This window comes from Anoplophora glabripennis, unplaced genomic scaffold (assembly GCF_000390285.2).
Source record: "Anoplophora glabripennis isolate ALB-LARVAE unplaced genomic scaffold, Agla_2.0 scaffold111, whole genome shotgun sequence".
Taxonomy (NCBI): domain Eukaryota; kingdom Metazoa; phylum Arthropoda; class Insecta; order Coleoptera; family Cerambycidae; genus Anoplophora; species Anoplophora glabripennis.
Window position 1 is genome coordinate 679,337 of NW_019416273.1, and position 61,443 is coordinate 740,779.

General features: G+C 32.0%; 2 protein-coding genes across 3 annotated transcripts in view; one reads left to right on the top strand and one right to left on the bottom strand.

Moving 5' to 3' along the window:
- LOC108903923 (G protein-coupled receptor kinase 1) overlaps positions 1 to 18,923 on the top strand; it is a 365,345-nt gene extending 346,422 nt beyond the window's left edge. The window contains exons 7-15 of the mRNA XM_023457355.1: positions 4,618 to 4,669; positions 7,159 to 7,516; positions 12,321 to 12,462; positions 12,680 to 12,854; positions 12,916 to 13,016; positions 13,089 to 13,251; positions 13,321 to 13,489; positions 15,269 to 15,507; positions 16,686 to 18,923. Of these exons, the coding sequence (XP_023313123.1) occupies positions 4,618 to 4,669; positions 7,159 to 7,516; positions 12,321 to 12,462; positions 12,680 to 12,854; positions 12,916 to 13,016; positions 13,089 to 13,251; positions 13,321 to 13,489; positions 15,269 to 15,507; positions 16,686 to 16,847 (1,561 nt within the window). The 3' untranslated portion in view covers positions 16,848 to 18,923. The remainder of the gene's footprint in view (positions 1 to 4,617; positions 4,670 to 7,158; positions 7,517 to 12,320; positions 12,463 to 12,679; positions 12,855 to 12,915; positions 13,017 to 13,088; positions 13,252 to 13,320; positions 13,490 to 15,268; positions 15,508 to 16,685) is intronic.
- Positions 18,924 to 25,343: 6,420 nt separating this feature from the next.
- LOC108903928 (acidic repeat-containing protein-like) lies at positions 25,344 to 57,166 on the bottom strand. 2 transcript variants are annotated; one of them, XM_018706276.1, is made up of 8 exons: positions 57,064 to 57,166; positions 47,588 to 47,942; positions 47,328 to 47,526; positions 43,371 to 43,565; positions 27,724 to 28,023; positions 25,977 to 26,344; positions 25,784 to 25,918; positions 25,344 to 25,672 (listed from the first exon to the last, which is right to left on the bottom strand). In XM_018706276.1, the coding sequence occupies exons 2-8, from the start codon at positions 47,933 to 47,935 to the stop codon at positions 25,529 to 25,531; spliced, it is 1,689 nt and encodes a 562-aa protein (XP_018561792.1). In that variant the 5' UTR covers positions 47,936 to 47,942; positions 57,064 to 57,166; the 3' UTR covers positions 25,344 to 25,528. The 2 variants fall into 2 exon arrangements, with proteins under 2 accessions (XP_018561792.1, XP_023313122.1); XM_023457354.1 differs by having other exon boundaries at positions 43,038 to 43,565.
- Positions 57,167 to 61,443: the final 4,277 nt, after the last annotated feature.

The following is a 61,443-nucleotide window of genomic DNA, read 5'->3' on the forward strand; positions in this document are numbered from 1 at the left end:
TCAGTAAAAATGAAACGATTCTGTCTAAAAAAGTACAAATTGAATGTTGATCTTAAATAAGCGGCTCTCATCATCGAAAACAAAGTAAAGCAAGCGCCTGAATAATTCTGATGCGTCTTTACATGTTTTGAATACATTTAAAAATATATATTTTCGGGTTCAACTTGAACACCCTGTATGTCGAAAAGTGATCACCCATAAGCCATAATAGAATTTTTTGGCTAATTAAAATAAAGTAATACCGCTAGACTAAAAATTCCCCAATATATCTAGATTGCCCTTATTTAGTTTTAAGATAAGCAAAAATTAATATTTCCTATTGTCAGGTAAAAATGTTTTCAATTTGGTAAAAATAAGATTCAAGTTTTATAGCGGCCACTGTATAATTTTTTAAATAATGTTTATGCAAGAGATATAGACAAAAAATTTGGAAAATGGCGGAAAATTTTGATAATCATAAAAAAGCGGACTAATACAGAACATTTTAGCCATGAAATTTTTTCAAATCTTCCTGAGACAGTTGAAAACAGGGAAATTTTTGGTTAAAATTTGGTATACAAATAACAAATAACACTACCGAGGATACAAAAACTTGCATTTGACAATTAGGTAATACTAATTTAACTTGAACAGAAAAAGCTTGTTTATTTCACAATATCACGATCTGAAATCCGATTCTGTATGAATGCCTCTCTGCCGTTCAACCTGTTTCGACCAATAGTTTCGCAACAGCACGCATTTGATCATTATTTACACAGTACGAATATGCCAGCAGCGGGATATAGAAATTACAAAAAAAGTTTTAAAAAATCGTTTTCACGGCATAATTTGAGAAAAGAAAAAAACTTATAACATGCGTTTCTAAAGGTCAAAGTTATGTCATCGATTATTGCTGGAGCCATTAATTCCAATCTTTTGTTTTTGAAAATCAGTCCAAAAATGGCGGAATTATAATTTAATACGGTTTTTACGAGACACCTGACATATACGTTTAACTAATAATATTGTAGTAAGCAACTACTCTCTGGACTACATACCCCGTCCAACATTGAAAGTTACACCCGCAATGTCTATTACACAGCTCAGATCATTCGTGAGCGTGAGCAGAATCTCCAGGCTTCTAATTTGTTAGTTTTCTTCAGTATATTATAGTCCAATCAATCTGTCACGGCCTAATGTTGAATTTACAAAAAATATACCTAGAAACAAAAAATATGGTGATATAGGAAAAAAAATTCTACGTAAGATAGTGTTTTTTTTCTGTGGCGCATAAACGGCGAAGTTAACATAAAAATTCATAAAAGTCGAAGAAAACGATTTTTCGCTAATAGCAAAAAAAAACTTGAACTGCAATCGAAAAAAGTTAAATGAATTTATGAATTTTTTAGGTTAACTTCGCCGTTTATGCGCGACAGGAAAAAAACACTATCTTTCTTAGAAATGTTTTTCCTACATTACCATATTTTTTCTTTCCAGGTGGTATTTTTTGTGAATTTAACATTACGCCATGACAGATTGATTGGACTATTATAGGAGAGACGACCAACCTACAAACGAATTAGTGTTTGTGAGATATAACCTAGAAAATATAAGATATGACATATACTTTGTTATATCTCACCTACACCCTGTATATATCACCAACTAATATTCCGCCGTTTCGAAATCAATCCTAAGCAGACTAAAACAGACACATCATTAAGAACAGCTTAACAGCTATGATTGCACTTAACATACGCGAACTCCGTAAAAATTACACCATAAAACCGTTGTTAAAAAACCGACGTTCCCGCGGTGATAATACGTAAAACTTGCCTCGGGAACGTAATGAGTTTTTCACACCGAAATTACACCGGTAATTTTCGCCACTGGCCCCCCCCGGGGTTTTTTTCCCCCAGAACAAGGCCGGCTTATGTAATTAGCGTTGCGCATCATTTGCCTCTCCCGGGAGCTGCTGAGAGGCGGTTAAATTAATTTAAAAATTCCTCTCGCAACGTCCGTCTGCCAGCAAAAGAGAAAACGAAAGCAGAAATGGAGTCTTTAATCGTATTTTTTTTAAATCATGATCTGGTTTGCTGCAAAAATGTGTTAATTTACAACACAGCGTAGGTACTATATTTGCGGTACATTTACATGTTTACGTAAAATGTAAATGAACGGACTCTCAAAAATTTTTCATGGACCTCACCATAAAATGCAGTTTTACGAACTCATTGGTGGACGAGAAATGTCATGTCGCTATAACGTATGACATTGAAAAAGGGGCGTTATGTAATTGCGTCCGTAAAATAATATAACTCTAAAAAATAATACTAAGCCAAAGACAGCCTAAATTCGTCCATAAATAACTATTTTCGCTCTCGGGCTAAAGTAACTTTTTAATACAACTGTCAGTAATGAACATATTAAAATATAAACAATTTACTTTTCGTACTAATGTGAATGTTAAATTTTATATACTGCAGAAAAAATATTATGCTTATTAATGAATTTAGAATATACAGGGTGGTCCGAATTTTATGCAGGAAACTTCGAGGGCATATAGATCTCTTTAAAATAATAGGTGTTTGCCTTATAAACATAGGTCTGGAACGGCCTCGTTTTAGAGATACAGGGTGTTGAAGTTGTTAAAAAAATTTGATTTTTTGTTTATATCTCCGGAATCTATTAACCGATCTTAATAAAATTTGGTACAGATAATGTATGACAGTAGGCCTTACATTTCCTAAAATATGAGCTCTAAAGGTTCAACCAGTGGTGTACAACTGGACAGGGTCACCCTTTTTTTATAAAAAAAACCTACGCCACTGTATTTTTTACAATCTATTGTAACGGATTTATATTCTAATGTACAAAATACGTAAAAAAGGTAACGTGAATTTTTTCCCTAAAGTTCACCGTTCTCAAGTTATTCATACGAATACAATCTCCTTGTGGCGGATACTTCTAACCATAATATTACAAGAATATTTATGTTTATGCTTAAAAGTAAGTGCAATTTGTAAGCACATCAACAAAATTCTTTACACTCGTCGCTTTCATCTTTTGGATTAAAACGATATTTGGAAAATCACGACGGCTCAATGAAAGACACAGAAATGAAATTTTAAGAACATTGGGGTGAGTAAATCGAAAATTTGAAAAGTTCTACATAAGGATGGTAGAAATCCGTACTATTTACAACCTGTGCAAAATTTACTTCCGGGAGATGTAGACACACCTGAATTTTTGTTAGTGGTTGTTTTAAAGTCACAACATAATCCAGAATTCTTACTAGAAATACTTTGGACCGATGAGGCTACGTTCACAAGGCGAGGGGTAGTGAATTTTCACAATATTTGGTCACAAGAAAATCCTCATGAAATTCGGATAAGATCTTTTCAACGAATTTTCTGGCTCGGAATAATTCGGACTTTATTTCTTGTCACCCCATCTAAATTCCCAGCATTTCTAAACTTTCTAGAAAACCATCTATTTGAATTATTAGAGGATGTTCCATTAAATATACCACAAAATAGCTGGATACAAATGGATGGTGCTCCTGCGCATTTTAGGAGAATAATACAATAATGGCTTAAAAATTATATGGGGCGATGGATAGGTTGAAGACCAAATGCCAATGTCAACCATAATGGTGCAGAGAATCCAGTCTCTTGGCCAGCCAAATCGCCAGATCTAAACCCCCTGGACTTCTACGTTTGGGGTTACCTATCTGAAAAGTAAAGTTTACTCTACTCCACCACAACTACTGCAGCGAATAGAAGAGGGGTGTAATGAATTAAAAGAAAACCACCACATGATATTAGTTAGGTAATTCCATTAATCATTAATAGAAATTGTCAGAAATGTATCGATGTGGATGGTTCGCATTTTGAACAATTGCTGCAAATACGTAACGTTAATTTCATTTCTTGTTTAATTGTCGTTGCTTGGTAAATGTATTTTTATTATTATTTTCATTTAAATTGTCCTTATTTGTAAAGATAGTGGATTAAGCCTCCAGGAGAAACTAAAATACACTAGGAACACTACCTCACAGGTGATGTGGAAATAATTTTGTTGATCTGCTTACAAATTGCACTTCCTTTTAAGTATAAACATAAATATTCTTGTAATATTATGGTTTGAAGTGTCTGCCACAAGGGGTTTGTATTTGTATGAATAACTTGAGAACGGTGAATCTTAGGGAAAAATTTCAAGTTACCTTTTTTACGTATTTAGTGCATTAGAATATAAATCCGTTACAATAACTTGCAAAAAATACAGTGGCGTAGTTTTTTTTATAAAAAGAGGGCGGCCCCTGTCCAGTTGTACACCACTGGTTGAACCTTTAGAGCTCATATTTTAGGAAATGTAAGGCTTACTGTCATACATTATCTATACCAAATTTTATTAAGATCGGTTAATAGATTCCGGAGATATAAACAAAAAATCAAATTTTTTTAACAACTTCAACACCCTGTATCTCTAAAACGAGGCCGTTCCAGACCTATGTTTATAAGGCAAACACCTATTATTTTAAAGAGATCTATCAGCCCTGGAAGTTTCCTGCATAAAATTCGGACCACCCTGTATACCTATACCTATACTTAATTTTTGTATGATATTTTGTTTCAGTGAGAAGTATACTAGGTTTTGTCAATGGAAAAATTTAGAATTAAATATACAGGTAAGATTTCACTTTTAATTTTTGATATATAATTATTTAGATGCTGGTTTTGACAGAAAAAAATCGAGTTTTTGTTTTTCCAGGTAAATTCAGGACATCTATGAGATTTGACAAGAATATTTCACGAACCTTATAAGTAAATTTCACTATATTTTGATTTCAATAAAATTTAAAAAATGCTTTTCTATCAGCCCGTCTCTATTTTGAAAAACAAAAATTTATTATATCTCTGAAATCACGTTAGCTATGCAACTCGGGATTCCTATTTTAAACTCCGAATTTCGATTTTAAACTTGAAATTCCAACTTCGGACTCAAAATTCTAATTTTAAACTCGGAATTCCGATTTTAAACACGAAATTTTGGTTTTGAACTCCTAATTTCGAATTTAAACTCGGAATTTCGGATTTAAACTTTGAATTCTTACTTTAAACTTGAAATTTCAATTTTAAATTCGGAATATTTTCTGACTTTGAAATCGAAATTCTGACTTTAAACTCCAAATTTCGGTTTAAACTCTAAATTCCAACTTGGAACTCAAAATTTTAATTTTAATCTCGGAATTCCTACTTTATACTCGACATTAAACTCAAAATTTCAACTTTAAACTTAGAATTTCTACTTTAAATTCGAAATTTCAATTTTAAACTCGGAATTTTGACTTTGAACTATTTCTATTTTAAACTCCGAATTTCGATTTTAAATTCGAAATCCCAACTTCGGACTCTATTCTAATTTTAAACCCAAAATTCCGATTTTAAACACGAAATTTTGACTTTGAACTCGGAATTCTTACTTTAAACTTTCAATTTCGACTTTAACCTCGGAATTCCGGCTTTAAACTTGGTATTCTTATTTTAAATTCGAAATTTCAATTTTAAATTCGGAGTTTTTTCTGACTTTGAAATCGGAATTCCGAATTTAAACTTCGCATTTAGATTTAAATTCTAAATTCCAACTTTGAACTCAAAATTATAATTTTAAACCCAGAATGCCTACTTTATACTCGACACTAAACTCGAAATTTCAACTTTAAACTTAGAATTCCTACTTTAAATTCGAAATTTCAATTTTAAACTCGGAATTCTGACTTTCAACTCGGGATTCCTATTTTAAACTCGGAATTCCGATTATAAACACGAAATTTTGACTTTGAACTCGGAATTTTTACTTTAAACTTTCAATTTCGACTTTAACCTCGGAATTCCGGCTTTAAACTTAGAATTCTTATTTTAAATTCGAAATTTCAATTTTAAATTTGGAATATTTTCTGACTTTGAAATCGGAATTCCGAATTTAAACTTCGCATTTCGATTTAAATTCTAAATTCCAACTTTGAACTCAAAATTATAATTTTAAACCCAGAATTCGTACTTTAAATTGGAAATTTCAATTTTAAACTCGGAATTCTGACTTTCAACTCGGAATTCCTATTTTAAACTGCGAATTTCGATTTTAAACTTGAAATTCCAACTTCAGACTCATATTTATAATTTTAAACTCGGAATTCCGATTTTAAACACGAAATTTTGATTTTGAATTCGGAATTTTTACTTTAAACTCCTAATTTCGACTTTAAACTCGGAATTTCGGCTTTAAACTTATAATTCTTACTTTAAACTCAAAACATCAATTTTAAATTCGGAATATTTTCTGTTTGAAATCGAAATTCTGACTTTAAACTCCGAATTTCGATTTAAACTCTAAATTCCAACTTTGAACTCAAAATTCTAATTTTAATCTCGGAATTCCTACTTTATACTCGACATTAAACTCAAAATTTCAACTTTGAACTTAGACTTCATACTTTAAATTCGAAATTTCATTTTTAAACTCGGAATTCTGACTTTGAACTCGAGATTCTTACTTTAAACTTCGAATTTCGATTTGAAACTCGACATCCCAACTTCGAACTCAAAATTCTAATTTTAAACTCGAAATTTTGGCTTTAAACTTGGAATTTTTACTTTAAACCTTTAATTTCGACTTTAAACTCGAAATTTGAATTTTAAATTCGAAATGCGAACTTTAAACTTGAAATTTCGATTTTGAACTTGTAATTTGTACTTTAAAATCCGAATATCGACTTTATACTCGGAATCCCGAATTTTAAAAAATCAGAATTCTGAGTTTAAAGTACAAATTCCCAGTTTAAAGTAGAAATGCTGATTTTGGCCACGGAGGTTTTTTATTAAATAAATTAGACCGATTCTTCTGCGGCGTCGTGTATCCCCACAGAAAACTATGTATTTAAAACAACATATCCTGTCTCTTGGTTATGTTTGGCACCATATTTTAGAAACTTCAGTATAACAAACCGACATTATTTTTCAAAGTTCCGTCGTTTTCCGAAATCTGTATACATTTAAAGAGAATCACTCCGCACGAAACGAATTTTTCCAACATTTATTGACACTGAAAGTGTTAGGTCAGGTAGCAACTAACTAGTCATTTACAGACGAAGCGCTAATCTCGAATTTCCCATTGCAGCTGTCGATGAATGACTTCAGCGTACACCGGATCATCGGCAGGGGCGGCTTCGGCGAGGTGTACGGCTGCCGGAAGGCCGACACCGGCAAGATGTACGCCATGAAATGCCTGGACAAGAAGCGCATCAAGATGAAGCAGGGCGAGACGCTGGCCCTCAACGAGCGCATCATGCTCTCGCTGGTCAGCACGGGCCAGGACTGTCCCTTCATCGTCTGCATGACGTACGCCTTCCACACGCCCGACAAGCTGTGCTTCATCCTCGACCTGATGAACGGCGGCGACCTGCACTACCACCTCAGCCAGCACGGCGTCTTCAACGAGTCGGAGATGAAGTTCTACGCGGCGGAGGTCATACTAGGTAGGTTGGACTGAGGTAGAGCTTCGCTCTTTCTGACAAATTGTTTGCTTTGACTTGAAGGCAAACTAAAGCCATTGTCTTCCCGATGTTAGCAACTGTTTTCGAAAAGCTCTAATAGGTCCATTAGTCCATATTAATTTATCACGTTTTTAAATTTTCTGTAAGCATATATCCCCGTAAATATACGGTGAAAAAATCAGGTCGATAGATTTAATATTAAAACCGTGATAAATAATTTCTGATTCGTAAAATGTTTCAAACGGTCCAAATCGTCGCAGAGCATTTATGACGTCACACCGTTCGATTATCTCGACCCGATGCGATGCCTCTATGCGCCATTAGTCATTGTCTCAAGTTATTTATTTGTAGTATAGTGTAAATTGTTTCCCTTATTTGTGGTACAGTTCTAGTAATAGGCCAGTCATTATAGTTTTTTTTCGGGAAAATACTATTAGAAGTTTCTCTGCGGAATATTGTTCAGAAACGTGTTATAAACAAAATATCAAAAAGTCAACTCGAGACTAGTTGGGAAACTTTGTTAAAACAAAGGTCAAAGTTATGGAAAAGTGTTTTTTTGACTCGCGTAGAAAATCTGTTATTCATAGAGAAAAGGGGTTTATACAAAAAAGGTAGATATTAAATAAATCTGTAAAATAAGATAAGTCCGATTAAATTCCGATAATTTGTTTATACGCAAGAGCTCAAAAATGGTCGAAATTGTCCGCTTTTTTCAATTGCTAATAATTAATGCAATTTTCATCGCAGACACTTGTAATTCACGATTTTTGGGGCTTTTTGCACCCTTAATAAGTGGTAAAAATTTCAGCCCAATAGCTTCATTAGCTTGGCGTTGGCGGGATTTGTTATCTAAGAAGATGCTATTTTCAATTCATTTTTCCCAAGCTCACAGGCGTTGTAGAGCTTCGATCATTAGTTGTTTTTGTACCTAAATAGTTGTATTGACATCAATTTACTGAGAATAGGCTTATTTAATACCTACCTTTTTTGTATAAACTTTTTTTCGGTATGAATAATAGTTTTTTTATGAGTCAAAAAACAACTTTTCCATAACTTTGACCACTGTTAAAACAAAGTTTCCCAACTAGCCTCGAGTTGATTTTTTGATATTTTATTTATAACAGGTTTCCGAACAATATTCTTCTAATAGTATTTTTTATCATGTCTATAATGACTGGGCTATAAGTTTTTTCCTAATTATTGATATTTTTTCCACCTGTGAAAAAAATTAAAACATTAAAAATAAAAAAAAATGTTGAAGTTATTTTTGATGCATGGTTATGCATCTTGAAGTCAAAGATAATTTGTTTTTACATATGAAGCACTATAAAAATGATTTTATATATTTCATAACAGAAGTTTTTGGGATTTTTCGAAATTTTTTGTGTAGATGTATATTTAGGGTTTTTTGAGGTACTTATATTAGAGAATTACGACGTTTTGAAATATTTAAATACAGATGTTTCTGGGCGTTTCTCCTGTTTTTTGTAAACTTTTGAAAATTTTCTATAACCTTATGTATCTTTTCACAATTTTCTAGTACTAACTAGCACTCCTCCCAAACACAATTTCTCGGCTAGGAATCTCTGTAGTTTAAAGGAGACAAAAATTTCAATAAAAATCACATAACGACCTTGTACTTATAATTAAATTATATTACGCATAACGTAAAAGCCATCAACTAAGGCTAATCTGGTTACAGAACTTGTATGCCAGAGCAGATGTATGTATAAACCCATCTTGTTGCTGAAATTGTAGTGTCAGGAGAGTATGTTGCCACTTGCACCCATGAATTATGTATATCTGATATGTTCATATTTGCATACATGTAGCTACATCATCCGGTGATTTAAAGGACAATAAATTATTTTACCAGTTAACATTGTGCTAGTACCAGTAGTAGGGACAACTCATTGTCTTCACCGTAACGATATATTGAATCCCTGCCACAATATGAATAGTTAAAGTAAAGTATAACAGTCACCTTTTAGGAATTTTAAATAAGGGTAATTTAAATCTGAGTCAGATCAACAAAGAGATGTTAAGTGTTTAAACTATACTCTGCGGTCGAAATTATAGAGAGTGACTCATCGCTAGCTTTTTGACTAGTAAGGGGGATGAAGCGTGCTGGGAACGAAAATCCATTGGCGTGTCTGCGTAAAAGGCAACAAGATATAGAAAATATTGAAAAAAGATAATAAAACATAACATCTAATATTTTTTTACGGTTTGCTATAACCTGCACCTTGATCCATTTTAATTATTACAGCATTTTAAAACGTCCCAGTTGTGTTTTTTGTAATTTATAAATTTATTATAGCCATGGAATTAGACCCCTCGTTTACGCTTATGCTATGACGTTTCTCAGGACGGCTAAATCAAGTCCGTTTACACCCACTAAAAAAGCATTTCCCTATTCTCTACCAAGGGCAAAAGACAGAGATAGAATATAGATCGACGTTCAGTGTAACTCGGTCTCTAGACGATTATAGATTCTATCGATGTGCGTAGCGAGCGGCACAAAGATAAATAATATTGAACCGTTATAAAAATCATTTTATATTTTATGCACATTATAGTAATAGTGTATTTATATTATGTCTTAGTCACTCTCTATAATTTCGACCGCGGAGTATACAAGATATAATTTCTTAAAGACCTTATAATTCTTAAGTAAAGTAACTTGGACTGAGATATACAGGGTGTAAGAAGTTTGACTGCCATAACTTCAGCATGAGATAGAGTAATCATAATTGAACAAAAAAGTTGTATATTACAGGCCGTCTTATAAAAAACGCCCCAAGCTGTAACTCTGTTAATAATTGTTCTATTTAAAAAAAAACAAAAGACTGTTGTTAATAGCTTGACAAATACTACAATCGAGCACTGATTTTAATTTTTTTGCCATCATCAGAACGTTAGGCGATTTTCAATTGTTTATTTTTTTTTAGGCCTGTTCGATAGAATATTTTTTCTGCAGTCAACGATATATTACAACTTGATATTTGTTAAATATTTTATGGAAAAAAATGTTTTTACAACTTTTATTATGCTGTCTAAAGTAACAACAACAAAGCAAAACAAATAGATACCAGATCAACAACAAAGCAAAAATGTAACAATAAAAAACCTTATAAAAATTGTTCGAACTGTCTTCCATCTTGTTGAATACATAATTGACATCTTCTACCTACCTCATACGTAGCATTTGACATTAAGTTAGGAGGTATTTCACGGCAAACGTTTATAATCCTCTCTCTTAAAATATCTACATTTTCCGGATGTGTCAAAAATACTTGATCTTTAAGATATCCCCAAAACCAAAAATCTGCGGGGGTGAGGTCAGGAGAACGGGCGGGCCATCGAACAGGACCAGTCATGCCAATCCATCTTTCATCAAAATTAGCATTTAACCAATTAGTATTTCTTCTAGCATTATGCGGGGAAGCACCATCTTTTTGAAAATAAATCCTATACACTTCTGCAAGCGGCAAGGTATCCAAAAAGTTTGCAAGATTACGAGGAATTAAAAAATATTTAACAAATATCAAGTTGTAATATATCGTTGACTGCAGAAAAAAACACTCTCTCGAACAGGCTAAAAAAACTAATAATAACTTGACATTTAAGAAAAAACAATTGAAAATCGCTTAACGTTCTGATGATGGCAAAAAAAAATTAAAATCAGTGCTCGATTGTAGTATTTGTCAAGCCAATAACAACAGTTATTTGTTTTTTTAAACAGAACAATTATTAACACAGTTACACCCTGTTATAGGGGTGTAAGATTAACTGTTTTCAAAATAGGGCGATTAATATTGAGGAGTTTCATCACAACGTGACAACACCGCTTAACCTGCTGATGCACACCACGCGGCACGCGGCAGACTTGTCCTACGGAAAAATTGTAAACAACTATCATTGTGAAACATTTAGTAAATTTCAAGACAATTGTTTTCCAGTTTTTAAATAAATAAAATAAAATTTTGATAATTTTTTCTCAGAAATGGATGAGTTTAGGACCCATGTCATATAAGGTTTTTTTGTTTATTTTAATGTATTCTGTCGTGTGTTAAAATTAAGGCAGTCAAATTTCTAACCCCCTGTATTATAGACAATTATAATTTTGAGAGTTCAATTATCACTGCAAGCATTTTGTGCTTTTTTTTCATCAATCAACTGATGTTTTACACAATGTTTTTCCTCAAATTCCTACATATTAATTTTTGTTTACAGTACAGTCAACGAATTTGATTTTTTGTTTTTCATAAATTTATATTGCGCAACATGTTTTCAAACGTATGAAATCTATAAATAAAATAATAATCAAATACATGACTGGATGTAAAAACATCGTGAATAAAAAAATGTAACTTTACACATCAAAATCAACAACTCGCAGGGATATATAATGAAGTTTTTCTGAGTAGGTGTGCGTAGGTGTACACTTCCCCGGAAAATGATACACGAATTTGACTGTTTCTTTGATGTTCTGAAGCATCGTTATACGAATGAAATAAAGTGAGGAGTTATATGTTTTGAGGAGAGCGTGTTACAATCACTTCGTTCACACTGAATAAACTCAATATACAACAATCGGAAATATAAATCAAAACACTGTTTTATTCTCATGTTTCTGATTTTGAAAAATTAGATTCGCGGGACCTGAATATTGTTTCGTTTGTTCATACGTCAATAACGTGGTTTGAGTTTTATTAAAGACCTTTTCTTTTATATTAAATCAATGAAGTGAAGTTTTTGTGATAAAACTGTATTTTTTTTTTAGGTTTGGAGCATATGCATAGGAGATACATTGTATATAGAGATTTAAAACCTGCAAACATACTACTAGACGAACACGGACATGTTCGGATATCCGATCTAGGATTAGCCTGCGATTTTTCCAAGAAAAAACCCCATGCCAGTGTGTAAGTAGCCATTTCGATAATTCTTTTTGCCAACATTTTCTCGAATTTAGTCCAATTTCTAAAATAAAATGATCCCACATTAAAATTTTTAAAATGGTCAATTTAGATAGGTGGCACCAATTTATTTTTTAATGTTTGTATTTCGTCCGCAATTCTATTTCCAAATTTCTCGGAATGATTTGTGAATGCCTCGATTTATTCGGAACGTTTATTTCAGAGGTACCCACGGCTACATGGCGCCTGAAGTATTATCAAAAGGTACCGCGTACGATTCCAGCGCAGACTGGTTCAGCTTCGGCTGTATGTTATACAAATTACTCAAAGGTCACTCGCCATTTCGCCAGCACAAAACCAAAGATAAGCACGAAATAGATAGGATGACTTTAACGATGGTAAGACGCTCCCTTTCTTCGCTCTCTGCTTCTACTGACGCTTTTCCATTGTTATTTTCAGAACGTCGAACTGCCCGATTCATTTAGCAAAGAACTGAAGTCTCTTCTGGAGGCGCTGTTGCAGAGGGATATCGATAAACGGCTAGGATGCAAAGGAAACGGGTAAGACGATGGTTTTTTTTTAGGTTTTTTTATATCCTCTAGCATGTTAAGTAATAAATTTATTTATTTCAGTTCGGAAGAAGTGAAGGAGCACCCCTTTTTCGCGGGTATAGACTGGCAACAGGTGTACCTGCAGAAATATACTCCGCCACTTATTCCGCCAAGGGGAGAGGTCAATGCGGCGGATGCGTTCGATATTGGGTCTTTCGACGAGGAGGATACCAAGGGTATCAAGGTAAGTAGAACAAAATTATTACACGGCTGTAAAATTAATAACAATTGCATGTCTTAATATTGATTTTAGTTGACTGATGCGGATCAAGAGCTATATAAAAATTTTCCACTTGTGATATCGGAAAGATGGCAAAACGAAGTAGCAGAAACAGTATTTGAAACGGTTAATTTTGAGGCTGACAAAACGGAACACAAGAAGAGGGCTAAACAGAAGAAGCTGTATGATCTAGATGAAAAAGGTGAGCAAATAGAAAACATTTAAAAAGGAACAAACACATGTTTTAAAAAAAAAATTGCACAGTATCTAAAACGAAATAAATGACGATTGTAGTCTCATATACTTAACATAGTTTAACTTGCTGATGCACACCACTTGTGCACGGGGCAGACTTGTCCTACGGAAAAAATGTAAACATTATTTATGCATTTCACTATCAATGTAGTATCATTTAGTAAATTTCAAGATAATTGTTTTCCAGTTTTTAAATAAATAAAATAAAATGTATCGATTTTGTAGTACGATGATAGTGTTGTGCTTAAATTTTAGCTCGAATTTTAGTAATTAAAACAGAACTTAACTTTTAATCAAATTACGTATTTGCAAAATATGTAATTAAAGTACCCAAAGACTCACGTCGTCCACATAATCATACGTATTAAAAATAATTTAGGTACTTACCAAAAAGCAAAATTTGAATCCAATTTTTGCGCACTTGCTGGAAAATACGCCAAGGAAAGGAAATAGTGGTACGCAAAAAAACACTCAGACACGGTCCAATTCCAGATACCAACTGAATTGCGTATTGCTGAACAGCTTAGTACCTCTTGTTATCCGCCGCGCCGTTGTCACATCGCTCAATATGAATTTTATTGAATTTTAAATTTATTACAACGCTAATTATTATTTAGAATGAAGCAAAAAGAAGTTCAAAAAAGTGATAAACATTGTATTTTATGGTATTCTATGCATGCAGTTATGTCAATATTCCTTAATTAATCGAACTTTTGAGCATTAAGTTGGAGATTTTAATAATTTTTTTCTCGGAAATGGCTGAGTTTAGGACCCACGTCGTATAAGTTTTTTTTTGTTTATTTTAATGTATTCTATCGTCTGTTAAAATTAAGGCAGTCAAACTTTTAACACCCTGTAGCCTGTGTCATATGATTTTTATTTTATACAATTTTTAGGTCAAGATTCTCATCAGTTATCTAAAGTTATGCAGGGTGTTTTGAAAATAGATGTCATACATGTGTTAATAGAACATCAAAAAATCTTCATATCGTCTTTTGGGTTTGACATAAAGATTTCTTAAAATAAAATCTTGGTCACACCTTTTTTAAAATACAGTGTATTGCATTGAAATTAAGTGCAGTTGGTTTTCTTAGTTTTCTAATAAATTGTAGAGGTCGCTAGTTGCGATCTTGCTCAGTTTGAAGATAACTTTTGTAAGGTTGAGTATTCGGCATTACATCTTTTTTTACTCTACATTTTACATTTTTTTTACTCTACAAAAAAGGTACTCTTGTTAACTACAGCGAATGTGCCTATTTCGAACCTATTTCTATTCATGATCGTTGTTTTTTTAGGTACGTCTGTCAAATTGAATTTGTTGTAGTTTTCTTAAAAACGATGCTGTTTCTGTAATTTTCACAAGAGTACTTTTCAGTGTAAAATGAATTTTTAATAAAATTGTAATGCAGAAAACCTAACCTAAAGAATTATGTCGTAAAATATAACCGAGATACTTTTATTATTTAAAAAAAGTTACCTTTGCCATATTTCAATGCAATTGCACTTTGTAAAAGATATAACCAAGCCCATGATACATAGCAAGAAATCGTTTTATTTTGACATGGTCTATCAGCCCTTAAATTTTTAACGTTTTTGAAAAATGCCCTGTATATAGTTATTATCAAAACGTGAGACAAAAATATTGACATATCGACGTATATTTCCAAACATTTAACAACAAAATTAATCTTTCCAGCCTGACTAATGTACAAATTTGACTTTTTAGAATCGGATTGTATATTACATGGGTACATAAAGAAACTGGGAGGGCCATGGACGTCAAGTTGGCAGATGCGATACGCCAAATTGTACCCGAATAGGTTAGAACTTCATCCGGACTCAGCTAAGCCCGAATTAGTGTTCATGGATCAAATAGAGGAAGTCAGCCCGGATCTAGTGCAAGTCAAGAACGAGAACTGTATAGTCGTCAGGATGAGAGATGGAAAGATAGTCCTCACCAATCCCGTAAGTAGAAGAGATTAGCTTTGTCGCGACAAAAACAGCTTTTAGCGGACAAAAATTGAGAAACTAGGTCTTAAGAGGGCTCTATAGCAAATAGCCAACAAGTAATAAATTTTTATAGATTTTATTACACAGTTTGTCTAAATATGAATTAATGAACAAATAACAGACTTTATCCCATTTTAACGTTGATTTTTTATAAAATGGAGTTAGTTTGAGACTCAAATTACTTTTTTGTTGTAAAGAAATTTGTAATTAACCACTTTTGAGCAAGCGACATCATAAATTACGAATTTTTTTACACCAAAAAGTTGAGTTTCAAACCAACTCCATTTTATAGAAAATCTGCGTTCAAATGGCATAAAGTCTGTTATTTGTTCATTAATTCATATTTAGACAAACTGTGTAATAAAATCTATAAAAATGTATTGCTGGTTGGCTATTTGCTGTAGAGCCCTCTTAAGTGTTATCGGTAGCGATATTATCAGAAGGGCAAGGAACTGTTAAAAGTTGTAACATGTTTAAACTTTTGTCTTGTGCAACAATTTTTTTGTTTTCTGTAAATTCACAACAAAAATCCCCTTTATAATTCACAGTACGATCAGGACAGTGCTCATAGAATTACGTTTTCAATGACAATGCAGACTCGAATCGTCTTGAAATATACACACATTCAGAAATCTACTACAATAAGCATATGCCTGAGCACACCTATATGATGTCACCACTTTGAAAAATTTTTCCAGTTTTGGAGGTTTTGTGGATTAAAACATCAAAACTGTTACTTTTTTTATATTAAAAGTGGCCCCTCTCTCTCGCTACCTCGCTTCTACTCTTAAAAGGTGCATTTTGCTGGATGAAACGTTAATATTTTTATAAAAACTTTATATTATCAAGAAGAAACACATTTGTTATATTTATTTGTCTTAGAATAAGTAAAATGTGAAAATAACACATTTTTTCCACCTGCACGCATATGACAGGAAAGGCAACGCTTAGGCTGGAAACTGACATATCGAAAAATGGAACCATGCGGCGCTTGTCATCTCTTTTTTTTTTGTTCGATTCTTTGACTAGCTGTCACAGAATAACCTAAAATTTTGACGAAAAGTTTGGTCACTAACGATAATCAACAGTTCTTTATGATCAAGTCATATGTCTAATGCTTTTTCCTGTTCCAGGATGAAATAGGCCTAAAAGAGTGGCTCACCTCACTAAAATCGGCGCACAAGCTCTCGCAGGAGCTGCTCGGTTCGATGGCCAAGAAGGCGGGCAAAATCTATGGCACGGACTCGAACAACAGGAACGCCATAATAGCGGCGCGCAACACAAACGGCAACTAATACCAGCTGAAAAATCCTCCCTAGACAGAATTAAATTACCTCCAATTAGTAGGTGAAGAGGAAGGCGATTGTAAATCAGGCTATAAAAAAAATTACCTAGAAGATCTCTGATTCTTGCAATGTTTTTTTAGGCACTATTAATGTTGTTAGACGACCACCGATTAGTTGATTCGCAACCGTTTTATAAATTCGACCGCAGTTGCGAACGGTTTCGTATTTGTTAAACAAAAGGAAGATGAAGTATCATGACAATTTACGTATTTTTGTTATATTTATATTAATTTATGCTGTCTTAGGTATTTGCTTGAGAGCAGATGTATAATGTTATATATATATGGTAGTTATTTTTATAGTAATATTTATTTTGTGTTATGAAAGCAATGAGAAACTGTTCTGTAGTTGGATTAGGGAGTAATAATCGACAAGAGAAAGTCTAAAGACAAAAAAAAAGGACTGATGAACTAAATTATCAAAATTTTTAATTCGAAGGAATTCTTGTTGTTAGGGATTGTAAATTTGTAAGCAAAGTTGCCAAAATAATAGAACGTGTTCGTGAATAGTCTTCGTGTAGTTTATTTTTATATAAAAAAAAAGTAAATATGTAGTCAATCATGCTTGGTGAAAACAAAATTGATTTACCAGTGTGTGACGATCAGAACATATTTAAAGTTGAAATAAAATTCAAACAATTGATAAAACGAGGATTAAACAAATATTTCGTTCGCACTGTTGTATCTTCAATTAAAACGTGTGTAACGCAGTTAACGGCTGTACCCACGGATACAATTAATAAGTTCTTCAGTCACATTAACATGAAATTTCGCTTTCAATGTTCTTAAAAACGCCTATTAAATTCTCATTTATTAATAATACTTCGCCGTTAAAACATCTACTCACATTCCATAATAACGAACAGCATTTCCCGTAAACTTATTACTCTATTATCTAGTCATTTTCATATATATGTATATCCACCAAAAAAAAAAAGTATATACGCGATGCTATAGTAACATTTAGTCGTAGACGTATCATCTACAGAACAGTTTTTCCATTATTTATTCTGTAATTATTGTATCGAATTAAAAACAATTTTATAATTTTCACATGTATCTGAGTAACGTTAACTTGTAGAATTGTTTTTAATAAAATTTTCTTTTTTGTATATTCCTGAACAGTAAAAGGTTCATCTCACTGGTAAAAACACCAAGCTAACAACTTAGAATAGCTTAAAATGCCAGCACTATTTGTACATATATATACTTGCTTCTCTGATTTTTTTTTAACATCGGTTCCAATGGAGACATTCCGACAGTTTGGGCGGTCTGAGGGCGAGTTAAGTCTGGCGTTCCGTGCAATAATTTCAAAAGAATAATTGGAAATAAAAAAGGAAACATCAGACGAACATTCAGTGCTTGAAAGGCTATTTTAACAAGTCTGACCTACTGGACATTTGAACTACTAGGGCAATTTGTCCATATTTTATTAAAAAATCTGGATCATTTAAAAAACTATTAGGCTGAAACTTGGTGTGTTAGATTCGTAAGGAAATCTAATGGGACTTCATTTACTTTTTTTATGATTCCTGGTTATGAAAATATAAACCACTAATGGCGCTGTTCCATAATTTTCTTACAGAGTTATAAATTTATAGTGAAAAAAAAATCACAATATAGCATAACGTTTACAAAAACATTTATATCTGCTTTCTGTGACGTTCTAAGTATATCTGATTAATATATCATTGAATATTAATTGGTTACATAAACTAAAAAGATATATATGTTGAAGGCAATATAGTACAATAAAATTGCTAGAGACAATAACAAAAAGCACAGAACCCTGTATATTGCCTAAAAACATCCACCGGGATATATGTCAGCATATTAAACACTCAGGGGACTCTATCGCAAATAGGCAACCAGTAATACATTTTTATAGATTTTATTACACAGTTTGCAATTTGCCGCTTTTGAACGAGCGACATCGTAAATAACATATACCTTTACACCAAAAACTAATTTGAGTTTCAAACTAAGTCTATTTTATAGAAAATCTGTGTTAGAATGGAGGAAAGTCTGTTATTTGTGCATTAATTCATATTTAGATAAACTCTGTAATAAAATCTATAAAAATGTATTGCTGATTGGCTATTTGCTATAGAGCCCTCTTAATGATAATTTTCGGATTGCTCCCATATTCACAGTTTTAAATTTACAAAAATCACATTAGATCAGCTTGCTTTTGTCTTTCAATTAGTATCGACAGAAAGACTGTTTCGTGATTATCTGCAGAAAAATTTTATGAGTTGCAGGAAAAAGAGGGAGAAAAAGAATAGAGTATAAATTTTTTAATCAATGTTTTCTTATAAAACTAATATTTAGTGGCATGTTGAAAGAGGAAATCTGTTTCAAAAAATGGGCCTAAATATTTCCTGCTAACTACTATTGCAATTTTTAGGGGGGCTTTATAGCAAATAGGCAACCAGCAATCCATGTTTATAGATTTTATTACACAGTTTGTGTAGATATCAATTAATGCACAAATAACAGACTTTCCTCCATTTTAACGCAGATTTATGTCCAAACTCAAATTACTTTTTATTGTAAAGAAAACTGTAATTTGCCGCTTTTCGGCATAGAAAATTACAAATTTCTTTACAACAAAAAGCAGTTTGAGTTTCAAACTACGTCCATTTTATAGAAAATCTGCGGTAGAATGGAGGAAAGTCTGTTATTTGTGCATTAATTCATATTTAGACAAACTCTGTAATAAAATCTATAAAAATGTATTGCTGGTTGCCAGTTTGCTATAAAGCGTTCTAATTTTAAAAATTTATATTGATGACTTTGTTTTGTAGAGTGGAAAATCGGTTACGGAAATATTTTAGAATTCCAATTCTTGTTTTGCCAAATGTTGTCTCTTTAATCGTAGCACATATTCATGTGTATTATTCGTGTCTTTATTTGTTTACATAAATTACACAGACCGACAAAATTTTAAACTAGACACAGGACATACTTTGAAGATTTTTGATGTGCTAAATCCAAATCCGTCCTCAGAATTACTCCATCACATCAGATTTTAGAAATATCTTACTTGGAAAGTGTGAAAAATGTAACGAAATAATTTTATTCTAAAAAACTCATGGCATCTGAAAATATTCTTCAACATTTTCAATACTCATTCTTTTGTTCTTCGAGAAATTGTTTGCTGCAATAGATTAAACACCTAAATTCTCACTAGTTCATCAGGTTTTTACGGTCGCTGATTACGAATCAGAAGTCATAATTACAAAATCCACAATGACGGATCCACTGTAGCGGATAGAATAAAAAATATGTTTATTTAAAATGAGAAAAAAAATGACAGTTTCGTTTATTTTAAGCTGTTAAGCTGGCTAAACAGGCTCTGTACATTTTTGCCGAACATCGTCGACACTATAAGGTTCGTCGTGTCAAATCGTAATCTGCGGCATAAATCGCCGAACAAAATATCTTTAAAAAACTCGACAAGCCACTTGTGCAGAAACGCAGTCTATGCTCAAAACTACTGAACGAATATTTGTACACGCCTGTAACCTGTGACCGGCCTCAGATTGTTGTTATTGCTAAGCCATAGAATAGCACAGAGAATTTGATTTCAACAAAGAATTGGAAAAGAAGAAAAAAAACTATCTTCATTGAACTTATTAAGGAGAAGCTGTGCTTCCCTAGCTTAAGAGGGCTCTACAGCAAATTGCCAGCCAGCAATACATTTTTATAGATTTTTTTACATAATTTGTCTAAATATGAATTAATGCACAAATAACACTTTCTCCCATTTTAACGCAGATTTTCTATAAAATGGACTTTGGAGTTTGAAAATCGAATAGATTAAAGAAATTTTTAATTTACATGCCGCTTGTTCAAAAGTGGCAAATTACAAATTTATTTACAACAAAAAGTAATTCGAGTTTCACACTAACTAAACTAAAAATAATATTTAGACAAACTGTGTAATATAATATCTATAAAAATGTATTGCTAGTTGGCTATTTGCTATAGAGCCCTTTTAAACGGTATACACACCACTGCTATTACAATTTTACGTTTTTATTGAACAATTAACATACGTCTGCTAATTTTAAATGTAAATATACATTTTGTGGTTTCATAACAGTCGGCAATTAGTACGAGCCGGCTAAGTATCCGGATTTTTTTTATAGTAATGCTACAACGAAAACTTGCATGCCTAGACTGTTTGCTACGATTTGGTGACTGTTATAAAGACGAGGCTTAGCCTCAGTACCGTTCAAACTGTCGGTTAAGTTAGCTGCACAATACAAATAATTTATATAATATTAAGTAACTTTAAACTTTGTACATTTTTGTATATAATTCAATTTTCTGTGAAAACTGCATGTATTTGTATTTAGGTAACTCTAATTCTAAATGTCTTTTTTCTTTTTTCGTCAATTAACCGTTATTAAAAACAAGATTTAATAGAGTAAGATTGACTTTTAAGAGATTATTTTAATCTCTACCGTAGGAAAATTTCTTCCATCTAGGTGTGAAAGCTTTCAGATATTATTAGCAAGTTTTGAAAAGTTCGTTTGCAGTTGAAAGAAATCAAGGAAATTTTGCACACATTGTTGTCATCAGGAGAAATATTAAATTTGTCAACACTTCGACACACGACCAAAACATTTGATGAAACTCGATTCTTTGCTACTGACAAAGAAACACCTAACACGTTTTCATTTTTTCTGGCAGCAGTGGAGGACTTTCCCAAGATTGCAAAATTTTTTAAATATTTTTGTATAAAATAATGTTTTGATACGCTGATGGATTAAAGAGTTTTTAAAGCTAAAAATTAATTATTTTTAATATCCATGCACTGCCTTATCGTTTATTCAATATTTATATAGATATTAACAAGAAGAATACAGTTTTTTTTTCAAATAAATAGTAAATTAATTACTAAATATGTACGGTGTTGAAAAGTATTTACAGGCCACAGAATTATTTACCATTTAATATATTCCCGCAAATTGCTCTTTTACATTTAAAATCGACACTTTCTAGGCGTGCCCTGTATATTTGTGGAGAGAAGATGTACATTTTTGTATAGAGTGTGATTTAGATGTTTGTGCCATTTAAATTGTGCAATTTGACATTTTTTTTTACGTTAAAATTTAACAGAAACTTTAAAGTACTGTGTAAATAATCAGTGCTTAGAAGGCTATGTTTAACAAGTCTGACCTACTGGACATTTGAACTACTAGTGCAATTTGTCAAATATTTTGATTTCGTTCTATATATTTAAATTTTTTATTTAGAAAATGCACACGGTATAACTATACATATTTCAGGAATATTAGAGCAACATCTTGTAAAGGTCGAATATTTCTGCACACTGTACGATATATATCTTGCCAATATACAATATTCGAGATGAACAATCAATAGATTTTGATGTTTAGAACAGCAATATAGTTGTTATTTATGTCCTTCTAGTTTTTATTGTACAGGGTGGATTATACGATGCAAGTCAATATAAACACCTTGTATACCCTCGTTGTGTTTATCGATATTTAATTATGTTGTTATGATTAGTTTTTTAAATTCGTAATTGTATCTAGGCCAAATTACTTAAAAAGAAATCGAAATATCTTTAAACACAATCCTTATTTATGTAATTTTGTAACCAAATAGTTTCGTGACTTTTAGTATATTTTTTATAGCAAGTAATCTGACAAATAATCAGTATTTTGACTAATTTATAATGTGGTAGGTACGATTTTCTTCACAGGTTTTCACAGATTCGAGATAACCGTTTATGCATTTAAATATTGACTGAACCCAAAAGCGTGTTGTTGATTTAAAAAAAAACGTGTAGATTTTAATCGTGAAACAAAGAGGTTCGTTCTTAACGTTTGGTTAGAGTTAGATTTTATACAGGGCGTTTGTAAATAAGTGCGAAATATTTTAGGGGTGGTTGCCGAAGTTATTTTGTGAAAAAAAGTTTATATAAACGTAGGTTGAAATATTCTTCGTTTCCGAGATACAGGGTGTTTAAATTTTAATTTCTTATTTATTTTTATTAATTATTTCAGAGTTTTAAAGATATTGACTCGAAATTTGATGGTTGCATTTTATTTAGAAATATTGACAGCAACCTAATAGATAATGTAAAGATAGAAATTAAAAATACTTGCAACAAATTGTTTTATTTTTTTCCCCTCAAAAATGGTGGATCGAAAAAAATTGAGGAGACCAATTTCATTCAGGATTGTTGACGGATTTCTAAAAAAATATCAAAACGGGAAAAAGTCAGTGGCGTTTCATTTTTTTAATTAAAAAAAAGGTTGTGTCATTCTCGCACGAACATCACTGGTGCAAGTAGAAATATTCAGATCACCCCAAAAAATGCACATTTATCCCTCCAAAGCGTTTTTCAAATATCGAGTCAATATTTTTAAGACTGAAATAATTAATAAAAATAAATAAAAAATTAGAATTTAAACACTGTATTTCGGAAACGAATCATATTTCGACCTACGTTTATATGGACTCTTTTTCACGAAATAACTTCGGCATCCACCCACTAAAATATTTTCCACTTATTTACAAATGCCCTGTATAATGCGTGATCCAATATAAATAATTTTTTGGTTTCTATTATTTGTTCAAAATTTATTGAAAGTACATTTGTTAAAAAAATATGTCGATGTAAGATATAGCTTTTAGAAAAAAAAAATAGTTTAAAAATAGCAAATGGTGTATTACACTTAATAAATATGAGTATAATAACACTTTTAGGGTGATATATAGTAGTAATCTAGTAACTACGTATTTCAAATATAAGGTCACCTTTTGTGAGAATTTTGAGCCCTTGATTCTACAAAAGGACCAGTTTTCACTATACTCAATTAATGTTGTTAAGGGAATAAAATGAAACTTATATTGACTTAAAATTCATTTTTTTTTTCGTAAGTAGGTAATATAAATCGTTGCAGTTTTAGTGTAAGAAAGTTTAATTTTTTACAAAATTTTTTTAACTATCTTTTAAGAGAAAGAAGAAAAGAGAGAGAGAGAAAGAGTCATGCAATTGTTTTATATATTCTTCCTACTCAAGAAAATCTTTTCTACAGGCTGTCTCCTAAAAAACGCCACAAGCCATAACTCCATCACTGATTTTAAAAAACAAAAAATTATGTGAAATGGCTCTAAAGACGTGAGCCTATTGGGGCATATTTATTATTATTTTTTTTTTTTGAAAAGCGATAGTCAACTTTTATGGCAATATATGTTTTATTTATTTATTATTGTGCAGAATTCCATTCTGAATTCAACGATGTATACAGGGTATAGCAAAAGTACCGGAATGGCAGAATAATTCGGCGGGAGAGCATTTTAGAGAAAAATGTTAAATACAAAAGTTTCAGGATTTCTCCCTGGCTATCCGATGGTGACCTTGACATTGACCTTGACCTTAAAGATCATTTCAAGGTCAAATGTGATTTTTCCAATGGAGAAATCCTGAAACTTTTGTATTTAACATTTTTTTCAAAAATGCTCTCCCGCCGAGTTATTTTGCCGTTCCGTACTTTTGTTAGTTTGACCTTGTGGAGGCCCCAAGGTCAAAAGGAAGGTGTCACTCAAGGTCATATCTGAACATAAAATTTTTTGCTTTGTTCATTTCTGGGGTCGAAAGTATAGGGTCCCATTTGAAAAATCACATTTGACCTTGAAATGATCGTCAAGGTCAACAGTTATAACACATTACCGAATGATTATTTTGTTGGAAGAAAAATATCCACGTTAAATTGCATAAGTATTTTAAATTAACATCACTTATTATTTATTTATTTTTTTCTCAACAAATATTTGAGAAATATATCGACATGGTAAATATTTCCCTAAAACTATCGGAAAACCTGTGAAGAAAGTTTTTGTAGCAGTTGTAACGAACGTGTTTGGACCTGTTACTAACCGTATTTAAGAGAAAATATTTATTTGTAAATTTGATATATTTTTGTATTAAAACGATGCTTAGAAGGTCCAGTCAAAATTCAAGCTACAACTCTTCTTTCATATGATTTTTTAGCGTTGTTTCTAATAGAAATGAATGTATTATTACAGTATACAGCCTCTGAGGTAGACATTCTAAATCTAATAATGTGTAAAAACCAACGTAATAGACTTATTTAAAAACTTGTTTGTATCAGGTATTATAATTGTGTATGTATAGTGATTATTTAAATCATAAAAAAGAAAATATAGATATTTATAAAGTACCTCTTTTATGTTAGTCTTAAGTTATAGATGTCAATGTTGTACATAATTGCATTAAAGTCATATTTATAGACTTATAATCAGTGTTTCATTCACAATATTAAAAAAATCCAAAAATGATCCTCGCTCTAGCAAAAAAAAATATTTTTTTGCTAATAAAAAAACTTGGGTTATTAAAAAAGTTTATTATATAATAAATAGAAATAAATTAACTAAAAATAAATACTAAAACATAAATAAAAAAACACTAAATCTAAAAAGGCACATGACGGAAGTCTCAATTTTCCCCGAATAAGGTACCAGAGCAAAACTATCCTCAAATAAATATTTTCCCAAGATTAGCTACACCTTCCCTAAACTAAAAGTCATGTTCTTGCTATTGGTTGGCTTTGGAACGAGATCAAATCACGAAGTTTGCACTGGAGGAGGTTTTAACATCGATCGGGCAGCGGTGGCTAGTTGCCTCGATACGACCGAAGCTATGTGAGCACTTCTCTTCCAAATATATTCTCTAGTTTTGTCGTGATTATCGGGACTATCCACTCGAACCTGTAACCGAAAAAAAATAATAATGTGGACGCCTTTGGGTGCAGTATCTCAAAAACAAAAGTCCATGGAAAAAATCGTCACGTTTCCTTCATTTTCTACCAAGTAACTTACTTGTTTTGGTTGTAACACCCTAATAGAATGCAACGTAGCAGCACCGCCATGAACGATCCTCAAATTTAGCCTTCCGTACATCTCTTCAGTGGTAGCCGTTGCACTTTTCAGTTCTCTTCTAGCACCTTTTCCTACCTAAAATAGAATTCAATAATAACGTCTGTAAGAATCGATTAAAGGGCATTTTCCCCACCTCTCTCTCCACCCTTAAAGTGAGGGGCCCCAGAATGAAATTAGTCTTCACAGTGGTGTGATCCGACATCATATTCACGTTGACATCGCCGTCCCTTTTGATAGAGCTGAGCCCAAATAGGGTCGCTCTAGCCTTTTGCTTGTTCTTGTTATTGCTCTGCTTAGTTTTGTTGTTAGTGTTTTTGTTGCTGGTGTTCTTGTTATTGTTGATACCGTTCCTTATCGTATTTTTCTTCTTTTTGTTGGTCTGTTTGACAGGTGTGGCCCTGTTTTGGGAAATGGGAAGTACAGAGTTTTTGGCGGCCTGTTCTTCGGGCTTTGGGCCGTTTTTGGAAATTAGGATGAACGCTGGTTCCCTGCTTTCGCTTTCTGAAGAAGAAACAATTGTAGCAGCATGTACATACATTCTTATAACGTGGAAATCTTCTTGAACCTTTTATCTAATATTAAAATATATTTATTTTCTTGGGAATTGGGTTCTGGTGTGATAGTCGGTTAAAAAAAGGATAAAAGAAACAGCAGTTATTTCTTTCTTGACGTTTCATTCCTGATCAGGAACTTTTTCAAAAGGCTTTTATTGTTATTGTTAATTAAATAAAACCTAAACAACCATTTTCCATAGAATAAATTTTTAAAAACTATGCATCAGTCATCGTATATTGGACAAATTCTCACAATATAATATTGTGTATATTGTGAAAATTTGTCCAATATACGATGACTGATGCTTAGTTTTTAAAAAATTATTTTACGGAAAATGGTTGTTTAGGTTTTATTTAATTAACAATAACAATTTTAACAATAAAAGCCTTTAGAAAAAGTTCCTGATCAGGAACGAAATGTCAAGAAAGAAATAGCTGCTGTTTCTTTTATCCTTTTTTTAACCGACTATCACACCAGAACCCAATTCCCAAGAAAATAAATATATTTTAATATTACATTCTTATATTTCTTTATTTATACAGTTAGGTGTACCACTTAAGATGAATTCTACATCTTATTGTTCAATTACGGATATATTATGACACAATGTTTCTCTATCAAAAGAGAGTAGAACAGAAAAGTAAAAAATTCGAGGCTGCAAAATTACTTCAAAACTGTATACCAAAAATTATTTTTCTGAGACTGCTCTGAAATATTAAAAATTGTTGAAAGTAGGAGTAAAAATTTACTCTAAATTAATTGGATGTAAATAGTTGAAATATGATCAGATTTTAGATGGCCTATACTGGGTGTCCGAAAAAGAATTTTACATACGTCAGTAGTGGGTTCCGAGGCACAAACAGGAATAATTTAGCCATTTTCATTTAGAGGTCTGTATAGCAAATAGGCAACCAGCAATACATTTTTATAGATTTTATTACACAGTTTGTCTAAATATGAATTAATGCGCGGATAACAGACTTTCCTCCATTGTAACGCAGATTTTCTATAGAATGGACTTAGTTTGAGACTCGAAGCACTTTTTCGTGTAAAGAAAAGTAATTTATGATGCCGCGTGTTCAAAAGCGGTAAATTACAAATTTCTTTACAACAAAAAGGAATTTGAGTTTCAAACTAACTCCATTTTACAGAAAATCTGCATTAGAATGGAGGAAAGTCTGTTATTTGTGTATTAATTCATATTTAGACTTGGACAAACTGTGTAATAAAATCTATAAAAATGTATTACTGGTTGCCTATTTGCTATAGAACCCTCTTAAGTAAAAAAGTTACCATAAAAAAGTATATAAAGATTACGTACGTACCTGTGGACCTGCCAGTATCATTTACTTCGTTAGAAGCCCTTGCTATCTGCAATTCTCCCATCTTATTGCTGACTTTATCAGAGCGTTTGTGGCCGTTTTTCCTGTTGGAGTTCTTCTTCTTGCCCTTCCCCTTATTTTTTACCTGGTTGTTGTTCTTTTGGTTGGAGGGCAGCTTTACGCGGACGGGATCGTAGGACTTGCCCAGGATCCTGTTTATGCGGCCGATTATGTTGTCCACGAATCTGTTGTACTTCGAGATGTATATGGCGGGCATTTTTGGGGAGCCGCCCTTTAGGGCACCTGATAGAGGCAATCGTTTTAAACTGTCGTGTTTTTTATTTTTTGGAACGCGCTTCAATCGGATTTTAGATATGCTGATTGCTGATAATTTGGTAGATAGAGACGCGTAATTGTTTGTGAAATTTTAGATACAGGATGCAAATAAATAAATGCGTTAAAATTAAGGACGTGTTCCCCGTTGAAAATTAAATTCTTGTAAGAAACATCTCTCTTACCATTAATTTCTTGGATAACTTTCATCAGTATACTATTTTAAACTGTTAAATAATTTATTTGAAACAAGTTCTACCCTTCTATTTTTTTCGTAAATGTAATAGATTTTGAGCAAAAACAATAAAATAGGTCATATTGTTATTATAATAAAAAAAACAAGAATTTATTTAAACTTTTGATCACAGGTAACAAAATACCGAACAAATAAAGAATAAATGCTCGTACAAGACCATAAACAAAATGAATATGTCATTTCGGGGTTCGTGTGATATTCAATAATCAAATTTGCACAAAAAATCATTCAAAATAACGGCAATAATATTGTAAATTCTTCACCACAGCCTACTACAAAATTTGAATTTTAATACCATCAGGGTGTGTATCGTAACGAAATATTTTTTACTCATAAATTATTACATCTACACAAAAATTTAATAAAACAAATTATTGAAATATGTTTTTAAATGATCATACTGGTGATAAAAAAAAGTTGCGCAAGTAATTGATTGTGGGGAGGGGGGGCTACGGTGTCGGGCTTCACGAAATCGGACCTTGGTGGCAAGATCTGATAAAATGAAACGAAAAAGTGTCTAGGTTTTGAAATTTTGACCTTTTTTTTAGAATCAAACCAAATTAGAAGTCGCAGATCGCGTGACCTTATCAAGTCGCAGATTGCGTGGCCTTTTTTTTTAGAATCAAAGCAGAACATGTTTAGGTTTTCATATCGGATTTTTTTAGAAAAAGGGTTTCCGTAGAGCTTGAAGCTCCGGGCCTCACCATAGTCCGGCCCTGCTTGTAGGGTTATTTACTTCTATCCCTTGCAACCAAAGAGGATAAAAAAATTGTCCCGTAAATGTCTTTTTGGTATATGTTATTTAATTTTTGTAACTTTCTCCATCTATCGGAGAAAAAATTAGAACTAAATTTTTCTCCTTTCTTTTGAATGGCCATAAATCCGCAAGAAAAGGGAGAATAGTAAAATATCTCGTGATAGACTGCTCCTAATTTTCGAGGAGTTTCTTTCTCAATTTCTCGCACTTATTGATTTACACCCCGTATAAAAAAGGAAAAAATAACCTCCTAAACGTTAAATTAACGGCATTCCAAATTATAATATCTAGTTTTATTCAAAAGATACAATGAATTTATCTAAAATCCACTGTTTATTAAGCACACACTAGATTAATTTAAAAATGCGCACATTAAGCCACACTACTTATTCAATCAGTACAAAAAATTATTCAAAACGTATAAAAAAGACTTTCCAAAGTTCAAAACGCGATGCGTTCATAATAAATGAAAATCTCCAATTTAAAAAAAAATCCTCTTTCCAAACCTTTATTAGATTCAGTTCCCTATTTTTTTTATTAAAAAAATACGTTGTCATTCAATAAAACTGAATCGCAGCTTAATAAGAGATCAAATTAGGATAAATCTACAGGGTGTTAATGTAAATAATAATCGAATCTAAAAAATTGCTTCCAATATACAGGGTGATTCAAAATTCAGTACAAAGAACTTAGGAGCGTATTTTTGAGGTTAAAATAAGACTTTTTTTCCTATAAATGTAGGTCCACAAATGCTTAGTTTTCGATATACATATAGGGTGTTAAATTTCTTTATTTGTTTTGATTTTTTACCCGGTACATTGATGTTTCGAATTAGTGCATTTATTTCCTTGTTTTAAGCAAAAAAAGGTATAATTGGTCGAAATCTCTAAGACCAACCAGAGATATTGGCTGATGAAGAGTTAAATGCACACCATATTTTCAAATTTTATTAACTATTAGGTACCGTTAAAATTTTTAAAATTTATTTTCACCATCTAATCAGTAATGCAATGATCGTAAATTTTAGCTCTTTAAATTTTTTCATATAACTAACCGTTTAGTCAGCAGTGATTTTCTCGAAAACGGTTAGTTGTATGAAAAAAATGTAGAGCTAAAATTCAAGATCATTACTGATTAGATGAAAATAAATTTTAAATTTTTTCATGGTACCTAACAGTTAATAAAATTTGAAAATATGGTGTGAATTTGACTTTTCATCAGCCAATATCTCGGAAACGGTTGGCCTGAGATTTCGACCAAGTTTACCTTTTTGCTTGAAATTGATAAGGGAATAAACGCACTAATACGAAACGTCAATGTACAAAGTAGCAAAAAAGTTAGGGCCAATTTAATTCAAGCTTGCTCTTATAGGTGGCGCCCTCTAAAAGCAGCGTAAAAACAATGACATATTTAAATTTAGCATCGTAAAAAAACCCCGTACCCCAAGTTTTATGCCAACATTCAAATTTGTTTGAAAATTATAAAATAGAAATAAAAAAACAATAAAAGAAAAGTACGCTCCTAAACCCTTTGTACTGAATTTTGAATCACCCTGTAGAAGAGATTTTTTTGAGGTTCTTGGTACTAAAGAGGAAGAATAAAAAATTTAAAATTTGCATTTAAATGGTGAAATATTATTATGATTTTAGGGTGGCCCAAAAAAAAACAAATATATTTTTTTTCGTGTCTTTTGTGAAAATATGTTAGTTTATCATGGTTTAAGAGCCTCCTCAAAAAATCAGCTCAAAAAATTTTTTTTTAGAGATCGCTCGAGATTTTTAAAAATTTCCAAAATCGTCAATAGAATTTAAAAAAAAAATTTTCTCGTTATTTTATCATTTTCTAGGTTGAAAAAAATCTCGATTCTGAAAATTTTAAATCGATATTTTTATTTCTAAAGGTAACTAACTCATAATTATTTTATATTTCAAAGTAGTGTACCTACCTAAAATGTTTTCGAGCTATCTCTTAAAATAAATATCAACGAACTAATAATTTTCTTATTGAATGTAATGAACAAAAAAACAGAACTAAATCACGAGACACTTAAATTTAAAAAAAAAATAAATATTTGATACAGTACGGTGGTANGTTGTATGAAAAAAATGTAGAGCTAAAATTCAAGATTATTACTGATTAGATGAAAATAAATTTTAAATTTTTTCATGGTACCTAACAGTTAATAAAATTTGAAAATATGGTGTGAATTTGACTTTTCATCAGCCAATATCTCGGAAACGGTTGGCCTGAGATTTCGACCAAGTTTACCTTTTTGCTTGAAATTGATAAGGGAATAAACGCACTAATACGAAACGTCAATGTACAAAGTAGCAAAAAAGTTAGGGCCAATTTAATTCAAGCTTGCTCTTATAGGTGGCGCCCTCTAAAAGCAGCGTAAAAACAATGACATATTTAAATTTAGCATCGTAAAAAAACCCCGTACCCCAAGTTTTATGCCAACATTCAAATTTGTTTGGAAATTATTCCGAAAAAATAAAAAAAGTACGCCCCTAAATTCTTTGTACTGAATTTTGAATCACCCTGTAGAAGATATTTTTTTGAGATTCTTGGTAATAAAGAAAAAAAACAAAAAATAATTTAAAATTTGCATTTAAATGGTCAAATATGGTTTTTAAATAATTACTATGATTTTAGGGAGGCCCAACAAAAAAAAATATTTTTTTTTCGTGTGTCAACTAATATTTTTTTTTATTGAATTTGATGAAAAAAATAATAGAAATAAATCACGAGACACTTACATTTTAAAAAATTAAAAAATTATAAATAATTGATACACAGTGCGGTAGTAAATTTTGCCTCGAGAAATTTTTTAAGTATCTCGTGATTTATTTCTATTCTTTTGTTCATCAAATTCAATAAAAAAATTATTAGTTCGTTGATATTTATTTTTAGAGATAGCTCGACAACATTTTAGCAGTGACTAAAAAGAATTTATAGTCACTGATTTTAGATACACTACATTGAAAGTTAAAATAATTATGACCTTTAGAAATTAAAAAATCGATATGAAATTTTCAGAATAGAAATTTTTTTCAACCTAGAAAATGATAAAGTAACGAGAAAAAAATTTAAAAAAGAAATTAAATTTTTGACGATTTTGGAAATTTTAAAAAATCTTGAGCGACCTCTAAAAAATTTTTTTTGAGCTGATTTTTTGAGGGGGCTCTTAAAATATGATAAACTAACATATTTTCACAAGAGACACGAAAAAAATATATTCGTTTTTTTGGGCCACCCAAATTGATTTTAATTAGTTTAAAATATATTTAAAAACTGATCAGGAACGAAACGTCATCTATTGTAAAAAAAGTTTTTAGTACTACTTTAAAATAACTGTTCCTAACACCAAATCCAATTGCTCAAAATCCAATTTCAAACAAAATTTTCAGTCTGGGCTGATCGACAGAGGGCGCTAGTGTTACTTTTACGGTGGCGCAGATATGTCCTAGTTTTTTATCGCATATCTGCATAAAAAATAATTTAAATACCCGCAACGAGCTTTATTTCCCAAATGCCCCGTATGGCGCCCATAAATAACGCGCGATGGGATCGATCATCGCTTGGTACTGCCTTGACGTTACTCATAACGGTACGGTCAAGGCGAAAAGGAAACGACAGGTCAGTGGCCACCGCGGGCGCGGGTCAGGGCCGCACTTTCTACAGGCCCACGGACCAGCAGCAGATGGCGAGGCGAAGAAGCTGAAGCCGGTAGTTATCCTTGATTCGTTCCCGAGACCGGCGAGAAATTAGAAAATATTTAAATAAATTGCTTTTCTCCACATTTAACGTTTCACTCTTTGCATGTAAAACAGGATAAATAAATTTTAATAAATACATACTTTGTACTCATGGAAACCGTTTGGGGGCAGGGGCGAGGGGGCAGCTGCCTCCAGAAGCCGATGATGGATGTGTCTTATATTTTATCAAAATTCTGCATCTTTCTCTGAATACATAGTTTTTCTTTATATCGTCTACGATTTACTCACGGACCTTTTAGTTAGAGCTAGCAGGAGACTATGTATTATATTTTAAACGTACCCCCTTTTGGATTTTGTGTTTACGCCGTCCATGCTTATACTATGTTAAAAGACATATCAGTGTTTTTTTTTCTACGGTTTTATTGTCGTAAAGGATATAAACATAAACCAGTACTTAAAGAAACATGGAAAATTAATGCTACAAACGGACATACTGAATGAAGAATGAAAGATTCGAAGAATACAGAATAAGGTGGCACCTTAATATAATGATAACAAAAAAAAATATAATTACAAAACGACTACACGAAAAAAAATCATTTGGAGAACCAAAATAATAAACAGGAATTGAATGTACATGATAGACTAAGTTCGGTGGGATTTGGTTATTTCGAAAACTGCGAGAAAAAAAAACTACCTGCACTTCCTGTAGTGATTATATAAAAAAAAAACAAACATAAAGAGTGCTTCTCAAAAAATTACAGTTTTGACGACTTCTAAAACCACTTTGTTGGGTGGAACAAGGACGTAGAAAAAAAATCTAATATCTATTCATTTTGGTGTAATAGATAAAACTTTTTAATTTTAACCATGAACCTCATTGAATTTGGCCCTCCTGACTCAGCTAATGCTTGAAAAAAAAAGATAGAAAGAAGAGTGCTTTTTTTACAAAGGGGAAAGGTGTTAAACATGTAATAGCTTAATTATTTATTCTTCTGTGAATAAGGACAACTTTGTGTTATAACGTCAATTTATATGGATAACGACGAAAATAAATGCTGTAGATATTTATAAGTTGCAATAAAGTGCAATATACAATTTTTTTATTTGAAACTGAAAGTTTAAGAAAAACTCGATAGTGAGAATTTTATTCTTTTTATTGAATTTATGGTGCCATAGGTAGTTCCTCAAGTTTAACAATGAAAATTTTTTCACGTTTGGTAAAAAACCACATCGAGAAGGTGCAGTATCTAGTGGCGTGGTCAGATTTTAAATAAAAAATCGCTAGCCAATTCTTGTCAAACTTGACACCGAAAAATTTTTTTTATAAAAAATGGGCTTTGAGAACTGAAAATTAATTCACACGGTATATGATGTAATAGATTTTTTGTAGCTTTACCTTTCATAAACCGGTCAATATAAAACCTGGATTTGAATTGTATTAATTGTTCTTATTTTTGATTTTAAATGAAACAAATTAATTTTTTGAATATTATGATGAAATTCCATAAAATCCTGTATTTCACATTTTAATAATTATTTATACTATGACGTTCAAACAATTTTATCGCATGCATCGTTCAAAGGGTCATTTTAGATGAAAAAACCGCGGAGTGCTATTAAGTTAGAGGGTGGAAATTGGAGATAGGGGTGAAAATGCACCCCTTTCAGTTTTTCAATTGTAGCTCGAAAACGAAGCAAAATTTCGCTATAGTTCATAGGAAAAATTATTTAGAGAATTGAATTTCCAATCGAAATGGCTTATTTAAAAAATTTAAACGGAAAAATTTATGCAAAAAATCGTTAATAAATTTGAAAAAAAGCAAAAAATTCGATTTTTTTTTATTTTATTAAAAAAGAGGTTATACAGTATTTTTAGATGAGAATTGACTGATATATGGCCGCTCAAACTTTTTCGATATTCGTCGCGTTTACTCTTATAAGTTTAAATTCTCTTTTTTTGCAAGAAAAGGAAGGAAATAAAACGTTCAAGGATTTTCATCACATGACTTGTTCGAAGGGTCATTGAAAATGAAAAAACCGTGGGTTGCTATTAAATTAGAGGATGGAAAGTGGAGACATGGGTGAAAATGCACCCCATTCAGTTTTTTAATTGTAGCACGAAAACGAAGCAAAATTTCGGCATAGTTAGTTCATGGGAAAACTTATGTAGAAAATTGAATTTCCCATCGAAATGGCTTATTTAAAAAATTTAAAAGAAAAATTTTATGTAAAAAATCGTTAAAAAACAATTTAAAAAAGTAAAAAATCAAGATTTTTTATTTTTTTACATTTTTACTCTAATTTTTTTTAGTAAAAGTAGTAAAAGAAAATTGCAGTATAAAAAACTAGATGAGATTCCCTTCAAAATGATGCGTTTTCAAATGTTTTTAATCGGTCAAACTTAAATATTTCTTAGATTTTAACATAAATTAGAATCAAAAAAATTAAAAAAATCCAAAAAATCTTATTTTTTGCTTAATTTAAATTGTTTATTAACGATTTTTTGCGTAAAATTTTCTTTTTAACTTTTTTAAATAAGCCATTTCGATGGGAAATTCAATTCTATAAATACTTTTTCCTATGAACTATAGCGAAATTTTGCTTCGTTTTTAAGTTACAATTAAAAAACTGAAAGGGGTGCATTTTCACCCCTACCTCCAATTTCCACCTTCTAATTTAATAGCACTCAGCGGTTTTTTCATCTACAATGACCATTTGAACGATTCATATAATAAAATATCTTGAACGTCGTCATAGTTCATTTTAAAATCCTATAATCAATAGCCTAAATGCCCAAGTAATTTATCATTATTATTTATAACCTTACAGGTTTAAAAATTCAAGTTTTGAAATGACATCAGCATTCCTCACTTTTCGGCGTAGATATGCCCACCTTGACCTTAAAAACGATTGAAAGTAATTTTATCAAAGTTTTAAGTAATTTAAAAAAAAAAGAGTGAAAAAAAGTTTCTCTACGTTATTGAATTAAAATTTTTAAGTTATTTGTTTACTCTCAGCTCCTTAAAACTGTAGATTTATGCAATGTTGTTATCTATAAAAAAGTGGCAATGTAAATATGTAATTTATTTTAAAATTTGTTTTCAAATAAAGTCAGAAAAAAATAAAACGATTTTGCAAAATTTCGGTTTTTCGGGTTTCGCGACAACAGCAGACTTTGCAGTTAATACTTTGTATTGCTGAAATCTCAAATCATCGTGAGATATAACATTTGTGCATTTGTAATTCGATTTAGATGTTTAGAGCAACACTGTACAAAAATAAAGTTTTGGGTCAAACAATGAGACACAGTTTTTTTTTGTATTTTTTTCCGTAGAATGGTGTAATCAGTTTTTGATTTTGTTTTAATTTAAACAAATTACTAACAATAACAATTCATTGTTGCGTCATTTTTTATTTTTTTGCATTTTTGAGCATGGTTTTCTACTGTGATTCCAGATTTTTTATTTCACCAAAAAGTATATGTTGAAACGAAAAAAATGATCGCCGGCAGAACTCTGTACGATGATTTTTCTAAGTAGAATTTTTCTTTGAAAAAAAAGTGTTTCAAACCGGAAAGAACTAATATCTCGGAAACTTTTTGATTTTTTTATCTAAAAAAAATTGTGGTTATTTAAGACACAGAAAGGTATACTTTCACCAAGTTTCGTCAAAATTAAATTATTTTTGCGGAAATGAGAAATAAAAAACGAAAAATCGGAAAAAACCTGTTTCTCACATTTTTCTCGGAAATTTTGAGGTTATCTTAAAAAGTGTCCCCTGCAAAAGTTGTAGATTTTTGCATGGTCTACAACTTTTGTGTTAGATACTTTTTTGTTTGACGTCAACTTTCGTCAGAAATCCCAATGATACAATTTTTCACAACTTTTCAATCCCCGAAATCAACCCTCCGCCACCCCTGCTCACGCATTTATTTTTTTGGGTTTATTATAAGCCCTTTTACCTTTTCCATTTATAAAAGTCCAGGTAACAATTTTTTTTTTCTCCAAGTGTAATTTGGTTGGTCTAAATAAAAACTTTTATTACACAGACTATTATAAGCCATTTTTTACATTGTAAATTATAAAAAAGCTATCACTTCTGATACTATCGTATAATTATGACTATGACAATATTTTTATTGATCCATTTTTTTGTAACACACATATTTGGACATATCTCCTTAAAGGTAAACGTGTCACCGTAATCCTGCAAAATATACAGTGTATGCATTGTATTAAAAAAGCTACATTTGTGTATACATGTTTTGAAGTTTTGACATTCATTTATTTATTTTAGTGGGTCGAAAAAATATCCCAAAAATATGTATAACATATATTTTATCCAATATTCTTATAATAAACCCATCTGGGTGCCAAAAAAAAATAAACAAAAACGTTGTACGGTTCAACACAAGCGGCATTTTTAACGAGAACTGAATAAAATACTGTGATTAGTATATTTTAATTTCAAATTTAATCGAAGGGCGTTTTTTTAATTCTGAATTAATGATATCAACTTTATCGATGTAGGCCAGCCGAGATCTTTACGAAAATCTTCAAGCGCCGACCCACTTCGCGCCCCTCCCACTCACTTTCTCTTTCCCTCGGCATTTTTTCGGAGAAAACCATTTGCCCCCTTCGGCGCCCGGACTCGGATGCGTTCCCACCTTGCCCTTAATTCTATCTGGCGCGTCGCGGTGTGAACGGCCTCTAACAGGTTCCAAGGAACAAGGTCACTGGGTGACCCACTTGCGTTCAACTGTTTACAAGACGTGCGTGGCCTACTATGCGATTGAGATTTTCCGGCCGCGTCGCGCATTCCGCCATTTGAGTTTCATTCAATTCGAATCGAACGCTCTTTAACCGCGAGGTATTCGCCGTTTGATGAGATGATGAATTATTTACGCCGGACTAAGTGGATCTTTCAGGGTGAAGACGTTTCACTTTTGTACTTTTTTTTTGTGGTTTGGAAAGTCTCTTCTCGCTTTTGCTTAGTTTATTTTTGTTCCGTTCGCGTAGTGTGGCTTAAGGCGTTAGCGGGAAAACATCTCAGAACTATATTTTTGTCGGGTTTTCATGCATGTTTCCAATGACGAAAGGCAAAAATATTCTACTGCTAAAATATGTCCTAGCGTGCTTTCCCCCAAAATGTAAGCGCTACTGTGATTGAGAAGAAAACTGTAAACGCGACAAGAAGCCTTTCAATTTTCTGCTCAATCGTGTTTTACTGAATATTGTGTTTTTTTCGTGAAATACCCAATTTAGTCGAGTTAAATGTCTGTCAAAGATGCAGTCGAATGTCATGCTGTTAAGCCAAAACTACTGTGAGGATGTACCAAAATGATGATCACCAAAATACATTTTGAACTACGATTCTGAACATCGATTTTTTTTTACGAAGCTTTAAAGTGTCACACTTGCAAATCTATCTGCTGTATCTTTGCTTCAATATTTAAAGAATGTTTATGGATTTATAAATTACGTTTAAGCATAATGCACAGGGTGGACCAAATTGGATGGGTTTTGGGATTTTTTGAGAAAATAGCAATTTTGACTAAATAAATCCTGTATCTCGGTTACTAAAAATAGAATTGAAACGCAGCGAAAATTTTCTCAAGGTGTTTCTTAAGTAGAAGACAGTATACAGAGTGAACTAGAATAAATGGTTGGGCGCCATTACAGGAAAACGGAAATAATTTCGCCGTAGGAAACAAGATATTTTTTATGTTTAAATGGTGAGCATTGAAAGTATCTTGTTCTCCACGATAATGCTGATAAAATCAGTAACAGACTTGATGGAACCTGTGCTTTTCTCTGTATTTTATGTCTTTTGAACGGGAATCGATATCGAGAAACTTTTTTAATAAAAACTATTGAGAAAAATAAGAACATGTGTGAAATTTTGAAAAATAATTTCGATGGTGTCACAGTCCTTATAGCGGCAAACTTACCAAAATATACAGGGTGTTCCTAAATAAGTGTCGCAACGGAAAACTGTAAATTCCTATTGAAAAACGAAACATTCTTCTCCTCTTCCATTTTTCTCATCGGGCTTTCGTTTTCGAGATACGCGGTGTCAAAACTTTCATTTTAAAAAATTTTTTTGACAATATCTTAGGAACTGTTTGAACTACAGGACTGAGTTTTTGTACAAGCGTTATTGAACGTGCCAGTGGTGGAGATTTTAAGGTATCATAAGGGTTTTCCCCCTAATTTTTGCGCCACTGGAAAAATTGACGTTTGACAGCAAATTCTGAAGCGCCAGTGAATTTTACACAAAAAGAGTTCTCTTGGTTCATTGCTCTAAAGTCAACCGTTTTCAAGAAAAATGACTTTATAAACAAAAACGAAAATTTTGCTAACGTTTCGAAAATCTTATGTAATTCAAAAGATAGATAGTAATAATTAACAATTTTAACGAAATTTAACAACATTTGCAACAAGTAGCTATTAATAGTGGTAATGTGTGTACAAAAGCTCAGTCCTGTAGTTCATACGGTTCCTAAGATATTGGCAAAAATCTGAAAAAAAGTTTTGACACCGTGTATCTTGAAAACGAAAGCCCGGAGAGAAAAATGGAAGAGGAAAAATATGTTTCTCTTTTCAACAGTTTTCCGTTGCGACACTTATTTAGGAACACCCTGTATAATACTTATATTATCATGAGACAAAATTTCCGCTTGCGGTTTTCTATTTGTTTTTTCCATGTTCCTGCAATGGTGGGCAACCAACAGTTTTGAGTCACTCTGTTTGCACGGTGATCACACGGAATGAAATATTCCCAAATCCCACAGAATTTGGTTCACAAATTGAGCCAACATTGACACTTTTGGGAAGTTTTTCGTATTTTCCGAGAAGATAGACAAAAAATAGGTCAAATGTTTATTTTTTCGAGATGTGAGTGTAACTTTATTTTTCGTCAATATTTTTGTAAATTTTTCAGTCTTTTTTGTTCAGCATTTTTGCGTAATACAAATAAATATGCCATATTATATAAAAATGTAAAAAAAATCAAGGCACACTTAATTGTATTAATTGAACAATTGAATTATGATAAAATCATGTTTTATGTCTTCAGGATGTTAATGCTCTGCGATTTTACATCATAAATTAAAAAAAAAATCCTGCAAACTTGTGTCCAAAAACACTTCGTACCAAAGTTGAAAATTAAAAAAAAAAATCACATTTATTTAAATATCTCTTAAGATGTTTGACATAGATTAACGAAAATTGGACGAATGATTTGAGTTATGGTGGGCAAAAATTTACTTAGTTGTTACAGAAATTTCTCAACCAGTAGCAGATATATTGAGAATCATCGCCATTAAGAATCCGAACATTTCTGCGCTATTGTATGAATATTTTGGAAATTGAATAAGTACATTTCATTTCGGTTGGTATTTCTTAGAAAAACGATATGTTTAATTTCTATCGAAAAATGAGTTATTTCTATATTTTAAATTTAAAAAATAAGCACACGGCATATTTGAATAAATCGAAAGTAACTCCGATGGCTCTTTATTCGAATTAAATGAAAGATAACTGGGTGATTCACAACTTGTCCGAAAATAGATGGGACATGGAAAATGGAGTCAATGTCGTAAAAAAATTATTTTTTGTAAAATCCTTAGTTTCCGGGAAAAAAATATTGAAGTTGTAGTATTTTCAACCCCTATATTGCTGGGCTACTCTTCCTACACGTGGCCAGACGATTCCGAATACTGAAATCCGATTTTAGTGTTATGTTTTTTTTTTCGATAGTGTTTACATTAGTTTTTCAAGTGTCAAAAATGGCTCACGTGTCAAGCTCAATGGCTCAAGTGTCAACTTGGGTTGATGGATATCGTCTTCATTTATGATGAAGCAAGACAATATTTGTGTTATGGTGAAGTAAGACAACATTTGTGTTAGTTCGTAGAATCTGGGTACGACGGGCCCAAATGTCTTTATACGTCGGTGGGCAAAATTTTTGACAGTTATTGAAACATCAGATACCTATGTCAAATTATTTTATTAATTAAAACCATAAATTAATTTTATTAATTAATAATAACAATAACGGCAAAAGCAGTTGAATTTGCTGATATAAAATATGTAGATGTTATAAAATTTTATTTATGTATTTCTTTCGTTGGGAAAGACATTCTTTCAATCTTTTGTCCGTTCATTTTGTATTGCATTTTGCCGCCGTGCCGGTCGCCGACTGCATCCTTTGACTTGAGCAAGGTCAGGTTTTACAGTGGACCAGTTTCCAGTACCGTGTCGAAATGTATTTTTAAATCATTTCGAACTGCCCCTTTCAATTTTTTTTACAAAATTGTATTTGTAGGTGTCCCCTGTACAATCAAAATTTTTTTTTGGATAAGTTTTGAATCACCCTGTATTTTTTCTTATAAATGTCAACCGAATTTAAACGTATTTATTCAATTTCAAAAATATTCAGTAGCATCGAAATTAGATGATTCTTAATGACAGTGTTTCCTAGTATTTCCGCCACTGATTGGCAGATATAAGTACAACTTTTTGCACATAATCCCAGTTACGCCATTGGCTCAAGTTTCAACAATCTACGCCAAGCATTTTAAGAAATCTTTAAATAAATGTGACATATTTCTTTAATTTGAACACCCAGTATCTCGAAATCGAAGCGTTTCCGAATACACAAATTTATTATTATCGATTTGTAACGTAGAATCGACAATTAAAGTTTGGAGGAATATAATATTAACACCCTGTATACTTTGTGCCAGTACGTTGCATTATTTAGGAGAATTTCCCTCAAATTTCAAAAATCGGAAATTATGTAAAACGTTCCTTTAAAAAATAATAATAAATTTGGATTACTGTTAAGTTAAGTTACAGAAAAACATCGCGTACACCACTGGATTCTACGCAGAGAAACTGAATAAAGAATATGAATTAAAAAAAAGGATTTTGCTTTTGAAGTTATTCGACATCACAACAAAAGGCCAAAAATGATTAAACACCCTGTGTCTCTTAAAAGAATCGAGATATCGAGTTCAAGCTTCTCGAAAAGACAGAGGCATCTCAATTATGTCTAGTCGATCTCCTCTGGGAGCACAAAAAATTTCCTAAAAGTGAGAATTTCTCACTTTGTACACTGAGAAAACATGAAAAATTAAAATGAACAATTAATACACATAGGTTTAGCATAGTTTAATTAGTATCTTTTTCAAGCTCGCGATTATTAGCAAAAGAGAAAGTATTATTAGAAAAAGAAAAGTATTCACTTTTATAAGCGATTAGAATATAAAAAACTAATTAGACTTTTTCTATATGGTTATTCCAAATATAAAAAACTTGTTGTATTACATTTAAAAAATAATGCAATTTATAGAATCCTTAAAATAATATGCCTATTTTTATACTTTTGAATGCCAAAAATTTAGTACTGCAAAGAAAAATCAACGCATAAACAAGTGCGATGATAAAACAACTACGAATCGTCGGCAATTAAAAATTCGTTCTCGCCTATGTGGGTCATATTTCGCGCGCTACAATTACGTATTTGTAGGTTAGGATTTCCGCGAGTCGAGAACACCGCATTACCCTCCACCCCGCGCTTACTTACCTACTAACCTATTGGCGAAAGAGCCAAAGAGCCGTGGGAAAGTGTGAAGCGAGCCTAAAGCGTGCTGTTAGTGGCAATGCATTAGCTAGATAAATGTCACATAATGTTAAAGACATTTTGGGTGAGAACGAGCATAAAAATAAAACACAATGGCTGTCAGGATACAATCTATTTAATTTATAATTTGTACAAAAAGTTCATACAATAAAAAAAAAACAGATCTCTCGATTGAAAATTTTCAGGGGTAGTCACGAAACGTGTGACATGTACCTAGATTAATGCAATAAGCATCGATTTAAATAAATAAATAATCTATAAATAATAGAATACAATAAGGAAATAAATAGAAAAGATCTAGACTACTGGCTAACCTGATTTCGTCCTATTGCCAAATGCCAAAGTGCTTAGTTTTCGATATGTAAAGTGGTCTATGATACAGAAGGTACTAAGAAGCAATTCTGGAAGCTAGTAAGTGTATTTTACACAAGGTTTTCCATCAAATGACTGGCACTAATTCCAAAAAAACTAAACATTCCGGCGACTAACAAGTCCTTTTTACAGAGCGAAGCGAAAAAAGTCTCTACACTACACTACACCTATCTCACTTTACGATCAGCTTTGTGTTGGTTGTGTTTCCTAGCTTTTTTGGATTTCTTACTATGCTTTAAACTTTTGGACTCACGTGATCTCCTAGCAGTGAGAACGTCGGCTATATCGCTCTCGTCCTCGTCGTCATCGACATCCTCATCGTCGTCGTCATCGTCGTCGTCGTCGTCGTCGTCAGACAAACCGCCCAGCCCGTCATCGTCATCGTCGTCGTCGTCGTCGTCATCGTCATCTTCGTCGTCGTCAGCGGGTTCGTCGTTGGCCGGAACGGGCTGGACCACCACGGGTTCTACAGTGTTTTCTACAGTCTCGGAAGCGTCTGCCACTGGGTCTTTCTCGATAAAATTCCCGTCGGCCCCGACTGTCTCATTGTCAGTGCCAGCACCTTGCTCGTCTTCCCCGGCTTCGGCTTCTTGGGCGTCGAGTTCTTCGCTGGGGCTAAGCTCCGATGCCGCCAGTGCCGGTTCTACGGGTGCTTGAGGGACTTCGGCTGAGGCGGTTTGGGTACCGGTGACGGGGGCGGGTTCTTCGTCGTCCTCTTCGTCGTCGTCGTCATCGTCGTCGTCGTCGTCATCTCCACCTGGAAATTTCAATTCGATGTTTACCTACTATTCGTTCCAAAAACGAGATGTTAATGATAAATGTTTGGCCAAATTTCAGTGATGGAAAAAAATGTCTTGTAAAGAATTATTGTATTCGATTGTTTCAAGTTTATGTGTGATAATTTATGACATATATTTTTTTCGGTATCCAAAACAAATTCTAGAAAATTTGTAAAAGTTTATAAAAAGCTTGAACAACAAAAAGATCAAGATTTTTACGGTAATGAAGTAAGAAAAAAGCTACTTCTGAAGTATTTTACAAAATTTAAACAACAATGTGGTAACAAAAGCTGCAATATTAGCAATTGTCACTGAAAATCTAAGAAATTTTGACATTTTACTGTTACAATTATGTGTAACCTGTTGCAAAATAGAAAATGAATATATTTAACAAAATTGCAATAAAGTTAAATACATCATTTTTCAATTTGGTAACGTGTGACACAAATTATAATTAGTCCCATTTTCTGTATAAATACAGTTACCAATGATTCAGTTGTTAAATTTTCAATATACATTTTTTTCCGTGTAGAATCTTTGGAGGTTATAACATAAAAATTTTAAATTACATGATTTCCTAGGTAGTTACAGTTAAAAGCTTTAGTATGTTTTTAAATTTTTCCTTATAAGTTAATTTCTAAAATTAATTGTGTAAAAAAATGATAGATATTATTTTTTCAATGTAGACTATTTTGCAATTGAGATTATAAAATGTTTAAGTTTTCAGGAGTGTCATAAAATTATCGTATTTTTAAAATAAACACAACAATCTTATCTATCTTATTTGCTACTTTATGAAAATATAGTTAGAAATAGTTAGAATAGTTAGTTGCAAAACCTTTAACACCCTATAACTCCTAGGGAAATGTGAAATTGAAAACTTTTACATAATCAGTATGTGTCAGTGAAGTTTGGTCACACTTATCATTGCCACCCTGTAAGTTAGCCTTTATTTTGAACGTGAATTACAAAGGATGGCGAAAAATTGTAAAAAAATTGAGATTATCAGTACGAAGTGTAGAAATTTCAAAAAATATATAATATTTTATTTATCAAGATACCTGTGGTTATTAAAAATTTAATTAAACTTAAAAATTTATACATTATGTCCCATTTAAGAGGGATTATTCCTTAACTTTCATGATGTCAATTATACAAAAAAGTCATAGAATTTATGATTTCTTTGACAAAAAATTTATTCCCTCATTTTTATAACTATTTCTAATATTTTGGCATTAGGCATCCATATTTTAATAAATAAAAAGATATACAGTGTGTCCCGTTTTTCAGGTTAACACCTCTGGAAATGTGAGAAGACTATGGACTTTCCGCAAGCCAATTTTTTTACAAATAGTGCCCTGATAAGAGGTTATACTCTACTAATCATTTTATTGATGATAGTGATGATGTGACAAAAGCGTGGCCTGCTACGATTTTTTAAAAGGCGTGTTTCCAGAACGTAGTATTAGGCATTTTTTTATTAAAAGATAATATTACCAGGCTATTCAACACCCATTAAAATACTCATACAGGGTCGGAAAGTACCGATGGTCCATCTGTCGTTACGTGAGAGCGATAAAGTAAGTCATAGAAATCCGTGCGATAGAGAAAGATGGCTATAATGAAGGCGTCTAATAGTCACCGCCCATTTCGCCCTTCTACAATTAAGAAGTGGATCTTATTTGTGGAAGGGCGAAATGGGCGGTGACTATTAGACGCCTTCACTATACCCATCCTTGTCTATCACATGGATTTCTATGTCTTACTTTATCGCTCTCACGTAACGGCAGATGGACCATCGGTACTTTCCGAACCTGTATACCAAATTTGAACGACAAATGTCTATACTGTTTTTTTATGTGGTGCCAAACTTCGAAAAATCAGAACTAAAAATTATAATAAGCAGGTCAAAGATTGCCATGAAAACAAATACCAATCGAACAAAGAAAGAATACAGGCACTATAAATTTAATACTTTTAATTATATTAATTCATTATTATTAATTAATTATAAAAATAATAACTTAACATATTTTTCCAATTCTCTTCTTAAATTTAAAAATAATTTACATAGCCGTTGTGGAGTAATCTCTGAACAAGCTTATCTTATGCAATAATTCATTAGGTCATCCAAATTCCTTGGTCTGTTTTTATAAACTTTCTGTTTTATAAAACCCCAAAAGTAAAAATCCATAGTTCGAGAAAACTAAAATTTAATTTAGATTGTTTTGCAATTTTTGTTTAATAATTTAATATTTATAATTCCTTACCTACATTTTTTGTACGTTTTTTTTTTGTCCGACTGGCACTTGTTTTCACTTTCATGGCAATCTTTGACCAGCTTATTATAATTTTTAGTTGTCTGATTTTTCGAAGTGTGGCACCACATAAAAAAAACTCAATAGACATTTGTTGTTCAAATTTGGTATGTTGGTATTTTGATGGGTGTTGAATAGCCCGGTAATATTATCTTTTTGATAAAAAAATGCCTAATACCGCTTTCTGGAAAAACGACCCTTTTAAAAAATCGTAGTAGGCCAGGCTTTTGTTACATCAATAAAGTGATTAGTAGAATATAACCTCCCTTCAGGGTACTATTTGTAAAAAAAATTGGCTTGAGGAAAGTCCATAGCCTTCTCACATTTTCAGAGGAGTTAACCTGAAAAACGGGACACACTGTATATAAAAATCCCCGATTATTTCGTATAAGAAATATAGAACAGAATATCTTAATAAAATCGAAAAAAAATATTAAATTTTGCATTTGTCTTTATTATGTTTAATCTATAATCTATAAAAATTTGCGTAATTGAAAACTTTTAAAGTTCGAAATTATCATTTTTCTATTTGAAATATTGTATTAAATAAGGCAGAAGATTAGCACGTTAATTAAAAAAACGAAAAACGGTAAATCACACCGAAAGAGTACTCAACTCAACATTTGTTTTTTGTTTTTGTATTACTACATTTTTTTTAGATGATTAAAACCCTCAAAAGTCACACTAATGCGAATTCGCACCACTTTTTTTTTTAAACAGCTGGCATTTCTCAGGTAGCAGCTGCCAAGAGTTCCCCCACCACCATAATCCCTTCTATAGCCCAAACAGTCGAGCTGTCCTCAGTCGGCTAAACTAGATAGTTCGATCGGTGCGAATTCGCACTAGTGTGACTTTAGTGTGGGCAAAAGTGTGGGTGAATTTATTTCATATAATCAAAAAATAAACCGGATTTCCGGTTTTTTTTTCACCTCATTTTGCGTGTCAAATAGCCCAATATTGTTTATTTCAATTAGGTATTTTTTTCTTAAAAATATGGACATTGAACTTCAAAATCCTTTTTTCTACTTTTTTAATTATATCATTCGGTTTCTCGGAAAATTTTAACCCAATTTTGATATAAATACGCTATTTTCGTTAACAAATAAAGAAAATAAAGTTGGCAAAATCCCAATTCGCACTAGTGTGACCTTTAAGGTGACCCACCCCAATTGTGACCTTTGAGGGTTAAGAAACCGCGTTTAAGTCTTCTAAAATAGCAAGTTTTTTTTTTAAATAACGATAACAGTGACTTTTTACACTCGAAACATTAAATAACTAAGCATGGTTTTGCGTTCAGTAAATGATATTAAAATACTACATATAATAATTTTGACACCCACTGTATATGGAAGGATGTACATTAAATTGAAAATTAAATCTTAGGCTTGACTGTGTCAAAAACTGAATTATTTTGATACTGACCTCCCAAAATATCATCGAAAATCCTGTCAAAGTAATCATCATCGTCGTCGTCGTCATCGTCGTCGTCGTCAGCAGCAGGACTATCATCATCGTCATCATCGTCGTCGTCGTCGTCATCGTCATCAAAACCAAGATCCAGATCATCATCGTCATCGTCGTCGTCATCATCATCGTCATCCTCAGACTGCCGTCCTTTGTTCTAAAAAAAAAGGAACCACATTCACTAATAAAATCCAAAAGACAACTAAACAAAGCTCTACCTTTAGTTTCCTATCTTTCCTCTTTACTTCGCTAACAGCGTTTTCTTCTGTTTTCAACGTTTCTTCCTTCTTTTCCTCTTTAGAGACTTCTACGACTTCAGTTTTTTTTAATTCGTCTGACGTAGCTTCAGCAATGTTATCTTCCAGAGGCTTCTCAGGAGTCTGTTGTTTAGTTTCTTCACTTTTAAAAACGCCTTGTGTCTCTTCTTGTATCTCCCCTTCTTTCTGTATTTGCGTTTGAGGTTCTAGAGAGCGACTATCGTGGTCCGCTGTTATGGTTATGATGGGATTCGCTCTGCATTGCAGCAAGACAATGCATAACACTGCCCCCACAAAGTACAGCCTCATTTTCGTTCTAAAAAACATTCCCTGTCGTTACACAGTTCAAACTGAATTGTACTCAGTTCCAGTTCATATACTTATCTTTGAGTGATACTGCTGTCGATTTTGTAAACAAACGAATGTTTTTTTGGGAATAGTAGGTCAAATTTTGACTTAATTCATAAAACGCTAGCCCACAACCGTTGTTGAATTGACAAACACTCCGTGGTATTCACCGTTATATCAGCGCAAACATATGTATGTAGTTAACATCTGTGCATTTTTCTTACTACGCGACAGATGCTACACGTACTATTTGAAGCAATAAAGCAGAACATTTTGCTTACAATATACATTTGGATAAAGTAGGTAAATCATTTTACTCTAGTTGTATGACATAGTAGTGTTCTTTGGTTGGAAAGACCTTTGAATGACCGCCAATGTTTCCAAATTTAACATATTTTCTACAACACGCGTAAACTATCCAAAATAACGTACATGATAATTTTTTTTGCTGTAAATATAAATAAAGAAAAGTTAACTAATGTTGCATTACTGCAAATTAACTGTATAAGTGCATTTAAATCCGCTGTCGTGTATCTGCAAGTTATTGAAAGAGCTTATTAACGGTAATCATAACATGTCTGTGCGAGATGTTCATTAATGTACGCCTAATTGTTCATCGCAGAGAATTAGCAAAAGGATATCTGGATAATTTATCTTCGTTGTGGATCATTATGGACTTCCTATGAACTGGAAGAGTGGTTATTATAATTCCTACATAGCTAATGGACGTTGACTCAGATCTAGAGTAAGATAATTGTGTTACCATTATATCGTGAGAGGTAGATGTCTACTAGAGCATAGATTTTGAAGAAGAGTATAATTTTCTCCAAGTGTCGAAGCAATCGACAAACTTTTTCAATTCTACATGATGACATAGATTTTTGTTCAAACATTTCCCATGAGAGACACACTGGAAATTTGAAATTTAGAGGAAACAGTGAATGTTAATTATACAGGGTGGTCCTTAAGTAATTGTACATAGAAGTATGGTAGATTTGTGACTTGAAAATATTACGATTTGAGCCAACTTGCCTTAATAAAATATTGATAATGGGCCTTTAGCGTCATTCGCTCACGTGGCCTCAGGCGCTCCCGTTTTTACGATAGTGTTGATAGTGTTTACATCAGTTTTTCAAGTGCCAAAAATGGCTTACATGTATAGCAACTCGGAGTTGATAGATATCGTTTTAATTTATGGTGAAACAAGACAACATTTGTGTTAGTTCGTAGAAACCGGGTAAGACGGGCCCAAATGTGTTTACACGTCGGTGTATAAACATATTGCACTTCTTTTTAAATAGTTGCACTTCAGCATTTAAAGTCCAATAAACAGAAGAGATATTCAGTGACAATAGTTATTCTCTTAGCTACGTTCTACAATATTGATACTTGTTTTTATTTTAAATATTTAGTCACTAAATTTAATTATGTATTTATTGCTGCAGTTACGTTAGTTTGGAATAAGTTATTATAGCTTGTGGTTTGCTGTTATTTGATTGATTTTTATTCCAAATGTTGGTGACCTACAATTTTGCTGTAATGTGTAAAAAGGTGCTTCAGATATAGCAAATTGTAACAATTCTTGAACAATGTAAAACGGATTTTAATTTAAACTAATTTGAGAGGAATTTAGAGCACTCTCGACTTAATTTTTTCTACGCTTCCCCGATATCAACAACGACAAAAATTTATAATAGACATAAAATAAATCCACATGTACTATCTACCACTTCTAAGCCTAATTGTTATTATGACTGTAGTGTAGATGCCTTACGTGCAATATACAGTTAAGCAACTACTGCATTAATAGATTACGGAATTTCGTTACGGTACAACATCCGGTACGATTTTGCTAACGCTTACTAGAACTAGACTATACGAGGTACTTATTAAATTTTTTTCAACGACTTCATTGAATGGCAAGCACTTATTTAAAAAATTAACCTGTACACCCTCCATCCTTAACAGAGTTGTGTGGCCTTTGGAAAAATTAAAATTTGATCGCTAATAGAATTCTTTTTCATTAAAATTACATCTTAAAAGCATGCTCGAATTTTTGTATAACCGTAGTGTGAATTTCATTACATATTTATTAACTAATAGATTGTGACTCTCATTGGGCCAATCAATACACAGGGTGATTCGTGTAAGGAAGCTCACCATGGAAATCTTTGAAACTGTAACAATTCCGAAGAATTGATACTGCTTTACTGTAATCATTGATATACTAAGGTTAAAAATTACTTGTGTAGGTACTAATAGGTTTTAAGTAATAAGCTAATTAAAATAAATTTTTAAAAATTTCTAAAAAAATTCTATCAAATTCAGTGTTTTTTTTATTCCAAAAATCCAGGTAGGCAAAAGATAAATAACCACACAGACAAGAATCCTAACCACAGAAAACAACTCTATGGGGTACATGCTTAAACTAGCATTGAATTACACCACCAATATCTAGTAATTAGCTAGTAATTCATTAATTAACAATTTATTCATATTTTTTATACCTGTCGAACTGGGCGACTGGGCAATAAATCTGGGCTGTTGGCAAGTGGCTGCCTAGCAGTGCAGTGCAGCAATGCGGAATTTGGTGTGATTCAGGTAATTTTAATTTATTATAGGCACCTTCTGTTAATCATTCATATTACAATAATTGCGAAAGGGAGAAATAAGAGGAATATTTTGTTTACTAATATTATTACAATATGGCATTTTGGAGACCTTTTGAAAGGGAACAAAACGAAATTTACCATCAATATAAAAAAATTGTTTGAGGACATAAATAATTAAAATGTGTTGTTGGCCAAATGAACATATAACAGAAATTTTCTACACATTATATAAAAATTATTATAATTTTTTACCTTTAGTAGAAAACTTTTTTGGGGACGCCTATGAAACTCATAAAATTTTATTGTTAGGCGTTTTTATACATGTTCAACTGACTTCGGAAAGACTATACCTCTAACAACACAATGTGTTATCGTTATACCAAAATTATAATATCAAAACTAACTCTGTATATAGGGCGGAATAATATATATTGCAGTTGATGCGAGATATCTTTGACCATTCTTCTTTTGGATGAGATATTTCAATTTTTTTTTTAATTTTGGATTAAATACTAGTTAGAAGGTTTACCAAGATAAGTCAATCCTAAGTCCCACATCACAAATAAGATGTGTTCAAGTTAAAAGTTAAGTTTGCCCCATTGCTAATTTTTCTGTAGATTTTTCAGAAAATTTCATTTTGATAAAAAGTAGAGCCTGACGAAAATACTTTTGATAGTTTCATCGTAGTAACCACAAAACTTGAAAATTTTAAATGTTGGAGTAAAAAAGATTACAATATAATATTTCTGAGATGTTATTAATTCGCTGATGTGAGAAAATTGAATTCAATTTTCTTTTTCTCATAAATTTTTTCAGCAACTTAATTTTGCATAAAAAAGCTTAAAATTTCTGGCTAGCTTAAAAAAATGTGACTATGAAAAAATTCTTGATCTAAATCACTGGACTCCAATCTTTTTCTTTTTTAAATAATCCGTAATAGACGTAATTATACTCAGTAAAAAAATTAAGGGAAGAGAAAATTTTTCAAATTTTTTTAGTGATTTTTGAAGGCTGTAACTTCGTGAATAATGATCATATAGAGAAAAAAAAAGGAGTATTTTGAAGCTTGAGGATTCTAGTTTTGAAATCTTGATAAAAATTTTTTTTGACCATCACTCTCGACGCAATCAAAAGAAATAATGCAAGGCAAAAATTTAAAAAAAAATGTTCAAAACTATCCATGATGGGATCAGAGGAATTTTTTTGCCATAATTAATGCCACAGTCATTTAGCTTGATTCTTTAGTTTCAATTTGTTTTTTTATTTTCTCATTATATCGGCTATTGAGTTAAAAGTCATTTTGTTTTTTTGATCATCGATATCTCATGAACTATAATGATCGTACAGCGAACAGGGGGTTTTGGAAACTTGAATAAATTCTTTTCAAGTCTTTTGGTATGTTTCAGGAAAAAAAAATTATACCTAGGTACTTAGTATTAATTTGAAAAAGTGCAAAAAATGAATTTTTTCTGCTGTTTTGGAAAATCAGCGACTACTTCGAGAATATTGCCAAAAGTACCAATATTTATAGTTTTTCTTTCCTGCATCATCAAAGTTTTATAAAAAATTAAAGGCTTTCAAAAATCACTAAAAAATTGGAAAATTTTCTGCTCCCTTATTTTTTGCTGAGTCTATTAGAAATTCTAAATTTTCAGGTATTATTATAAATTAATCTCCTGCATCATCTGGTGCTATTAGATTTACTGATTTTTTAAAATATATATATTATTATTAGCTTTCGCAGTTTACTTTTTTTTAGATAAAATTATGTTTTTGTTCAGTGATTAAAAATTTTCAAATATGCCTACAAAATTGAACACGTGGAAAACACAGAATTCAGAAGATTTAGAAAAAAAACAGTCGACACAATTTATGTAATATCTGAAAATCTAAAGTTTTCACAAAATTCCATTCGTCTATTGGCCTGCAAATGTCACAAACAACTGAAGGCATCACTAAAGTTGATCATCATTGCGCAACTTTTTTGTAACTTAACCAACTTCATGGCGAGCATCTTCAAGCAAATCACCCTGTATAATGTCCGTTCGCTAAACCTCCCAAAATATCTCGCCCATCGAGCAAATTCCAGCTGTGCACAAAGGAAAGTCTGGATTTTCCAGCGGCAGGGATAGGAGCTATGTGCATCTGCGAGAAATTTATTATTAGCCGCGTATGAGATAAGTAAAACAGACTTCGAGATGTATCCTTTTACGCGCTATTCTGGGAACTGCATTGCGGTGCAGTATGCAACGCGTTTGATAATATACTGCGATGGGTGTATAAAAAAAGAGGAGTGCAATGAGAGAAATCAGAAATGACAGAACGGAAACGTGGACGAAAAAATATGAGAACTGATTTTTTTTTTCTATTTATTTGCCACGTGAAAAAATAAAATAAAAAACAGAGAAACGGATCTTTGCGCCAAAATGATTAGTCAGGGGGTATTTTTATAAAACTAGTTTTGCCTAACCAAAAATTACACTGAAGAATGCGGACAAATAATAAGTACTCAATACATACTTCAACAAGCTGTTAACATTTCGAAAAAAGTTTATCTGTTGTAGACAGTTTGCTAGTCTAGTTACATAGCTAGACATATCATTGATGTTTATTCTATTATTTACTTTTTTATTATTTTCTTCACAGGAGACATATAACGAAATAAATAGAGAAAAACTAACACAGTGCAGCAAATAAGTAATTTTATACAATATTTCAAAGTATGGGACATAATTTTACCTAGACTTCTCCTGATTGAGTCATTCTGGTTGATGATTTTGACTCATAAAGGACAAAAAGCGAAACACTTGTTTAAATTTTCATTTGTTTATTTAAAAATTTTGATGATTTAAAAAAGCATTTCGGGAATATAAACTTAAACACTCTGTATCTCGCAAACTGAATACTTCTCACCCACGTTTAAACAAACTTTTTTACATAATTTAAGGAATTCTATTCAATTTAGGACACCCTGTATAATATCCGAGCAACTTAAATCAGCTATATCTACTGTGCACTTCTTCAATTTAATTTCTGTAGCCTAGAAAATCTATTTATATAAATAAAATTACTCATTTTTTAAAATTTAATATCCTTTAGCGTTAGAAGAACCTCGAACCAAAAATAGACCTGTGGCAAGCCCCTTGACATTTTGTATATTATTTTTAATGACATTAGCAAAACTCGTAGCAGAATTTCACACTTCCCTTGCTTAATCTTGTACTCGTCAGCCAATTTGCGCAAAAAATTCCTACCAGTCATCACGGGCATGTGCATGAAAAGATTTAAAAATACACCGTCTTAATAAAGTGGAAAATTAACCTCTCAAAATATCCGGAAATAAAAAAAATGCATGATAGCTAAGATAACTAGCTTGTGTCACGGAGTCATCCAATTTTAAACCAGCTCATGAATCTTGTTTTTCCTGACTCGAAATTAATAGACGTGCAAGAAAAAACGACCAATAAGTAAATTTTCCTAGTTTTCCTAAGATTATCTGTATTATAATAGCAATTTTTCTTATTAATGTTACTATATCATATGCCAAGCTTAATAAAAATTATTTTACTAACACGATTTTACTTGGTTTATTAGAAAAAGAGTACCTATTTACAGTAATAGGTACATTTTTTTTTTATTTTTTCCACTAAAAATAACTAGATAACTTATTGTACTAGTTAATTGACTTTCGTCGAGGTCTGCCTTTTAAAAATAATTTACTTTTACCCACAAGAATCGAAGTGCAAATGTTATTACGGTAGCTAGATATTTTTTAGCGCGTAGTAATCATAGTTGACACGCAGACGCAGAAGCTACATCGCCATTTTGTGTCTAACGTTGCAAATAGGAAAATTACCTTGCCCGCTTTTAGTACAAGTAAGGTATTATATTATGTCAGTAACAATAATAATAACCAACAAAGCTTTGACTGTGTGTTGCATATACATTACGAAATGGGAAAAAAATGTTAAGTAAAAGATTAATATGTGTATATGGGTACCTGTATGAAGTGCACGTGCCTATACAGGGTGTCCCGGCACTTGATACAAATAGATGAGATCAAAATAATATCAGTTCTTCAAATAATTCATAGAATTTTTGCATGATGACGATCGCAATCTGCCTGTATCAAAAATAACTTCCCTGAAGAATTTGCCAATGATAATACCCGCATGGTTCAGCTCGGTAAAATTAATAGTTTAGGAAATATTTGTGATTTTATGTCACAGTGCACATCGAGCCACCATTTTTTGTTTTTAATTTTTAATTGCACTTAATTACTATGTTGGAAGCATACATATTTTTAAAATAAAAGTCGAGAAAATCTTACTGTCTGCTAATGTAATTTTCATTAATAGAATTTGACAAACACACGTTACACATAACACAAAATAGAAAAACTAAACAAGAATAAGTTAAAGTTAAAAAAATAATTTAAAAGAAAGGAAACGATCAAAATACATTTTTAATATGGACACCTTCCACCTCCACACACATCTTAAGGCTACGTTTTTAAGTTATGAATGCATGCTTACATATTTTAGCAAGCATTGCTGGTACAAGTCATTACTTGATACCATTAGATATGATATAAGACAACAGAGATCTTTGAACTCATAATTCCATCCGATATTACAAATAAGAAAATCAACGGCAATTGAAACGAAATTAAGGAGCTTTCGACATGTCAAATTAATTTAGTAAAGTTTCTAATGTGATTCCAAATAACGCCAAACAGTTTTATTAAGAAACAATCTTAAATAATGAAATTAATTTGTTTAAGTGCGTTTTATTTTTTTGTTTCTAAAAAAATACAATTCATAAAGGTGCGGCACCTGCTTTTATTAAAAGTTTGCACTTCGTGATTTGAAAATCAACAATAAAATTATACATACAAATCGTTATTTGTAATATGTCAAGGCTTACTTGCTGTTATGACTAATTTTTTAGCAAATTAAAACTTTCACTGTATTAAAAACAAAGGAAAACAAACGTTTCAACCGCTTTGAAAATTTCTAAATATTTTGGAACAATGAAATAATAATAATAATGAATTAAATGTTGAAAAAACTTAAAATTGAAATAAATAAACAAGTTATTTGATGTTTGCTTCTACAGTGTGTCCAACTAAGAACCAGGACAATTATGCATTTTTTACACGTAAGTAGTCGCCTTCTAGATGTACCTGCCTAACCAATTAGGTACAAATTACTTCAGGGACTTTTTTATTGAAAACCTTGTGACATTTCCTTAATCCGCATCACGTAAGGACCCTATTTCTCAAATTTTAGATTAAAATACAAATTTATACAAAAAAAAAAGTATAAAATGTGCTTATAATTTTTCTTAGTACTTAACATCCATAAAGACAAAACGCATTGTTTTCGAAAGACTATCAATCGAATTAATTGTCGATTCAGAAATAAACTGTGCAATTTAGTTTCAGCAAGTTTCAAGGAACAATGTCAAGGTGAATGTTGTAAACAATACACATTTTCAATAAATCGCTTATAACAATAACAATGTTAAAAGTGTACTGGAAATACATCAGTTCTAGGTACTTAACCTTTCAAGGATCTCAATTTTTTACAGGAAGAATTATTATTTATCATTGATTAATTTCTATCGACGTTTCTTTAGAAACGGTGTTAACAGTAGAATCATTTAAGAAAATTCATCGACAAATCATTTTAATGTTTAAAATGATCTCTCAATGAAAAACTAAAATAATTTTCAAATGACGGGTGTCAATTATATTTTGATAAAAATTTTAGTATAGTTTTATATTATTTTTTCCTGGTAATAATAATAAATTTAAGGTCTTTACTGATCAGTAGAATTTAATCGTTACTTCTCCCATATTTTTTTCAAAAAATTGAGTTGTATTTTCAGTGTTACTCATATCCTCTTGATGATTCATTTTTCTAATATATTTATTATCATATTTTTTTATTTATATGCTTATTTTTGATTTACTTAGTAGCTAACCGATTTGACGAAAACATGTTTAATGACTGAAATTTTACATATGAATTTAAAATTAATTTCCAAGAGATAATCATCTTTAAATGTAATTTTAACAAACAGTAAACTGAAAATTTAACATTTTTTTGTACTTAAATACAAATTTTGAGAATACTATTACTTCAAGTCTGTCCACAATATCAGAAACGAGCTATATATGCGATCTGCATATAACTGTTTCCTGATTTATTAAAACATTTACTTCAAGCTACTCGCAACGACTTAACTGGACATTTTACGTTCAACGAAATACGTGGTGGAGCAATTTATTATATTTCTCAAACACTTCATCGACAATATCGAAGCAGTACCACTCAATCTCTGTCTTCACTATACGGAAACGCAAAGGACTCATCCACTGATCACCGAAAAAGACACAAAAACTGCCAGAGACGACCAGAACATCTCTCCGAATCAACATTCCTATGTTCCGGTTCCGGCGCAAAGACTTACCACTTGGGCCAATAGTAGGTCACACACTGAACTGAACACACTGTATGCACTAGGAAGTCCAAGAGGTATGAGTCTGTTCTGGCGAGGAGTCGTCCTAAGCACCGACAAATGCTGCTTCCTCGTCGACTTTACTTCTTATACCCGGCTTGACGTCACTGATACCACTTTAGATGAACTGTTACCACCACTTAGCAGCCAACACGGCCCAGGATCTTCATCTGCACTTGACGCAGATCGCGTTCGCAGGATTTCAGGGTACTTATACCTCGTTTCAAATTATCGTGGTTACGCTGGGTACGGAGACGCGGATGTAAGTTAACAGATTTTTCGAATTTTCATTCGAAATAAAAGGACATAGTCGAAAATACCGAATCCACAATATAAACCTGTAATTTCGAAGATACTGCTTGCCTGCAGTGTCTTCATTCCAGGTAACACTTGACATAAACACACGGAGAAAATGGTATCCCGTTTTTAAGCCTTCATTGTAAAAATATGGGTTTACTATTGGAAATTAAATTAAGCATTTGAGGAATCAAACATGTTTATATTTGATTTCATTTGGAATCCATACGACGCGGTCTAATTCTTGAGTCGCGCCTTTAACACCTCCGGTACCGCAGCTCCTATTACTGTGTTAATATACAGGGTGATTCACAACTTATTCAAAAAAATTTGGGAATAGATGCAGCATGAGAAATGGAGTCAATATTGTAAAAAAAATTTTGTAAAATCCTTATAGTTTCCGAGATAAAAATTATTGAAGTTGTAGTGCTTTCAACCATTACACAGCTGGACAACTGTATTAGACATTAAAAAAATTGTTTTCGGAATCAACCTGTATTATGCTGGTAAGCGGTTGTACGAGTAGGCTAAATCTGTGGTTAAGCTGTGTGCCGCTCTATGCTAACAATACACACTGCTACTGACTGTCATAAAAATACTTGCCATACACTCGACCAACCAAAGCGTCAAACTTACTCACACACACACACAAACAACAATGAAATTCATGGCCAACGTACCTCAGCAAAAAACCTGGATTGTTCACCGGCACGTCAGGCCGGCAGAACAGGCATTATAATGCCGCTAGATACGTATTGAATAAATTGATCGATGCGAAGCTTCAGACCAGAGGCAGACATGTGGATATTATAAAATGATGCGGATCGTAGGATTAATAAAAAGTATTTGCTGTTTCAACATCATTGGTAAAAATAGCATCTATTAAAAATTTCGACTATTTTGGATATGCTCCTGTGACCTCGGTAAATATTGAACGGTCATTTTCGTTTTTGAAATGAAATTTCCTTATGAGTAAGAAATTATTATTTTGTAAACTTTTGCTAATACTTATTATTACGTACCATACCTATGATAAGTTTTTATTTCATACTATTATGCAAATATACTGTTATCAATTTTAATTTAATTAATATTATTCTTATAATGTAAGGAGTACAATTATAATAAGGCAACAATTGTGTTACGACATTAAATTACACCCTGAATATCTAGCAGAATAAAATTCGATCAAATTCGTTAGCATTAGACGTGCTCAGGCAATTTGCTCAAATACAGGGTGATTCAGGTTTAATGTGGATAGTCTCAGGAATCGATAGAACAGGTTAAAATATTGTTCATTCATGATATAAACTTATTTCCTAAATCGCATTCTTTCGGAGATAGAGGGCGTTGAAATAGAATTTTTTTCCCGCTTTTCTCTCATAACTTTTGAACCACTCATCCGATTGAGGTGAAATTCGGAACACAAACACTCCTTATGATCTTGCACCACCTACCACTCTCAATAAAACAGCTGCACACCACTTTTGTCTCATTAATTTTTAAACTTTTTCGTCTTCTGTTTTTTTTTATATTTGGCCTTTTTTCTGAGATATTCAACGAAATCCGTGACAGTGTTTCAAAAGTATTTTTAGTGCTAATGAGAACAAAATTCCTACGTTAACGCCCTCTATCTCCGAAATGGTACGGTTTAGGAAATAAGTTTATATCATGAATGAACATTATTTTAACCTGTTCTATCGATTCCTGAAGTTATCCAAATCAAAAGTGACTCACCCTGTATTTAAATACATACCTTCATTAAACAACTATATTTACCACACCTAAGTAAATTTTTTGGACAGAAGGCAAATGCTCTTCTATTAAGGTCTCCTATCTTTGTCACCTCTTATGCGGACCTTTATCTCAATCTCGCGACCATATAAGTTTGGATAAGCTGTGATTCTAGAAGATTTGAGAACATGTTTGAGGTTTCCTTTAATTTTTTTTTTCGGAATTAATGGAATAAAAACAAGGAAGCGCTTATTTCCAGATCATGATACATCCAAAACAGAATTTCATATTAGCTATCTAGGGTTCGCAGTGATTTTTCCGTAGGCACGATCGCAGTTTCGTTTGTTGTTGCGCTGATTAACAGTTTCGTAATTTATGAATCCGGCGCCCACGCCCTTGCCGTTGAACAGATACATCTCAAAAATACCATCAAACGCACTTAAGTTACGCCTCTCGCGAGGAAGTGATAATTTATGCAATTAGTTTAATTCCAACTGCTCCCGTTAGTACCACAACATTTATTATTCTATAAATAGGAACGCCCATATATGAGGAATGTATGCGACATTATCGAAAAGCTACAGAACGAAAATTGTCGTTGGTACATATTAACTTAATATTAAAAAAAAGATACTTAAATGAAAAAATTACTATTAAAACAATTTTCTTTTATAACAGTGGAAGCAAATTGTAAGGGTTTGAAAATAAAAAAAAAACAAAACGGCGTATAATATCATTCTTTAATTTCAGTTTCGCGTTGTTTTTAATGTACCTATCTAAAAAAATACAGGGTGTTCCCTTTCCGTGGTATTTAAAAAACAATAAGTATTAACGAAGCCAAATTGGATATGTCTTTAAAAATGAACCACAAACGATTCATTACAACCACCAGTGGCGTGGTTTTTTTTTAATAGAATTTGTACGCCTATGAGTTTCTTTTAAATTTCATTTTTGACGACAATGAATTTTAAGTGAAAACCTGTTTTTGCAAAATTATCATAAAATAAGAGAGTTCTGAGAAAATGACCTTTTAACACACAAATTCGACGACACGCCATTTGCGGCCACATTTATTGGCCTTCTTTTATGTAGCATGTAAGTCGGAGATAATTCCAGTGATTCTCAATAAGTTTTAACAACTTTGGTTATTATTAATATTTACCACTCTTTTACAGTTTTAGCGATTTTAATTACTGAAAATGCTTATTATCAATTAAAAAATTCTCTCCGAGTCATTTTTCGTATTATTTAAAAACTTACAACTCGTTAAAGGTATTATATAGTCATCTCCAGTATTAAAAAAAAAACATTTAGGTATTTAACATCTGAAGACCAATAGCCCAGCTTTTTTCCACATCTTTGTTAATAATTGTTACACAATGACATTTTTTTTAATTTTCTCTAAAATCTTACTCTTTTACCATAAATTGAAAATTTACATTTCCCAAGACATGAAAATGAATCAACATTTCCTTTATAAAGAAGGCTATGAAGATGTGGATTTCACGCAGCCTATTCTATTATAAGTGTATAAATATAAAAATAGATAGATATTTATTAGTGTTACTTACACAAAAAGTGTTTACACACGTCAAAAAGAATTGTAGTACTTAATAGTATAAAATCATTATGAAAAAAAATAATAATAATAGTAAAACATACAACACAACACACACACACATACAGCAGTGTTGACATACAGGGTAGCCCATCGAAAACGTACCGCAAGGCATTACAGGGTAGTAATGAACTTTTCGGCAAAATCCAAAAACAGGTAAAGTTTGCTTCTGAGGGGGACAACTTTTGGCGCAAAAAGCATAGCAAAATCTTCAACCCCCTAAGTGGGGGTGCCATCCCCCAAATTTTTTTAAATGGGAATGGGGGTCAAGTGGGGGGTCATTAGAAAGGGCTTTTAATTCTCTATACATCGATTCTTACTTTTTGAAAATCGATTCATTATTTTAGAAAATATGCAGCTTTGAAAATACGAACAATATTTTTGACGAGAAATGCGAAAATCGATTTAATTTTACTTCAAAACTTACGGTATTAGTCAAGTAAATGCTGAAAATGTTGTCCGCCAACTTGCATACAATGATACAGGTTGTCTTCAAACCGTTGTCGAACATTCTGGAGCACTTGCGGTGTTACTTCGCGACATACATTAATGATTCGTCCTCGCAGATCTTCCAAGGTATCAGGTGGAGTGCTGTAAACTTTGCTTTTAATGTGCCCCCAGAGAAAGAAATCTAAAGGATTTAAGTCGGGTGACCGAGGGGGCCACTCAATTGCACCTCTTCG

What these genes read in the sequence shown, in the direction of transcription:
- LOC108903928 (XM_023457354.1), bottom strand. Translation starts at nt 47,935, where the DNA reads ATGAGGCTGTACTTTGTGGGGGCAGTGTTATGCATTGTCTTGCTGCAA. An exon ending in GGAAAGATAGGAAACTAAAG is followed by an intron (nt 47,527 to 47,587) that starts GTAGAGCTTTGT and finishes CTTTTTTTTTAG; the next exon opens with AACAAAGGACGGCAGTCTGA. An exon ending in TGATACTGGCAGGTCCACAG is followed by an intron (nt 26,345 to 27,723) that starts GTACGTACGTAA and finishes TTTCTTCTTCAG; the next exon opens with AAAGCGAAAGCAGGGAACCA.